General features: G+C 37.0%; 1 protein-coding gene across 1 annotated transcript; it reads right to left on the minus strand.

Moving 5' to 3' along the window:
• Positions 1-10,661: 10,661 nt before the first annotated feature.
• Positions 10,662-56,530, minus strand: LOC121429522 (peripheral plasma membrane protein CASK-like). Its single transcript, XM_041626581.1, has 11 exons — positions 56,511-56,530; positions 55,900-56,012; positions 40,254-40,359; positions 37,390-37,467; positions 22,286-22,358; positions 19,739-19,841; positions 18,495-18,670; positions 17,573-17,716; positions 13,984-14,067; positions 13,215-13,320; positions 10,662-10,870 (listed from the first exon to the last, which is right to left on the minus strand). The coding sequence occupies exons 1-11, from the start codon at positions 56,528-56,530 to the stop codon at positions 10,740-10,742; spliced, it is 1,134 nt and encodes a 377-aa protein (XP_041482515.1). The 3' UTR covers positions 10,662-10,739.
• Positions 56,531-60,948: the final 4,418 nt, after the last annotated feature.

Below are 60,948 nucleotides of genomic sequence, written 5' to 3' on the forward strand. Positions count from 1 at the left end.
ATACCGATGGGTCTAGCTTGCTGTATGCCTCATTGAGAGAAAGGTTGTCACCTTTGACTCGTTGCAAGTGAAGATCACTACAGCTTCAGCTTTCATCAAATTGGCAACTTCATTAGTATCCAGCATTAAAAAAATCTACCATTCATTTTTTTTAAAGCTCACATTGTTTTAGATGTAAATTCCTTTTAAAAAAAGAAACACCATTTTTTATACGTGTTACAAATTTTAAATCAAAACCTGAATAATTTTTTTTTAATTTTCAAATGGAAAAATGTATTAAAGAGGTCTGTCAAATAATGTAAATGGTCAAGTCAGTCATGCATGGTATACATTTTTCCCCCAGTCACCATACATAAAGGGTATGGCACATTTACAATTTAAAAATATGCCCAACAATCACAATTGAAACTTAAAGTATAGAAATGTCAATCATTTCCAAACATTAAACAAAATCATAAGCGTTAAAAATTCTGACTGGAAGTACCATATTACGCTGATTAAGATTACATAACTCAATGTGATGGAAAGCATGGACACTATTTCACGGAAGACATTTCTTCACAGCCACGAGGTATCCAGCACACATGTATAATTTAACATAGAGCTGCAGCTGACAGATACAAATTAGTGTCTCTAGGTACAGGATAGAGTGACATTAAAAGAACATTGTAGAAATCAGTGCATTGCGAATGGGTCTATTCACCACTGAAAAATGCCTGGGCCCACTTCACTTCGGTTAATGCAACACATACAAGAACACACATGATTTGAATTATGCATGGGTTCTATTTGAACTGAAATGTGTTAATTTTGAAAGTGACCTATTCACATCTGAATGTGTTGACCTACAGTGTTCTGTTCACATATGAATAACTTCCATTCCACGGATCTACTCATAATGGACTTACCACAACTCATAATCAAATGTGTCAGCGGAGTTGTGGTCTAGTGGTAAGGAATCTCTGCAATTCGATCAGAGGGACGTGGGTTCAAATCCCAGCCATGGTGTGTTTTCCTTCAGCAAAGAAATTTACCCACAGTGTGCTGGACCCAACACCACTTCTTAGAATGCCAAATCATAAATCAAAAATTGCACAGCACAAAATTACTTCTATCCAAGAAATTTTCAAGACATTTTCAATAAGTTTTCAAGAAACTCCTAACAAGCTTCCATTGCTCACCTTCTTTTAGGATGTCCAAGCATAAATCAATACTGGAGATTACGAATAAAGTTCAAGTAACATATATTCAAAAGTTTGTAGAAATAAAACTGTTTAAAAGTAACGGAAGAGCAGCCAGGATACAAGGATCGAGTCTTTAAGACGTAACCAGAGGGCATTTTAGAATTCACAACTCGCATCGTTGAAATACGACCCATATACCATGGTCGAGATACCGCACAATTAATAGCAGTTCAACCCTAGCCCCACAACCATCCATTCTCCCATTACAACCTGTCTATAATAGCCCGTTTTATTTCACAGTTAATAGGTTATGCATAGATTTTGCGAGAGGAGGTTGCGTTGTGACGCCTTCTTGTGACATTTAGGATTTGTTTCATGTATAATTTACTTCGGAAGTGTTCGAAGTTGACAGATGATATCAAGTGGCGTCTTGACAATACCTCCCGACAGAGAATGCTATATTTAAAGAATTTGTATTAAAAAGAATAAAAAAATAATTTTAAATGAAGAAATTGTCTGCAACAGTAGGGATCATCACAATACCAGGTTTAATATCAATTGTAAAACCTATGTTGAATACTTTTAATTCGTCAAGTACTTAGTCCTTCATTTTTCAAAATATTTATACTAGGGACCTCTCAATTCATGAAGTGATACCCCGTATTTAAAAAAGTAAATTTATCTGACAAGCCATCATGAAGATCTTATCCACGGAATGGACACCTTATTAGCACTCAAATGAGACTGTGCAATAGTAATTCATGACTACCATTGCTCAGAAAATTATGTGTGATTAATTGATGTCAGAACGGACAATGTATTAGGCAAAAAATCTGATATCTTAATATCAAACTATAAAGTGGGGAAAGTTTACTAAACTGTTTTCCAAAGTGCAACATATGAAATAAATCAGCAGAGCTTGGACCAGAAATACGATAAAAATAACAAAGACTCCAGAAAAATGCAATCAAAGTGCAGATGACTGAAGCAAATCAGGCCCTTCAGAAAGAGCTCTCAGCACGAAATACCACTCCAGCAAACTTTAAGCATAAAAAAATGGTAAATAATTACATATACTGTCATGCTCAAAAGCAAGTGAACCCCTACAGAAAAAGAAAACATATTTAAAGTGTTCAAGTTCTGCTAAGTTTTAGATATTTCATTGTGAAGTCAGGTGATAAAATATTACATTCAGTATAGTTGGTTTCTCTTGGCTCACCGTACAGTTTAGTGTTGTTGTCATTCATTCACCAATCAGCATGAAGAAGTGTGTTTTGTGGGGGGGGGGGGGTCACCGACTTTTTAGCACTGCTGTATTGTTTAATCTGTTGTAAATCCTACAAACCAAATATTGAGGATGTTTTTGTTCGAAAAGTGAAAAGGCTGTTTAACCTGCCCAGGTCTTTCCTGTCTCTGTATATTTATTTCCGCCTCCCTTTTATGATCATCTAGAAGCTTGTCTTGTGGGACGGCTCTGTTGCCTAGCAACGCCCATATCACATGACTCTCGTGGGGCATGCTCTCAGTGTCACCTGATTAATTCTGTTGAGAGGAAATCTTAATAGCTCCAATTAGGAGCAGAGAAGAGGACGCACATGCCCGTGTTCTCATGTCACTTTAAAATACAGGGTCTCTCAAAAAAAATTACAAAGTTTCATACGGGTTATTCTCTGGTCAGAACAGTTAAAATCCAAATGACTAATACTGTACAGCTGAATCAAATATGAAAAATGCCCAGGCCTCTTGGATTCTTTCTGTTCTTAATGCCATTATTACTTTTATTAGAATATTCTCCACCTTACCACTAAATGCAACCAGTTCAAGATAACTCTTTTAAAAAAAAAGAAATGACTCCCTTCAGGAGGAAAAATGACCACTTAACTGTCATGCTACGTTCGACACAACAGCCAAGGGAAATGTCTAGCAGACTAAACATGTAACCCTATACAACTCTCTAGTGTTATTGGGAGGTGAACTTTAAAATGATGATAATTAATACAGACAATTATAAGGTCTCTAAAGGTTTCTTAACTATCAGATGAAACAAAACACACCCTGTTCGCATGAGAAAATTGATCATTTATATATTTGTGCACAAAGGTATTCAGTACCTGTTACAAGTGATTAAACTTTCTAATAAGGTCGACACCTTCCTTGTATAAAAATAGTAAGAATATACATTTCCATTAGTTTTCTACAATATTCTGAATAAAAACAAATAGTTGAATTAAACTTGATAAATGCTTAGTTTAACTTACATGTAAATGTCTGTATTTCGCATGACGGAATCTTAATGTCAAATACCACTAGAACTTTAATAGAATTTCAAAATAATCCAGCTGACCGTTTGATGAACGTTGTCAGCACTGACAAGCTGTTATTATCTGATAGTTTTCTAAAGTAACAGTCAGACATGCATGCTAAGGATGTGTTCAATGTCAATTTCAAATGTAACAGCAACATGAATCATGGTTGAAAACTCAATTACAAAACACAGAACAAAAACATGATCGCCAATGCACTGTTCAGTGTCAAAAACATAAATGCTGATTATTTAATGATGGTCTTTAAATTTCATGCTTTCGTTAGCGCAGCTTTAGTGTGCAATTCGACCAATCACAAGAAAGGACAATTCTGGCACCTGCTTGTGTCGGCTTCCACTGTGAGAGCAAATTTAAAGACATTTCAAAACTCAATTGTGTTCAATGTCGCATTCGCGATGCTGAAGGTCGTAAAATCCTAGCTGATCACGTTTACAAACGCATCTTCTTTTTTAAGTTTAAATTTTCCTCTGAATCGTAATTTGGAAGACGTTTACTTTTACAACCAGGAATGGATGACATTGAACACACCCTTTGTCACTATATCCGCATTTTGTCATCACGTTTTCTATTATGATTCATGTTGCCATTTAAATTTGGAAAACGACATTGGACACACCCTTGATAGACCTCAGCCTGTAACCTGTGAAGGCTGTCAGATCTGACTACTTGTCAGAAGATAATTGTTGCCTCCCCAATCCTTTGAACTGAAAATCCAATATCCAATCCAAAATTTTCATTCTTTTATTAGCAAATGAAGATAAAATAATGAAAGTAAAAGATTAAGAATATGCATGCAGAGAAGTCTAGAAAGATAATCTACTAGAAAGTCACTCGACAACAAGCTCAAGTAGGGGTGTAGATTCTGTCTTTCAGTGGTTGGGTTGTAACGCATTCATTACTGAGAATGAACGTGAACGGAGGAGGGCCTGGACCCGAGATGGAGATAACAGATGGTCTGATGCAGCCGTGTTTCTGGATTCTCCATTAACATTTATAAAGAAACAGGGAACCGACAGTGTGCAGTAGATATATACAACCCACTGGCTGGCTGACTTACTCGTACACAGATTTAGAAACACGTGCAGCTCAATGAGTGTTCACAGTAACAAATGGTGTTGATAGGTGTACATGGAGTGCCCTAATACCAGACATTGTATTCTGGTGTTAAAAATGAGGGTGTTATTTCAACACCCATAGCCGTTATCACAACACTTGCTACTTTTACACTCATTGGAGTTGTGTTCAATCTATATAATATAATTTCAACACCTCAGGGTGTGGCCCTCTGGGGACACCAACTGACTTCAGTTGCACACCTTTTTTTTACAATTTTGTGAACGATTCTCTGAATGATCACTATGAATGAATGAACAGGTGCACTCCCAACATAGCACTTACATGTATGCCCTTTTGCCACAATAAACCCAGGGGGTGTTTCACAAAGATTTAAGTATGACTTAAGTCGCACTTAAATGCCGACGTGTACATGATATGCAATGCACGATCTTATTGACAGATAGGCAGTAGTGCGCATCCTCATGACAAGATTTGACCAATGCGGTCAAGCCTTTCCTACCATACACAACTTGGTATTTAATTGCAACTGTAAATCATACTTAAATCTTTGTGAAACACACCCCAGGTGCACTAAGAGACTACCAAGAACTCCTACCCAAGAAGGGACTAACACTCCATGAATGGATGTTCCAAATGATGCAGCAGGGAAGCATTCGGGGCTCTCCTTCGACATTGACTCTTTTAAAGAAATTAACAGTTTTACCACTGCATCGAATATACAATTAACAACTGAGGGGTCCATTTCACAAAGAACCTACAACTCTAGTAGTTCTACCATTATAGAAACTAACCATGGCATCAGGGCTCAGCAGCCAATCAAAATCAAAGTTCCCATGGTAGTTTTTATTGGCAAAATTTTCATAATTGTAAGTCTTTGTGTAATGGGCCCTAGAAGTTGCCATCCTGCCACTACAGACAGGTAATTCAAGTACAAAATAGTGAGAGGCATAGAACTGCACTGCACGGATCTCCAGTTCTAAGTGAGATACACATGCAAAAGAACCTCATTTGTCTCCATGTGTAGCAAATGCTAAATGTCATGCCAAAATGGCAGGAGGAGAGGAATGCAATAAAACAACTGTAATCCGGTGACGAGTGATACTTGTCTTCTGCGATACTGTCCGGAGCTTTGAAGAGGAGCGTTCCGACACGGCTGGACTGCAACGCTCTCTCCTGCCTCTCTCTCTCTCTGTCATCTCATTGGAAACTGGTCCTTTCCTTTGAAGAAGGGGGGTGGATCTACTTATGATAAATAGTAGGACGCAAAGCACCCCCACCCCTTCCCATTTCCTTCTCACTCCCATTCCAATTTCTCTACCCATCAATCTTGATATCAACTTATTTTATAGAGTAGTGGTACAATAATAGTTGCCTGAAATATATTGGTATAGGTAAATTATATATATTTGTAAATATATAAGAGTACCTAACAAGATGGATATGTGCGCAATATAAATACCCTATATTATTATTATTAGTCCCCACCCCCTGGTTGAACAGTTGACCCCCCCCCCCCCCCGACGACCCTGCTCCTAGAACTCTCTATCTTGAACTCGTTTTGTTTATCTATCACCTCATTAAAGACAGTGTCCATGTCTTTGTGTCCGACCACGGCCAGGCTGCAACGCACTTTAACGTATCTCTCTCACCTCATCACAAATAGATGCCTGGAATACTTAGGATGTCGGCCTCTTCTCAAACTGATAGCCGTTATCCAGAGCACAAGATCGGAACCTGGAATATGTTTACATTCATAGCCGAGGGGCATTTCTATATCGCTTTTTACCATTATGAGCTGTGTTTACATCAATGGCTTTGAAGGGTTTCAACAATATCTATATTTATATGCACACTGCAAGCCATTTTCATACAATTGATATGTTCTGCAAAAGATATCCCACATTTATGCTGTAGGCTTATGTATTCAATATGGCTGAATGATAGCTGTGGCCTAGATCTGAGTGTTTAACATGACTGCTTGGTATTTCTGTGTCTGATCGTCGTCTGGCTTAAAGTGCATGTATGAGATAGAGTGTTAAATGGGTGAATTACATATCAATGAGCAGTGCACATCAATCATACAGAATTTTTTGTTTTAGTTTTTATTAATAAAGGCCAGAGGACAATGCTCTCACAAAAATAAGTCTAAAGCTCTGAAAATGTCCAAGTTGTTGATCTAAAGCCAGCAGATTGCTCCTTTATTTCTTTCTTACATTTTTTTGTATGTTTTTATTTGCCAGCACCATTATGAGGCTGCGATGAATGCAAGGAATGCTCCCCGGGGAGTGGAAATTGTGCACTTTTCGTGTGGAATTGAAATGAATCAAATGACTGGGGTAATAATATGCTGTAAAGGACTATGAGCCGTTCAGGGAAAAGCGCTATATAAAAACTGGTTATGATTATTATTATTAATATTTTTCCTCTCCCTTCCAATTTTTTTCATTCATTTCTATTCTTCTCTTTTCAATCTTTCTTTATCTTCCATATTGTTTATCTCCCCTTTATAGTTTCTTTCATTCAGATTTTCATCCTCCTTCTTTCCTCCCATATTCCACTCTTTCTTTCTCTCACTTCTAATTTCTTCATTTATGAGCATTCAACATAACATTAATACAAATTGACTCTTTGACAGTTCAAGATTCTAATATAAGCCTCATCTTGTATCAGAAGCTAGGAGGGAAGTGTGTATTAATGAAAGACGAGAATGCTTCCACCCTCCAGGCCAGAAACATGATGGAATTTCAAAACGCAGCTCACATTCATGCATGTATGATGAGTTCAATCGGCTGGGTAACTAGAATGTTCAAATTTCTCAATGTTTCTTTCCTAAAGACCTGATTACTAGTTGTGATAAGTCCATCAATTGACCTGCTATTCATGACTAGACCAAAACTCCAATTCCCATACACATTGCACTGATATGTCAGTTCAACCTTGAGCAACCCTTCAGGCTTCAGGTGGCAAAAAACCTTCCAATCATAAAAATATATATACAAAAATGGGAAAAGTGTATAACTGATAAAATTAGGAGAACCGGAAATTCACATAAAACATTGTTGCTATATCAGGTAATCCTCCAGCAACCTATCAAGTGATATAAACACATGTAATCCTAAAGACAAATAAAACACTGAATACAGAAAGTAATCCCTAAAAATGGAGTTACATTGGCACTTGCCTACTAAGGCCACTTTTTTGTCCCTATGGTGATCTTTTTAGCTCTGTACAACACATGTATCTCATCCGTGCCACCAGAGTAACTCCACAGTAGCAGACAAAAAAGCTTGTGTCTACAACCGCACTCATTGGAGGACCAGAGGCTATGAAACCCAACGCCTGTATTATGTTGCATTAGAAGAGTGCTATCGAGTGCATACTCACAAAGGCAAGTGATAGGGCTAAACCAATCGATAACATTCATGTTCGCAACGCCAAGAGACCGTTTACGTTCTGTGGTTTTTAACTCCTGCATCGAGCTCGAGGAGAGCAGGAAAAACGATTCTTGATCAAACTTTCAGGACATCCAAAGAAAGCCAACATGTTTTAAAATACTTCTACTTGTTCACATACAGATATTAAAGGGAAATCCAACCTTTGCAGACAACCACTGTATCAATTGTCTATGTGTTGTTGTAGGTATATTTTTAAAGTAAAAATACAATGTTTTATATGGTAAAGATGCCACATTTTCAGAGAAAGCAGTTTCTTTTTCATCCTACAGAGAATTTGAATTTTATACACATTTTGTTGAAATTGATCTTGAAACCAATGCTGTAATATCTCATTTTGTATTAATGGTGGCCTACCTCATATTCTAAGCAATATTTTGTTACCCGATAAGAACTACTAAATTAAGTTCCTTAAAAAATGTATCAATTTCCACATCAAAATGTTTAGATTCATCTTGAAGTAAAACCTGACAACACACAAAATTTTTGAATAACATTTATATAAAGGTTTTGACTATGGTGGTCCATTTCAATTCCTACTACATCGCTGCAACACTATCAAAACCATTTTAACCAAATCTTGAAAGCAACATCGGTAAATCAGGGCATGAATTCATCTTTTTTGTTTTATAACATCCTGTTTAAAATAGACAAAAAATATCATCTACCTCCATATCCCAATAGTTTCAAAAAGCATTCAATACCATACAATGGGTACAGGAACCAACATCAATTTTTAATCATCTTTAACTTTCCTGACATACACAAACCTACATAAATATTAACAGCTTAAAGGGAAGTCATTAAAGATAAACGGGCATACTCCCCTCCTTCCTATTGCCTGACCACAAACTGTATTGTAAAATGAACATGCAGGCCTGTTCAAACGATCAAGGTTCACCAAACTCTTTTAGAGTCATTGGCAAGCCCTTCTGGAAGGGAGGGACACATGTGCATAAAGGCCATTCCTACTGAACTGAAACAGATAATCTGTGTTGCTGTGTTTAAAAAGAAAATGCATCAATTCTTTGATTGCATATATTTTAGACATGGTGCCTACTCGATGTGAACAGTCATTTTACAATAAAATAGTTAACTTTTTGTGCCGATTCTGAATAAAAGGCATAAAGGTAATCCCTACATGCACTAAATTGGCAATGCGACAAAAAGTAATCCCAACATGCTCTTAATTGTCAATGCAATGAAAACACTTTTTTTACTTTTGTCATTCATTTTGACGCATGTTACATCTATATTAGTTTTGTCAGATTACGAAAATAAATAGAAAATTTACAATTATTGCCAATTTGAGGATCATACTAATCTTCACATTATGAAAGCTGGATGCGACTATGGGTAAGGATTACATTCCAGGGTGTACTTTTTGCAGTGGAACCAGCACATTATCATTCACATTAGATGGATGGATAGACATGAAGCTTTATGTACAGCACAGATGAATTCAAGTCTATGTTGCAGTGAATGCCATGCAAGTCCATTCCAGTATATTCTGTTTACGCAGATATTCATGATACACCTTCATTAAAATCCTGTACACGACCTGGCTAAGGACTTGTATTATAAATTGACCTAATTCTGAATTGGAACTGTGTCCCTGTCTAAAAAGCATACAGCGTGCCCCTGCATGCATAATAAAGGGCAGTCCTGATATGACTGACTTGCTTCCCGCCACAAGAGGGAGGCATTGCGATTTTTATCCAACACCATATGGAGTATGAGATATGAGAAAGTATATGTGTTGTGATGTCCAGAGAGTTTTGGGTAGGACTAGATTTACTGAATACTTTTACTTGTAGATTCAAGGCAGATGAACTGAACATTGTAGAAGTGAAAAATGAAGCAAAAAACAAGGTGTTTAAGGATCATAAAAAGGATGTTTTGTTCTTTCTTACATGAACTGCAGACAGTCAGCCAGCATCTGGATCTGTTGTTACCATCATCGGACAGTCGCTGTCACTTTTACAAGGGAGGTTTATCCCCAACATCAGAATCCTCAATATTCTGGTCATGTATATCACATCATCAATATCACCTACAGTAGTGAGTTGTCATCTCTCTCATCATCACCATTCCTTGATTGTCGACATATATCTTCACGCATCATTGGCCGACTACCACCAGCATCATACTCGTCAATGCTATTTAATTAACCACATCATTAAACATTATACATGAATCACACTTTGCCATGACATAGCAATCACTTTGGCTACCATCATCATCATTGCTACCACCATCACCATCATCATTACCATCACCTCAAACGACATCATCACTTTCATCACATTCATCACCAACTTCATAATCACTGTATCCATCATCATCATCACCAACTTCAAAATCACCACCATCATCAAAGGAACTAGTATTTGCATCAATCATGTTATGATGGCAACCACAAACATCACCATCATCTTCTTTGTCGTCGTTGTCGTCATCATCATCACCTACTACATCATCATAATTACCATAATCATCAACTTCATAAATATGATTATTATCACTATAATGAAAAGAACAAGTATCAATCATACAACTTAACTATGACCATCATCATCGTCAACATCATCATCATCAATGTCATCATCATCACCACCACCTTCAATTTCATCAAAATAATCATCATCTGCATCAATGACACTGATATAATGCCAACCACCATCACCACAATCACCACCAGACTAACTTACATCAAGCAGCGAGTGTAGCTGTGTATCTTCAAAGATTGTGTGTAGGAAGTCTAGATCCTTCTCATCGCAGTCTGTCAAGCACTGGATCTCCTCAAGGCTATCCAACACCTGGGCAACAGCACCTAATACACAAAAAGAAACTCATTTCAACAACAAACTAATAATACACTACATAATGAATATACTTTGAAGAGTATGTAAAACACTTGAGTAAGTCATCATGTGATATATGCAAGTCGAATCGATCAAGTTGGCGCAATATTTCAGATCACAATAAGAACAAAATTAGTTGTGAAGTACCTCCTTTAGTACAATCTCTGAAGTGGAACAGATTTTGCTGGTTGCTCTGAACAAATAAACAAGGTATATTACTAATCTGGCAGTAACTCAGCCATCATATACGCTCGTACATAAACTTACCTGCATGAACTATGAAGATCCCAATGCTTTTATTCCTACTAATATCTTCTATGAGATTTGAGGACACAAATCCATCATACACTATTCCCGATGCTGTTTGATCGAAGGACTCATTTTATTTCTGAATCCCATTCTAATATGTTCACTTAATCAAAGGGTGAACATGTATTATACCTCAAAAGAGTGTTACAACTCAAAGTCCACAGATTAGTCATTATCAAATAAGAAATCTTTGACAGAATATTTGCATCTACCCCAAATTTGAACACAATAGATGAAGATAAATCATGTCACAAATGTCAAGCTCATATATAATGCCATTGACAATACAGTAAGGAAGATCATTTTTTGTTGCAATTTTAATCCCACATATATCAACACAGTGAATACTGCATTCTCTCAGGAGAGTTGTTCACAAAGAAAAAAAAAACGATATCAAAATCAGTTTATAATCAATTACATTAATGTTTTATTCAATTCATTATATTGGTGTGTCATGTGTAATTGTCGGGTCTATAATCACAGTTTGAATCCCAGGACTCACTACATTTGCTCAGAATTGCCCCATGAATGTAAACTCTTTGCAATATTACAAAATTGTCCATCATTATTTTACCACTCCCACAAGCCTACACTCATAACAAAAGCATCAAATCATTAGGAATAAGTAATCACTGAAACATATCAGTGTTTCAAAAAGCTAAAACTATGACTTGGACCATGGGCAGCAGGACAGAGGGACCCTCAAAATATTGAATTTTTAAACAGCAGCTATGAAAGGGGATCATCTTGGCCCCCCTAAAAGTATTAAAAATATCACGACATAACCATGCATGTCCTAAGGCTTAAACACGTACTGTATGCACACATAATATCTGACCTGCATCTCATTTATAAATATGCAGCAGTGGATGTTCCCTAAGCACGATCAGGGGCCGGTTGCAGAAAGAGTTGCAATCATTCGCAACTCTAAAAATCATGCGCACCTCTAAAAATCATGCGCACCTCTAAAAATCATGCGCACCTCGATTTTCAACCAATCAACAGCGCGCATTTCAGACTTGCGATTTTTTTTTTTTTACTTGCATTTAATCGCAACTCTTTCTGCAATGGCCCTCTGACCATTTGTGGCAATGCACAATATACCACATAAAAAGTTGGATTTAAGAGTGATCTTGGGTCACACTTCACTCTTTGTGAAACACAATGGCCCGTATTCTGAAGTCAGGTTTAACCTAGACCATGGTCTAACTCTGTGCTAAAATTATGGGAAGCCAAAAGTGTCAAAATTTTCATTAAGTTGTATGTTTCTTATGTTCACTGTGCTCTTTCCCTATTCATCAATGGCGAAGATGATTATATATTTATACTTCCTAGACAATTATGAATGATTTGAGAGCCAAATGAGCTGAAATATGATATCTTTATACTGTAAGTGATTTATGTAACAATTGGCTGTCCATACTTAAACCACAACTTAAAACCTGAGTTTAAGTTAAACCCGACTTCAGAATATGGGCCCTTCAGTCTAGAGGCCTGGGGGTGTTTCCCAAAGATTTAAGTATGACTTAAGTCACACTTAAATTCCGACACTTACTTCATATGCAACGCGCGATCTTATTGATACGCAGTGGTGTGCGTCCCCATGACACGATCTGACCAATGCAGTCAATCCTTTCATATTGTATACAACTCAGTATTTAAGTGCGACTCTAAGTCATACTTAAATCTTTGTGAAATACCCCCCAGGTCCCATTGGCAGACGGACACAAAGCATATTCATAATGCATACAGCGGACAAGCACAATTTTCAGGGTGGCCCTATCCATTTTCATCTGCTCCAGAAAATGGACAAAATGGGCGAACAATGAAATCACAGCGGACGGATGCTCGATTGATATAGAGCGAATGAAACACAAATGCAAAGAGTACACAACGGACACATAACTTTTTCCAACGGATACAAGATTCTTTTCCATTGTACATCCTCTTTGCATCCAGAAGTGTAGTGAGACCAAGCCTTGGATGAAATCTTTAGAGACTTACCTGAAGATGTAGGATCATCATCTGCAAAGTCTGTGATGTGTTTTGTGTTGGGGTCACTGTAGAAGCTTGTGAACTTGTGACTGGCTACAGCTGCTAATACAGCACCCTGAAAATCAGAACAAAGGAACGACAAGATTAGAGTGACTACCAGCCAATTGAGCTAAATTAGATTTGAATACAAAAATATTCCATACATACATGTACATGTATCTCTTTTATCATTTCACAGTTATCTCAAGCTCAGAGATCAAGTTAAGATGAAATTGCGTTAACTAATTTTGGTAAATAAGACAATGATGATAAATATAACTGTTATAATATAATCAACACACCACCATCTAATACTTTTTAATGGAGTACAAATTAATTGCTTAGAGATCAGGCACGTAGTTTTCTTAATCAATACTTTACTATCTACCACACAATAGGGAAAACAAAACTTCTGTTGACTTGTAACCTACAAGCTTTTCAGCTTTGTAAACAAACTGATTACCATATCTGAATGAAATACAGTATACAAAAAATTAGGATCAGTAGAGAAACACTGTGAGAACCAACATTAAATCACTGCAAGCGGACACTTTTTCAGCCAAGTGATGTGAAAAGAAACATTTTGCAAATGGGGTTTCTGCTCTGATACAGGGCACAAAAAGGTGTGTCTCATGGCAGGTTCTGCTCAAATGCTCTAATAAAGTCTCTATCAAAAAGGCTTCCTATTGTTTTATCCAAAAAAAACTTTGGTCATTTAAGCATGAACTATTATCTTTACCTTCAGTTTTCTCCTGGCATTGAATTTCTTAAGCTCCTCCACCGTCTCTAACAGGTGTATCTTGGGTGCAAACTTGTCCCTCTCCTATGCGACAATGAAAAAAAAAAACAAAACCATAGATCAAAATACTGTGACTTGGTACAAATATACATATTGACACACCCTTCACGATAAGGGACTACTTCTTCGGCTTCTTTTGTGACACCACAGAAAAAAATGTCTTTAAATAAATACATGTGATTCAATGCAGAAGAGCAGATGAAGAAGAAAGAGAGGTCATGACCTCTCTATTTCTTTTCTCTCTCCGCCCCCTACTGCTGTCAAATATCCTCTATTTCCCACATAGATAATTACTTTCTCACCTAATCATTTTATTATTATTGGTCAATGAAATAACTTTGACATAAAACCCCCAAAAATGTATACTTTAAAATTTCATATGAATTGCATGCACATCCAATTCTCCAACTACACCCCCTAACTTCCTGACTCATGTACATGTACTTGCATGTTCAGAATCAAGTGTGAGCAAAAACATTCTCTACATATATAAAACTATAAATAAATACATTTGTAGCACTTCAATAAATAATATAATATACTGTTGGATAGATATGCATGCGTTTGCTCTTGCAAAATAAATAAAATTTTAGCAAAATATGAAATAACTTTTAGGTAATAGATTGCGCATAATCATGAAAGCAAATGAAAATGGGAAAAGCAAAGCTAAATTACTTCACCTCTATATGTACCACCATTCGTGTAAGCTTATGTATTAGAATATCACACCCAAAAAATTGATTCCACCCATTTTTTAAGTACTATGCAAAATATAAATTATTAAGTGTTTTTTGTTACCGTATGAGTAGTTAACAAAATAATCAACATGTAGTTTATTTCATCCATAAAAATGCATGAAGTCATGACGAGATCTAAACCAGGAACTCCCGTTACCATGCAGATGGCTTGGGAAGCAGCATACTACATGTATATGCTCCTCAGATTTGCTTGGATTTTTGAAAATCTGATTGCAGTCATGTAAATTTAGCTAAAACCTCTCTTCCGAAATATAGTTTGTAATACATTCATTTTTTTAAAGTTAATTAACAAATTAAAGGTGAAAGAAGTGTTTCAGTTAAAGATGACAGCAGAATTGTTACTGCCCATCAATTTTTACGGATTTTCAGCACATTCTTAGGTTATATCAGCACAGCGCAGCACTCTTCATAAAAATAATTTACTCCAGTCCTATGCATTGTCTTTGATGCTGGCTTTAGGGTATTAAGTCCAAACCCTTAAACACAGTATCGAAGACACACAAACCATGCTCCTACTTGATTACACAGAAAAAAGGACAAACCAAGGGATTTTCAAAGAACCAAAAGTATTTAGTCAAACCATATCATAAACACTTTCCATTCTTCACAGAGCTCTGAAAACAATCGAAAAATGAGTTTAAGCCTATTTTCATGTAATCAATATTCTCAGAAGGGTTTTATAAAAACAAAGATCACTAAAGTAAATTCAACTGATTATTAATTTACTTGGAAATCATAATTAAATAGGCTCACACATTAATAAAGGAAAATCTATCACATAAATTTTCAGGTACAGGTGCAACAGGGTTTTTTTGGGGGGTATTTTTCATTCTTCATTTTTTGTTTAGTCATCATTGCTTCTGAATTAGACAAAAAAATTACCAATAAAATAACAATAAAAAAAATAATAATTCCTTCATCAATAAATATTCTTTTGCAATATACTGACTTTCTCATCCTCTAATACTTCTAGTCTCTCTATATATTACCGGTATTCAATCATTTTCCCATTCTGTTTTCCTTTCTTTAATCAAATGGGTGGAGCAAAATTCACTTCCTACTTCTAATAATTATCAGGTAAATTCATGTACTAAAAACATAAAAACCCTAATAAAACTAAAGAATGTGTACACATTTACCGAGAAGAAAGTGATTATCTAATTGACCTGCCTGAAGCATTTCATCTTGGCATCTTTCAAGCCACAATTATAGGTGTAATTTTGCCCATAAACAGCTAATTTGCCCATATCCAGCTAATTCACCCTAATCCCTAGCTGTGATGATTTATTGTGAAAGCCTGTATTCCCAAATGTGTCCAATGTTGAGGCATGGTTAAGAGGGTGACACGACGTAAGCTCCTGCGGAAGTTGCTTTGGGGCCCGTTACAGGAAGAGTTGCAATCAATTGCAACTCTAGAAATCATGAGGAACTTGATCAACAGCGCGCATTTGGGACTTGCGATTGATTTTTTTCTTGTGCGTTTAAACGTAACTCTTTCTGCAACAAACGCCTGGGGGGCGTTTCATCAATATTTTCGTCCGACGAGTTGTCAGATCTGACAACTTTCCTTGATTCTGATTGGTTGAGAAGCATGTTACTATAGTAACTGTCGGATAAAACAGGACTTGTCGGATAAAACGTCTGAAGTCTTTTCATGAAACACTCCCCAGGTCTTAATACATGTATCTCAGAAGGCATAGGGCTAGAATTAGGACTTCAATAAAGTTTTTGGTTCGGAATAATGTAAAGATAAGAACCAGATTTTACTTAAGTTTTGGAGTCTAGGTTTCAGGTTTGGGGTTACATACACTGTACAGATTTTGCATCTGAGCGTCTGTCACTGCAGCAAAATTGTTCTGTAACCGGTTAAAAGCTGTGTTGAATTATGTGTAGTCTAGTGGCGACTCTTGTCTATTCAACAGGAATAAAATACTTACAATTTTTCCCCACTTCTATTTCTTTCAAATAGCCTTTGAATTTGGTGGTTCACAATACAAGTTGTACCCCCAACACCATGTTTCGATTTCAAAATCATGAAAAACTCATTTGAACGCTCCAATTTTACTAAGATCTCACTGACAGCTCTACTGAATAATCCTTATTCTACATTGTTATGGTAGCTGCCATGATAGCAAAGTTACATTACCATAGTTGTAAGTCTTTACGGCTCCTTTTTTTTCATTTTTGAAAGTTTTCTTCCAGCGACTGCCTAACAAACCCACACAAACACAGCACACTCCATACTGATTGCATGGTAATAAAGATTATATGTGAATGTTTGCACAACACAGCACACATAATTGAACTTGTGGTCAGGGTCTGTTCACATCACCCTCCAATTACATATGGCGAAAAAAAAATGATATGCGAATGTGTGCATGGCACAGCACACATTATTGAACTTGTAATTGGGGTCTGTTCACATCACCCTCTAAATACATGGGTGATAAAGATTATATGTGAATGTAAAGCACACATTATTGAACTTGTGGTATGGGGTTTGTTCACATCACTTTCCAATTATGCATGGTGATAGAGATTATATGTGAAAGTGTGCACAGCACACATTACTGAACTTGAACTTGGGGTCCATTCACATCACCCTTCAATTACCGTGGGGGTTGGTGGACCTACCCTTAGCCAAAAACACACCCTCACAGCACACTCTACAGTGATTGCATGAGATGAAATATCATATGTGAATGTGTGCACGGCACAGCACACATTATTGAACTTCAACTTGGGGTCTGTTCACATCACCCTCCAATTACCGTGGGGGTTGGTGGACCTACCCTTAGCCAAGGGTGAGCAAGGGCTTCCTCTACTGTGATACGCTGTCGAGGGTCGACGCACAGCATGCTGCGGATCAGATCCTTGGCGTCGCCAGAAATGTGATCCCACTGGCGGGGCTTCATCTGAGAGAAAAAGATTGGTAAATAGAGACAATGGATGGAGAAAATAGTTAGAAGTACAAATTTGAAAATGGTCTAATGATAATAATAATAATTCAATATCTATATAGCGCCTATTAAAATTTCTCTAAGCGCTATACATTACGAAAGCTAACTACTCAACTGAATTATCTTAACTCAATTTAACTTATCCATCTTAAATACCTTAAATAACTTACCATCCAACGTAACTACTTTAAATAACTGAACTACCAACTTAACTACGGACATATCTAGGGGTTGACCCTTGTTAACATCTACAAGCTTTGAATGAAATCTTGTCATCATCAAACATAAAGTACCCAGGAATTATTTGTAGACTGTACAACACTGTACCTTGATTGGAAAAACGGTGTTGAAGTCAAAATTTTCATACATGGCCTTCTTAAAATCTTATAATATTGTTTATCATATAAAAGAGAAAAGAGTAGAATTCGTTTTTAATCTTGTTGCAAGGGTATAAGTGAACTCAAACAGTGCAAACACATCATAAAATGGAGAGAAAAAAGTTAGAAGTACAAATTTGACATGGTCTCCATGTAGATGAGTTGTCCCTTGTTATCACCAACAAACTTTGAAGGAAAACTTGTAATCATTTAACATAGATAACTCCTAATATGTGACTTAATAAATGAGAATGACTTATGCCATATGCCTTGGTTTTTAAAAAGCCTTGGGTTTTCAAGGCTTCAAGGCCTTAAGGCACCCTAGGGCCAAGGCAAAGCCTAAATCCTCTTCTTACATTATATCTTCCCTTGGTGATCATGTCGAAGAGTCTATCCTTGGTTCCAAAGAACGGCAGAGAACCGCTGAGTAGGATGAAGAGCATCACACCGCAACCCCAGATATCGACGGGTTTACCGTATGGTTCACGGCGCACCACCTCCGGTGCCATGAAGTGTGGTGTACCAATCCGCCCTAGAATGGAGATTGAGCACGAGGAGAAGAAATGTTATTTAAAAAATGTACTATTCATGTGCTCTGCTATACTGCAAGCATTCCTGTGTGTAGTCACTCATCAAACTTTTGAAATCATTAAATAACTGAGAATAAATTAGCCAGCACTATTACTTTTGTAGGGAAAGTAAAATATTTAAGGGGAAAAGTACTATTTTTGCTGCTTGGTAACATAATTATTGTAGCATGAATGTATTAAGAAGTGAATTAATGTGATCTAATTCAGGTACATCCATATTATATTATGATTACAGTGTTCAAAATGTTGCTAAGTACGTAAAGGACCTCGCCAGATACATGTATGAGAAGTTGGGGATCTAATACCCTTTTTACACAGGCTAAAATTTCCTTAACCCCGTACTATAGGTGGGGCTAAATTGCCATTTAGCCCCACCTATAGTACGGGGTTAAGCTTAGCCCACTTTCTTTTTACACAGCATTTTTGCAAAGTGGGCTAACCCCACCTTTAGTACGGGATTATTTGGCCCTGCAAAAAAGCAGGGTTATCCCAGCAATTGCAGTGCTAAGAGCGATAGTACGGGGTTAAGATCGCTAGTGTAAAACGAAAGTGGGCTAAGCTTAACCCCGTACTATAGGTGGGGCTAAATGGCAATTTAGCCCCACCTATAGTACGGGGTTAAGGAAATTTTAGCGTGTGTAAAAAGTGTACGAGTGAAGTACTTGTACTACGAATGATTGACAAAAACCACTAGTCCGGGGTTAGCGAGTTTCGTGTGTGAAAAGCAAGCATTCCTTATCCGGGGTTAGCAATAACAATTTGGCATGTGTGAAAAGGAAAAAAAAATAGTACAGGGTTAAGGATAGTACGGGGTTAGCGATAGTCCGGGGCTGAGAAAATCTGATATTTTAATGAAATGCCTAGTTCATTTAATCTCATTTCTCAGCAATTGCACATTGCCTTCCAGAGCAATTTGGCACATATTATTCTATTCATACAAATAAACACTTGCGCAGTTATTATTTTGGGATTCTTTTCCAACCCATTTTAAGATCGTTACCACAACTCACCTCCGGCAATGAGGCCTGACGACGGTAGAGGAATAGCAATCCCGAACCCTCCTAGTTTGACTGGGGCCGAGTTTTCCTTGGTGGCTAGTAATACACAATGTGGCTGCAAGAAAGGAAAAAAGGAGCTGAATAATTATTATCAGATATACATGTAGTAATTAATGTAGTAATGTGGTAATGTGGAGCTTTGTGGCCCAGTGGATTAGTCTCCGGACTTTGAAACAGAGGGTCGTGGGTTCAAATCCCAGCCATGGCGTAGTTTCCTTCAGCAAGAAATTTATCCACATTGTGCTGCACTCAACCCAGGTGAGGTGAATGGGTACCTGGCAGGAATTTATTCCTTGAAATGCCACAGCGCTGTAAAAGGCTGCGGGGCTAAAGCCAGGGTAATAATATCCAAGTCCTTTGGAAGCGCATAGAGACGTTATTTATAATGTGTTATGCGCTATACAAGAACTGTCTATTATTATTATTATTATTAATTAGAGTATAGAGAAGGTTAAAATGAAGTATAATCAAGATTGCTTCCTTCCTGAAGCAAATGCATTTTATTGGTTCAATGCCTGTATATCTACAATAAATAACCTAGGATACCTTCTAGAACATTTAGATAATAAGAATTAAAATGATTACCAACTGCACAAAATGTCCATAGATTGTTTTAAAAAATAAGTAGATGAATAAACAAATAAATTAATTCATTGATTAGTCAATTAAATTATTAATTAATCAATTAATTAAATAATTACTAATCCAATCAATCAGTAAAAGTTAATAAATAAATGTTATTAATTAATTAATTAATGCTAAATACATAGAAATAAATGAATGAATGACAAATATAATCATAAATAAATCAAAAATAAAGGGAATATCTCCATGTATGAGCAAAAATGAAATAAATACTGATCCGAACAATGATGCACCAAGCATTTGATTTTTTTTGTAAATGCAGTGTTCTGTGCAAGTGAGATGCAAATTGCTTTAAAATCTAATCACAACCACCAAATAACTCCCTTTTTGCCTCTCTAGAGGAAGGTGGAAGTCAGCCTAGGGAACAAACAAAAAAAGAGCTGGGTCCCGTTACACAAAGGTTAGTGATTAATCATACACTCAACCTTTATGATTAATTGTACATTGAAGTCAATGCAATCAATCATAGAAAAATGTTCTACAATGATTGCTAAGCTTTGTGGTACTAGCCCCGAGTCCAGTTTTGAAAGATGAAGGTCACAGAGAATCGAATCATCTCAGAGAAAGTCATCGAATAATGCATGAATCATTACATCCCTCTACATGTCTGCGTCTTGGTTTCTATGCATGTGTTTCAGCATGGTTAGATTAGTCTCCGTGTGAAGACCTTTTTGCATTAAGCCTTTCGCTATTTTTTTTCTTTCAAAGAGTCCCAATCTTTTTTGAGAAAATGCATGTAATTTTCACAAATGGCATATAACTTGTGTTTTGTTGTCATGTGCTCTGAGCAGAACTGTTCTGACTTTCTAATTTATTGGAAGGAAATTTCCAACTGTAAAAATTAAACAAGTGGAATGCCTCTGGCCGTCTCACCTGCATCACGCGATTCAACATTGAAAACTACTATAACTCACACAAGATGTTCGGTGATACTTAGTTACCCTTATTTCCACGTTTTATTAATTAGACCAATACACTTACAGAGATAGGATGGTAATTCTACATATTCCCCCATTATGGCCAAAGTTCATTGACCTTTGACCTTGGTCATGTGACCTAAAATGCGCACAGGATGTTCAGTGATACTTGATTACTCTTATGTCCAAGTTTTATGAACTAGACCAACATACTTTCAAAGTTATGATGGTAATTCAACAAATACCCCCAATTTGGCCAAAGTTCATTGACCCTAAATGACCTTTGACCTTGATCATGTGACCTGAAACTTGCACAGGATGTTCAGTGATACTTGATTAATATTAGGTCTAAGTTTCATGAATCAGATCCAAAAACTTTTAAAGTTTTGATTGTAATTCAACAGATACCCCCAAATCAGTCAAAGTTCATTGACCCTAAATGACCTTTGACCTTGGTCATGTGACGTGAAACTCATGCAGGATGTTTGGTGATATTTGATTAACCTTATGTCCAAGTTTAATGAACTAGGTCCACATATTTTATAAGTTATGATGACATTTCAAAAACAACCTCAGGTTAAGATTTTGATGTTGATTCCCCCAACATGGTCTAAGTTCATTGACCCTAAATGACCTTTGGCCTTGGTCATGTGACATGAAACTCTAATAGGATGTTCAGTAATACTTGATTAACCTTATGGCCAAGTTTCATGAACTAGGTCCATATACTTTCTAAGTTATGATGTCATTTCAAAAACTTAACCTTAGGTTAAGATTTGATGTTGAATGCTTAACCTTCTCAATTTACAAAAAATATAATGTACCTATGCTCACTAGGCCTCTTTAACTAGTCCACTTATGATCTTTTTTTTATATACATACATGTAGGTGTTCCAAGTATGTTGAATAAGGAGACTAGTTTCTTAGACTAACTCACCTTAATGTCACGGTGGATAATATCGTTGTCATGGCAATACCGTAATGCCTCCATGATCTGTCTCATATAATGGCTGCAAGGAAGGAAACATACAAATTGATTTATTAAATGTGAAGCATATATTAAACTTCTTCTCTTCATTCTCCGATATCAATTTCAAATGATTCTCCAATTTCAATTTCGTCCCTAAGAGGGATGTGCATACCTTAGCCTGGTTCGGTAATTGTTTTGTTTGTGAATACCAAACTGAATATCTATTATGGAGTTCAGGGTCCCGTTTCACAAAGTCTCGTTATGATAACAACTGCACAATTTCAATAACAATTTTACTATCAGCCAATCAAATTGAAGGGTTTCTCTAGCTTTTGTCTGTTCCTGCAAGTTTGTCATTATAACAAGTTTTATGAAACGGGCCCCTGATGAAGTAACCTTACAAGCTGGAAGTTTAATATCTTGTGGGGCATGGATGTTTACAAAATATCAAAGAATGTCGGCCTACAGCGTCTAGGAATCACGTCAACAGGTACCAAAAAAAAAATCACGCCCTACGCGACACAATTGCAACAAAGTCGCAGAGTGTGCCCCAACCTGCAACACGCTGCAACTGCCATCCGAATTGTTGCAGAGGAATCACAGACCAAATCTTAGGCATTAGACATGTCAAATCTTCCTGCGATTATTCTGTGATACCCCTTTCATAAACCCAATTATGCGGATAATGTCTGCATAATTTGGTCGTAAAATCGGAGCGGGACCAGCGTTCTCCGCATTATTTCGATGCTGCAATTAACCGCATAATAGCAGCATGGGGACCAGATTTTGACTTAATGAACGCATTTCCAAAGTAATGCGGATAATTGCCATGGTGCAGTCACAAGGTCACCCTTTTCCAACACAACCCCATAGGAGGGGGTGTGTGCAGTTGCCATGGCAATTATCCGCCTTTTTCAGGTCGGGCGCTCGTAAAAAATAGTGCGGATTATTTTTGGGGTTTGTGAATGCAATTTTTATTGAATTACCCGCATTACTCTTAGGCGGATAATTGGAGGATGGGTTTGTGAAAGGGGTATGAGTTTGATACTGACAGCCTATCAGAATTGTCCTCGACAATGATGTCACAACTAAATTGCTGTGCTGCTGATGTGCAGATGACATGTATACGCAGTTGTGAAAGCTTTTAAAAGTTCCCCATCCCCTCCCCTTTCACTCCAGAACACTTCTTTGAAAATACAAAAAAAAAGTGACCTAATTTAATTATGAGACACACGTTCGTATCATGCAGATGATAATCTGCATTTCAACAAGGATCATTAATTCATAGTCAGAGCACTGTGTTAACGTACATCTTATTATAATTCTCACGATCACTGACTTAAAAGTTTTGGAACAAGGCTCCATTACTACCTCATTAGGGCTCAAGAAAAGACAATGGATAAATGATTAGTCTAAAAGTTACTGACAGAAAACTTAAATGATGAGATAGGCCTATATCAGAGACTGACAGAGAAGATGATTGGCATTGAAAGGGAAAAAGGGTAATAAAAATTCAGGATAGTGATATTCAGAATCAAAAAATGGAGATGTGAGGAAATTAATTATCATGGAGAACAATTAAAGAGAGATAAACAAATGGCAAAAGTTCATAATGAAAGGTACGTGCGATTGCTGGATATCGCATTCAAACAGCACGCATTCAAAGGATTCCCCTCACTTCATCTTCGGCACAGATCGGTATTGTATTCCAAGTCACGTTCCCCGCGCTATCCAGGGATTCAGCTTCTTTAGGTAGCTAAACTGTATGAAAGGATCCCCTGGAATATGAATTATTCTTCAAGAATGGAGAAAGTTGGGGAAGTGGTGAAAGAGGAAAAGGGGTGATAAGAGGGGGAAAGACATGACTTAAAGAGAAATGCCAGTAGTTGCAGTAAACACTGATTTCATGAGAAAGTCTGTAAAACCAGGCTTAAAGGGGTGGTCCGGGCTGAAAGTATTTATAGCTCAATAAATAGAGTAGAATTCACTGAGCAAAATGCCGAAAATTTCATCGAAATCGGATAACAAATGATAAAGTTATTGAAATTTAAAATTTAGCAATATTTTGTGAAAACAGTCGTCATGAATATTCATTAGGTGGGCTGATGATGTCACATCTCCACTTTTCGTTTTCTTATGTTATTACATAAAATCATATTTTTTTCATTATTTCATACTTGTGTGAATAATATGTCTCCCTTATAATGAAATAAGTTGCAGCAATAAATATCTAATTTACTAAATCAGTTGTCAATCCAATTTTTCTAGTTCTTGGAAGAAAAAATTTGAATAAACCTAATTTCATATAATAAAATACAAAAGAACAAGTGGAGATGTGACATCATCAGTCCACCTAATGAATATTCATGCGACTGTTTTCACAAAATATTGCTAAAATTTAAAGTTCAATAACTTTGTTATTTGTTATCTGATTTTGATGAAATTTTCTGCATTTTGCTCAGTGAATCCTCAGTGAATTATTAAGCTATAAATACTTTCAGCCCGGACCACCCCTTTAATTGTCAGTATGTCATCGAGGATCTAGATCTGGTACAGTTACATAAACTGAACTTCGTGAAATCTTGAAATCTACGCTGAAAAATGTTCACACTGAAGATCACCAACACAGATAGGCACACGTGGGACAGTGTATTATTATTATTGCTGGAATAAAGACCCGACGGAAGTGACCAAATCCGGGCTTATTTTGCTTATTTCTCAGCAATTACACAATTTCTTCCAGAATCCTTAGGCACATACTTTTTATTCAAACAAACAGACACTTGGGTGGTCATAATATTAGATTCTGTAAAAAGTCATTTTGAGATCGTTACCAGAACTGGAATTTATCTTTAAAGGGGAACTCCAGGTCTAGATAAAAAGAATAACATTCACTGAGCAGACTGGTGAAAAAATCACCAAAATCTGATACTGAACATTAAAATTGTTGAATTTTCAATTTAGCAATATTTTTGTGAAAACAGTTACATGCATGTCGTCATGAATAATCAATAGGCGTTCTGATGTGATGTACTGCACCCTCCTTCTGTTTTTCTTGTTAGTTAATCCTTGCATGCACTGAGCGCTGGTGATGGTAGCTCGAGCTAAAGCCAGGGTAATAATAGCAGTGTTTTGTATCCTCTGGCAAAAAGCGCTTTATAAATCCGGCTATTACTATTATTATTAAAAAATCCTGTTGTGGAATCTTGCTGTATAATGGAATAGGATGTATAGAATAGGATATGTGAATATATATCCACTGTACACATAACCACTGTGTTTATCTTCAGGACCTTGAAGCAGCGCCCACATCAGAAGGAGAAAGGAAAAGAATCAAATTTGAAGAGGAGAACACAGAGAAGAGAGAAAGGAAGATGGAGGAAGGGGAGAATTAATGAAGGAGTGACACAAGAAATCAATTAAGGTATCAAGGATCCACGATGATAACCTGGTATCACATTCAAACGAGGCAGACTCAAAACATTCTCCATTCTCAATGAGTTCCGCACAGCACAGAACGTATTCCGAGCCATGCATCTTAACCCCATCCCGGGAATAAGCCTCTTTAGGTAACTAAACAGGATTGGGGGCCCCCGCCATGTATTATTCACATCGAGACATACTTCTGAGCAGCCCTAATCACATCGGAGGCAGGGGCTGGATACTGATGCACTTTCAAGCGTGGCGGAGTCTCGCAAGGAACTCCTACAGGCGATGAGTCACATTAATGATGAGAAGGGTAGCTCTGGCCCACAAGAGTGGTAAATATTGACGAACTATCAGCTATTTTCAGCTCACCCTCTCACCTTAAAGTGAAAGTTGGGATTATTCCCCTACAGAAATTTCCAAGCTTGCGGGAAGCGTGCGACTAGCTTGCGCAAGCTTGCGGCATGCTAGTAACTAGCATGCGGCTAGCTTAATAAGCGTGTGATATGCGTGCAGAGTAATAGTTAAGCGATCTTTTAGCGAGCAGGGACTGTTCGCTAGCATGCACTCGCTTATTAAGCGAGCGACCTGCTAGTCGCATGCTAGTTACTAGCAAGCGGCACGCTTAAATTTCTGTAGGGGTATTGATCAAATAAATCAGCCCATAAAGAGTTTAAGAAGCATCCTATAAAGGTTTTAGAGATAAGAAATTCTTTCTGTATCAAAAATCAGTTGAGAAGGGGACTGCTGACCTACATGAGTGGTAAATATTGACAAACTATTAGCTATTTTCAGCTCTCCATCTCTAACTTCAAATTGAAAGTTTAACCTTTGGAATTATTGATCAAACAGAAAACCCAGAGAAAGTTTAAAAGCAGAACAAGCGATACGAAATTCCCTCCTACCACTTCAAATCAGTTGTACATTTGACTTCAGCATCTCTGGTGGACCCTCGTTAACTGCGATTCATGATCACATGACCATGATTTTTTTTTTCTTTCTTTTGATCATGCATATTAAAGTGCAGCCAGAAATTTGGTGTTCCATATGCCATATTTGTTCATGGAAGTTAACATCACTCGCACCCAAATTACAAGCAAAGTATAGCTCTCTTTTGACATCCTTCAAATTCTTGATCACGAGTAAAGATAAAGATTTAGCATTTAAAGGAGATATTACGCATTCCTGTCATGGAATAATCTTATCAGATGATTCTTCAGAACCCATGAAAATATAGGAATTGTTCTGAACTTGAGACTTGTATTTCATATAAAACATGAGTGTCGCTAAGGCGAGCACATATAATACGCCCATCTGTAATGCGGAAAAAGGAGCTATTGGTCAAGCAAGAAAAGTAGAAGATGGCGACTTCACCTTTGACCTGACCTCAAAATCAATAGAATTGCTAGGATCTATGCTAGTATCATTCACACCAAACTACATGAGCCTAGATTAAGTTCGACCGAAGTTATCACATTTACGAGGACTGCAGAAGAGTACAATGAAAAGTCACTGTGACCTTGACCTTTGACCTCAAAGTCAATAGAATTGCTAAGATCTATGCTTGTATCATACACACCAAATTATATGAGCCTAGGTTAAGTTAAAATTAAGTAATCGCGTTTACAAATGCAGAATGGTAAGATGAAAATACATCACTGTGACCTTGACCTTTTGACCTCAAAATCAATAGGCTTCCTTGGATCCATGCTAGTATTAAACATACCAAATTATACGAGCCTAGGTTAAGTTCAACTTAAGTTATGGTGCTTATAAGGACTGCAGAAGAGTACAATGAAAATAGGTCACTGTGACCTCGACCTTTGACCTTTTGACCTCAAAATCAATAGGCTTCCTGAGATCCATGCTAGTATCATACACACCAAATTATAAGCTTAGATTAAGTTAAACTGAAGTTATTGCATTTACAAGGAATGCAGAAGGGTACAATGAAAATAGGTCACTGTGACCTTGACCTTTTGACCTAAAAATCAATAGGCTTCCTGGGATCCATGTTAGTATCATACACACCAAATTATATGAGCCTAGGTTAAGTTCAACTTAAGTTATCATGTTTATAAGGACTGCAGAAGAGTACAATGAAAATAGGTCACTGTGACCTCGACCTTTGACCTTTTGACCTCAAAATCAATAGGCTTCCTGAGATCCATGCTAGTATCATACACACCAAATTATAAGCCTAGATTAAGTTAAACTGAAGTTATTGCATTTACAAGGAATGCAGAAGGGTACAATGAAAATAGGTCACTGTGACCTTGACCTTTGACCTCAAAATCAATAGGCTTCCTTGGATCCATGCTAGTATTATACATACCAAATTATATGAGCCTAGATTAAGTTAAACTGAAGTTATCGCGTTTACAAGGAAAAGTTAGCGGACGGACAGACACCGAGCGTGATATCATAATACGTCCCATCAAGACAGGCATATAAAAATTCTTTGCACTGTAATATCACTCATACAACAGTTTGGATGATCATTAACAACTGATCTCATTCGTCATTGACATGAATTCAAACTATTTCAACCATTAACAGTAAATCAGGCAATTTCAGTTAATCATTCTTCTGAATGTTACTATTAATAGATATGTTTCTCCATACATAAAATTTGGTCAGTGGGGGTATTGGATCTCTGAAGGCTGCGAGCAGGTATTCAAACTTGGGCATCCAATCAAAATAAACTCTATAAACAATCACAAAAATATATCCTGTAAAATGCATTTTAATTAAATATCCTGGACCTAAACTGTTTTAAGACAAGTCCTTCATATGAGCTAGTAATAAATTAAAATAGTAAGAGGTGCATTTAAGGGAATTTACTGAAACTGAAGACAGGCTTTAATACTTTTCATCATCACCTTCACACCACATCTATAACTATAATTGCATAAAAGTTACTATAACGTAACTTTGCCATCCAATGGTATCTTTAATGGAATCCTTGATTCTGATTGGCTGTTCAGTATTGTTGCCATGGTAGTTACAATTGGATGGCAAAGTTACCCTAATGGTAACTTTTATGCAACAGGGCAATGTTGTCAACAGAAATTTATATTCTATCACCCCAGCAATTATTACAGAAGTGGAGTATTAATAATATATATGTTTTTTAATAAAGATATTAGTCCTTTTTCCTCGTGAAAATATAAAAAAAATATTGCCTGGCTCTTCACAACCACAGTAGCTCTAAGTTTGAACTTCTTAAACCATGATCACATCTTTCTTTAAATTCAAATTTTGAATTGCTTGTCCAATTAGATTTAAACATACACAAGACTGTTTTTCTTTTTTTTACTGCTTTCTCATAAAAAAAAGATGTTGCCCTTTAAAGCAACTCCCATCCCACACACGTCCTGTTCTACGAATTGAATATCGGGCAGGATGGAGGGTATCTGATGCGGCGTAAATGTGTAAACCAAGACGGGCGTACAGTCAGTGGTCAGTATTAAAGCAACTGGTTGGGATTCAGCAGGGGAGACGGGACGAAGCATCAAAGACACGTCACTGGGTGATAGCCAGGTGATGGGTAGAAAAGGATGCCTCGACTCAGCGCATGCTAATTACCCGTCTCTCACGTCAATCTCTACGGAATGACCTATAATTGACTGCAATAAGGCAGGAGCTATCGCTTTAAAGGGTCAAGATATTAAGTTTCTTGAACTTTATTTTTCTTCTTCTTCTCCAACTTTCTTTCCCCCTCCTCTTTCTTTCTTCTATCCTTTTCTTCTTTGTCTTCTTCCTCTTCTTCCTGCTCCTCCTCCATCTTTTTCTCCTTCTTTTTCTCCTCCTTCCTCTTCTCCTCCTTCTCCACCTGCACCAACACTTTCAAATGCTTTACAACTGCACATCAGAACCAAGACAACTGTTGAATTGTTCATGAAAGCACTCAACCGGTAGGATGCAAAAGATATTAGGTGGTTTCAGACCGCCTCGAAGTTCGCCAGTTCCAGGTATTCTCTGATCGGGAAATTTACCCCGATCAGAAAATACCAGGTATTTTGGTAATGTGAAAGCAAACTACGCGTAATCTCCCCGAAAGAAAATACCCGCTAAATAGTAGGTACTTGGCGAAATTACGAGAACTTTCGTGGGGATTTTTCCAAGGTCGCAGGTATTTTGGCGATGTGAAAGCAAATCACGGGAACTTTTATCCCAGCGTGTCGTTGGCAGGGACCTGGGAACGATTTTTTCAGTGGGGGTGCTGAAATCTCTCCTCAACGGTGGGGGGGGGGACACCATTGAGTTTTCCATAATTACACACACACACACACATATAAATATATATATATATATATATATAGATTGACTAGGTTGAATACTATATATATGTATATGACAATAACAGTTATTTCTTATCTTTCTTCTTATAAAAGAACATAGATATATAATAAGAGAACTCGAGCGCGAAGCGCGAGCTTTTTTTTTGGGGGGGGATATTAGGTGTTTTGTCCTGAAAATTGAACATTTTGAGAAATGTTTGTGGTCCTGAACAAGATGCGTTTGTAACAAATAATAACTGCGAACGTGATCAGCGCGAGCAGATATTTTTCATATACGCTCTGGCCTGATCGAAAGGGACGTGTTACAAGGACTGTTTGCAGTTACCCATCAACAATGAAATAATGCGAGCGCGAAGCGCGAGCTGAAAATTTTGACATTCCGACCTAAATACTGGACATTTTAAACACTTTTTGTAATCATGATCAGGATAGATATATAACTATACATTTGATGCGATTGCGAAGCACAAGTGGGAACAAAATTGAGATTTCAGACCAAAAAACCCCCGAGACATTCTAAGCACTTTTCTAATTATGAAGAGAATAGGTATATGACTATTCAACTGATGCGAGCGCGAAGCGCGAGCAGAAATAAAAATGAGATTTCAGACCTATAAAAGGGACATCTTAAGCACGTTTCTAAACATGAACAGGATAGGTATAGAACTATACAATTGGTGCGAAGCACGAGCGGAAACAAAATTGAGATTTCAGACCAAAAAAGAGACATTCTAAGCACTTTCCTAATCATTAAGAGGATAGGAATATAACGATACAATTGATGGAAACGAAATTGAGATTTTAGACCAAAATAAATTCTAAGCACTTTTCTAATCATGAAGAGGATAGGTAAGTAACTATAAAATTGATGCGAGTGCGAGCAGAAACAAAATTGAGATTTCAGATAAAAAAACAAGACATTCTATTAAAGCACTTTTCTAATCATGAAGAGGACAGGTATATAACTATACAATTGATGCGAGCGCGAAGTGCGAGCGGAAATAAAATGAGATTTCAAAACTAAAAACAGGACATCTTAAACACTTTTCTAATCATGAACAGAATAGGTATATAACTATATACAATTGATGAATTGATAAGAATAAAGATTTTATCAAAATCCGACAAGGAAATCAAAGTTATTGTATTCTAAAGATTAGCATTATTCTGGTGAAACAGTTTTAAGCATGTCTTCATTAATATCCAATGAGCAAACTGGTGATGTCATATCCCCACTTGTCCTTATGTATTTCATTATATAGAATTAGGTTTATTCAATATTTTCCCTTCAAGAACCAAAAAACAGTTGATTGACAACTGATTTAGTCAATTAGATTTTCTTTGCTGCAACTTCATTATAAGGGAGACATATCATTCAGACTGGTTTGAAAAAAAATGAAATAATGTTGATTCTATGTAATAACACAAGAAACAGGATAGTGGGAATGTGACATCTTCAAACCTGGTTTGAAATCCCAGAGGGCACAGGGGGACACAATATCAAATGTCCCCCTCCTATTTTGGGTCTTTCATTATGGAGAAAAATACATCACTTCACAATCGAAACAATACCTGTATTTTTGACTAAATGACCTTACATTTTGGGTGAAAACCTTTTTTAGGGGGGGGGGGGTCTTGTCAAATTTTGTTAGGGTTAAAATGACCTAACATTTAGGGTGATAACCTTTTGTGTTTTTTTGCTTGTCAAATTCTCCGGGCCCGGGCCCCCCTACATTTGGGGACAGATTTCCGCCCATGTCAACCCACCTTTTAAATATTCATGACGACATGCATATCACCATTTTCATAAAATATTGCTGAAATTTAGAATAAAAAAAAATAACTGAACTATTTGTTATCAGATTTGCATAAAATTTATTCATTTTGATAAAATGTATTTCATATAAATATTTTTCAGCCTGGAGTACCCCCAAAAGCTGCGTATATGAATAAACATGCTTGTGCGTGTTTAGAGATAGACCTAGTATCTGGGCATTCTAAATCAATAATGCAAGCGCGAAGCGCGAGCAGAAAATATTTGATATTCCGATCTGAAAAGGGTGAATCTAAACACAATTTTAAGTACTGTGTCGGAAAATTCTGAAGGGGGGGGTCTACAAAACGTTCATTTTCATTACATTAATCATTTATCATACCTACCACTAGGTTTCCAGGTGCTGCCTATGGAAAATGACATGCATCACCACCAAATTTGGGGGATGCTTCACCCCAGCCCCCCCCCCCCCCCTGCAACCCCGCTTCCCAGTACCATGGGACCAGGGTGAAAAAGACTGTGAAATTTGATTTCTATTGTCTGACTTGTAATTGTTTATACAAAACACGGGCTTTCGGGTGCGCAAACACTGAATTCGACATAAAACCGGGAAGTTTCAAGTCCAGCCACACCCATGTGACTCTCCCTGCTATCGAGTAGTGTGTAAACCTTTGGTGTAAACTTATCGGGGTGCCGAGCTTGATTGAGTCGCATTATAGGCATGATATGAGCGATGTTATTGGAATATGTGAAAGACTATGTAAATGATTTGCGATTTTTGGATGTGATAATTATGTACAATTTAACATATTAAAAAATATACAGGGGGAACCTGATTTCGTGGGGGTGCTGCCTATGGAAAATAATACACGCAGCACCCCCAGGAAAATTTCTGGGGGTGCTTCAGCACCCCCAGCACCCCCGCTTCCCAGGTCCCTGCTCGTTGGGCGCGGCGGCGTGGGTGGCTGCTGGGCTAGTGATTTTGAATCTCCCGCCTTGCCTGCTTATCAGACCACACTGCGCATGCTCGTAACTTCGGGAACTTATCCCGAAGGATGTGTTTCGGGGCGGTGTGAATGCAGGAATAATTAACGGGTATTTTTTAGCCTTAAAAAGTTCTCGTAATTTAACGGGGATTCTTGTGATCGAGGCGGTCAAACCGCCTATTGTATGTTTGATTTTGCCAGCGCCATAATGAGGCTGCGATGAATGCAAGGAATGCTCCCCAGGGAGTGGAAATTGTGCACTTTTCGTGCGGGATTGAAATGAATCCAATGACCGGGGTAATAATATGCTGTAACGCGCTTTGGGCCATTCTGGGAAAAGCGCTTTATAAAAATTGGGTATTATTATTATTATTATTATTAAATGTCATCTCTTCACCCTGCAATACACTTTTAGTGCACAGTTCATTTCATGTACTTTTACTCTTTACATAGTTTTATATCATGGTATTATACCTATTTTTGTTCTCCATTTTTCTGTAAAGCAATTAGAGATTGACCTATTTTAATATAAGCTTTAAAGACATTTTTATCATTACTAGTGGTGGTGGGTGGCTGGTGGTAATAGTATTTGATCCAATATGTCAATTACATATTATTAAACCTGCATTGGCGAATATCTTCTTTTTTTAACTCGACCTAATTGAAATCCGATGAAGATATAAATAATTCACATACCCATTGAACCAGATACATATATTATCTCTTGGTGTCAGTGGTTATCAATTATGACCACCTTAGCAACAGTTGCTAGGGGCTGAAATGAGGAGAGTATTGTCAATATATTCACCAGCAAGCTACTGTGCAGACATGGGACTCGAATTTATGAATGTAATTGGGAAAATGTTCTTTTTCCACAACCAAAAAATTTCTGGTTTTGGTAAGCTTTCGCTTACAATGCTGCATGCTTCATCAGAACTTCATTGTACATGTAGCTCAAAAAAGTTTAAGATTTTGATATATTTTAGCTTGATACTAAATTTGGGGTAGCAGAAAACCATAGATTGAACTCTTTCATGAGTCGGAATATTGCAAATCTCAAAAAAAAAATTTAGGACCTGTCTTCTTGCCCACACAGTATTGGTTGCTTCTGCCAAAAAGTCTTAGCCAAAGAAGTTGTATACTTGTAGGATATCTCTCAGATCAATCATTACCTTTTCAGGTGGGTGTTTCATAAAGCTGTTGGTAAGTTAAGAGTGACTTTAAGAGCGACTTTAAGAACGACTGGTGATCCTTTCTTACACGCTAGATAATCACTAATGAACATTTAGTGAATACCATTTACCACAAAAAAAAGGATCACCAGTCGCTCTTAACTTACGAACAGCTTTTTGAAACGACCCCCAGGGCCCCCGTCTTGCAAAGAGTTACGATGATCCAATCAATCGTAACCTATATATGGAAATCGATTGATGTCATAATTCTTTCTACAAGAAATTTGCACAATGTCCTTCGTAATCAAACAGAAGCACAGTGAATTTTCAAGAAAACAATGAATGCATGAATATATACATCAAAGCTAGAAAATATTTTGAACAAACATGCATAACAGACGTTGCTGGCTGTCCATAGTTATGATTTATCGGATCAATAGCAAGTCTTTGTAAGACGGGGCCCTGGACCGTTAATATTGTTGGTGCCACACAAATTCTCTATGTTATATTTCTAAACACAAGTTTTATACCTATTATACAAAGTCTGAACATGCCCTTTTCAGATGAGCCTATCAGGATGTAGACTGATTGTTCCCGTAACTGGGTTGATTGCCGTCAAATCATGAGGATAATGCTGCAAGGTGACCCCGAGCTAATCAATTTCATGAAGAAGTTGTGGGGATAGGTATTTGTCTCATTTCTATCAACAATGCTTATTGAATTTTTTTTTAACTATATGCTTAAAAATTTGCACAGGTGTCTCATTTTCATCTTAGATTTCCCATATATGTATCAAACAGTCTTGGCAATCAAGTCAACAGTAATAAAAATAATCACTTTATTCAAAACAAACTGATAAACTGGAATCGCTTTATCATGATTATTTCATAGTTTGAAAAAACTTCTGGAATTTTTTTTTCCATCAAGGTACATGTGCTTTAATAATGCTGGTTTAATTTTCTTCAAGGCTGTGAGAACAGGGACTTCAGTTAATAATCTTCCTCCCAATCATGTTTGTCTCACTATACGTTCTTGTTTCGCTTTCTCTCTCTCTCTCTCTCTTTCTACGTTCTTTGACTACTTGTCCTTCCTCTTTGAATATCCAAAGGGCATAGCATTAATTAAACACGCTTCATGCCGTCTGTCTCTGTAGAAACCCTAATCAAACTTTTATGAAGACCACCACAAGTCAAGAATAATAAACAGTTTGGGGGCTCTTAGAGGTCTGTATAAAAAAATGTTGGGATCAATTGCAGAAATGAATGTTGATGGCCAATTGAGATCAATGTTACATGGACATCTTGGTCGAAACACTGAACATTAACCAATCAGAATGCTTGTATCATTTGCTTGTATTATTTGTTATCTGTCACAAACCTTTATGAAACAGGGCCCTGGGGCCAGGTGACAAAAAGCTTAGAGATGAAGAGCAAATATGAAAGAACACTTCTGATTGGTTCCTGGTCAGTATTTTGAACGAGATGCACGTCTAACATTGATCTTGATTGGTCAGTTCATTGAGTGATTGATCGCTTATCTTTGAGTTTTACAAAGCCCTGGTCAACATTTTCCTCTCATTTTCTGTCTCAAATTTGCGGGAGCTTCCAAGCATACTGCAGAACAAAACTACAGGGTCTGAGACCCCGTTACATCTGAGAGATTCCCTACCTCGGGCTGGCCAAAGGCCTAACTCAGGTCGGAAGAAATCAGATTAAAACATCCCAAATCTACCTCGGGCCGGCCCGGGGCCTAACTCAGGTCGGCAAGAAATCAAATGTAAACATACCAAACCTACCTCGGGCCATCTTTTAGCGAACCTACACCAGACCACATCCACAGGTAGTCTCGGGTAGGTATCGGGCCGGCCCAGGTCCACCAATTTGTTGATGTAAATGCACACAAGCTTTCGAACCTACATGTATCTCGGTCCGTTCGCTTGCTGTCAAATTACGTCATAGCGCTTGCTATCCCCTCCCCAGCCCTGTCGTTCTTTGAATGTTTTGCCATCCTTATTCTCTGCCGACGACTTTCCCAAATCAGGGAATACACATTAATATTCTTCATAATGTATTCGAGGGTCTGTACTTTTCGGGGTTTTAAATATCTAGAAATAACAACTAACGTACGCTATCCGATCGTAACCAAATGGCGAGCTAGCAGCCGACGAGTGTAAACGAAATGTAAACAACTTCAATTAGCGTGCACAAATTATTCAGAGCCTAGATCGAGAGCGCCCTTTGGTGTCAGCAATTGGATACCGCTCGAAACCATACCAATAGGGGAGGGAATGAATGCTGTGATGTAAACAGACCACATTTCGGACTCGGTCCGTTCGCGAAGCTAATCCACCAATAATCCAGTCAAGGTTGCAAGTGGACTCGGTCGGGTCTCGGGTAGGAAACTTTCAGATGTAACAGGGGTCTAAGGGTCTGAATGGCAGTTAGGGACAGTGATTTTCCGCGATCGCGGAAAATGGACGGAATTCACGGAAAGGGCCTTTTGAAACGGAAAGTGGCATTTCAAACGGAAAATCACGGAAAACGTATTTTCCCTCAAAATACACAGAATAGCAACACAAATTACTCCAAAATCACAACAAAATGAGAATATTAAATGGCCACAAAATCCCAGAAAACACGATCTCACTTCGCTACAATCATGACAATTCAAACATCGTGACTGCACTCGACAATCAGCACACTCGATTGTACCCACTGATCTCTCCCTTATCGTTAGGGGATCTCTCCCGGGAGAGATCAGTGATTGTACCCCGCGCCCATACCCGGCCGGCCGGCGCCGGGTTGGGCTTCACTGCACTGTACACATATCATATCGTTCAACTACACGGTCGTGTGTTGCTGCCCTCTACGTTTGAAGATGTAACAGTACGATATCGTGGTCTTAAAATCCAAGATGGCGGATTGGCAAATGCCGTTGACTGATGATAACGATGTCAAAAATCCCCCAAAATTATCGATGAAATATCATTTCACCGTGAAATAATGCTAATAATGTGAAAGGTGAGGATGTATGCATGCTAAATTTCTTTGTAAAAATATCATATATACCCGCATAGATCCGATTAGAACGGATTCTATTGTGTTGTTGGTACAGTATAAGATACAATTTTGACCAGTGCGAGTGTACGGTACGTGTAATTTTGCTATTCAATGTGGAAACGGAATTGTCACTTTTCCGTGTGTACAAAGTCTATGGGGAAACGGAATTTCCGTTTTCTGACATGCTGAAACGGAATTTGAGATTTTCTGAAACGGAAAAGGCAATTTTTTGAAACGGAAAATCACTGTCCCTAGGCAGTCTGGAGGAATTTTCCATTTTTCTTCCAGGTAACATCTGGGTGACCCAAGAGTGGTCAGTGTGAAAGGGGTATGAATATGAAGTTACATACCTTGATACTGCTTCACTGTAGACGAAGCCTGCATTCGCTCTTTTGACAATCTCAAAACACAGGTCTGCTCCTTCCATACTGCATAGGGTAATGGGAGGGTGAGAGAAAGAAAGAAAAGGAGAGATAGGGAAAAAGAAGGGGAGAGACAGAAGAAGAATGGAAGAAAGGAGAGTGAAAGAGGGGAGAGAAAGAGAGAAACAGGTAGAGCAAGAAAGAGAGAGCATAAGGGAACAGGAAAGTGAAGAAAAGAGAGAAAGGGGGACAGAAGCAAAGATTTTTTTTATGAATTGGGCCAAAAAAGAAAGATTGTACAGAGAGATGAGGAACAGTATATGAAGGAAGAAACGTAAATATAGCAAAGGGGATGAATAAAAGAGAGAAAGAAATAAAGAAAAGAAAATGTTGATTTAGTGAATGAAAATATTTTTGTATGACATTTTCATTTTAGTACATACTGCTATTCATAGCAGGGGATTCTACTTGAATCAAGTACAATGTAAATTCAAGGAAAAAACAAATATTACATGACATTTTTAATGCAAACTAAGAATGAAATATCATCAAGCTGATACGTTTGTGCTATCATCACTGCAGCGTGCATGGCTAGTTGCATCAAAGCGAATCATTATATGCATAATTCACCACTCATGGGAATAAATACATGTAGCGTGCCTTTCAGACAAGTTGAATTTCTTGTACTGTACTTAGCATTTAAAAATCTAGTGCATCAACATTAGCTCCCACTCAATGTGACCACCGTAGGAATGAAATAGGCCTCCATACTAGACACAAATCTCATTTTACCAACAGAAAAAAAATCAAAATAAAAACAATTAAAAAGAAACTATTAAATTCATTTACATATTATGAAGACTGGCTCTTACGATTCGAAAAACATGGAAAGACCTATCCACATTATACATGTATTTCTTCCCCTTTCTTGAAAACGGTTTGCCTGGAAGGCAGACTACATACACGCTGTCAGAAATGGAGGAGTGGTGAAATCTATATTTTATTGATCCAAAATCTACTTTGTCAAAACAGACTGTGAAAAAGAGGGTTGTAGAATTGTAAATAATTGAAAGGAATAACAGACATGAATTTTTATATGATGAAATGAGAGTATCCTGCATGATAAAACAAGTTGGTACAGCTTGTACAAGACATGTATGGTATGAAAATGGTTTCCATTATTTTTTTTCTCTCTATAATGCCCCTGTGAACATAAAGGTACATGAATTTCAGTTTGTTAAATATAAATACCATAGGAATTTTTCTAGATTTGATTTTCAGGGGCTACTTTTCTCATCAAAATCTGCAACATTGGGAAAAGCTTTAACTTTGGAGGAAAATGAGGATTTTTTTTCCATGCACGGCTCTTTTTGAGCATTTCAGGGTGAAATCTCCCCAAGCCCAAGACCAAAAAGTTAATAAACAGCATCAATTGTTTCATCCATTTGAAGCATGCATAACTTCAAATACAATACTTAGATTATAGTTCTTGCAGAATGAAAAAATGTATTTTGTTCATTTCTAATAAACATATTTCCTGAAGCCGAAGGCTGAATATAAATCTAAGATTACTGAGCAAAGTAAAGAATACAAAACATCTTGAAAGAATTAGCTAAATTCTAGCCCTCAGAACTGTCACCGACCCCTCTAAACAAAAGATGTAGGCAGCCCCTGTCCTCTCGAGGAATAAATTGATGGAAACACGCACGCACATCACTCTACAGAATGCCTGGCCTAAACATCCAAGGCTAAAAATAGCGTGATAGTTTTATTTTCTACAAGGAATTCTCTCCCATCAATGGACATCGCTCGTAGGCAATCCCATCTTCATCTTGCATGAAGTAAACCTCACTTCTACTACAGACACACCGGTAAAACCGGCTACAGAGTGATCAAAGCTGCTACGTTATTTCCAATGATATACGATCGGTCGGTCGAGAGTCAGTTTCATTGGTATGACTGAAGCGTCACATTTGGGGATAGAATAAATCCCCTTCGCACGGAAAGCAGTCCATTTGAAATGATATATAGAAAAAAGGTGTGTACATGTATGGTGCATATATCATCTGTTTCCTCATACACTGAGATGCTAAGAATCATACAGAAATTGAACATCAACTCGTATAATGCATAAAATGATACATAATATATAATACAAAAGAGATGACAAATTATGAATGATTTACACGTGCACTGATAAATCCTCATATTTGTCATTACATCTATTCACCGGAAAACCAGATGAAGAGGACTAAATCATTTATTTTTTATTAGTAATTATTCACAAGAGTTACAAATCATGATCAATGATGCTTGCTAAAAAATGATCCATCAAGACCTTCCTTATCAGACTCCTCTGAAATCATAAAGCATGACTTGTAATGCTTTGATAACCATGGCTAGATAATTCATCATTTTATGGACCTACCTGATTATTCTTGATGGGAATTTTCATATTTCATTTAATCATCTTTATATGACATAATCCCAAATACACATTGGATAATTCAATCGATAGCTATCATAGCTGAAGTCAAATCATAACATTTACAGAAAAACTGACACTCTATTTTTCTAGGAGAAATAAGAAGAGCTCATATTAGAAAAATTGGGAATTATTAAAATCATTTTTAAATTTTAAGTTTTATCAAATCAGATAACCCTCATAAGTTATCAAATCTGCTGTCCTTGATGGCCCTATAATGTACAGTGTATGAATGATATAGAATTTGTCATCTAAAGCTTCCAAGATTCTATTCTCAGATTAAAAGCTATATATATATACTCCACCTTGGTGAAGAGTGGCAAAATTGGACTAATGTCTTGCCAAAGAATAAGAAAGATATACTTACTACTCAAAAACCATATAGAGTAGTCCATCTGAACTGTATGTCTCCAATAATTCAACAATGTGTGGATGCTTTAACATGTGACATATTGATGCTTCTCTTTTCAGGTCTACAAAAAGGATAAAAAGGAGAGAAAAGGGAGAAAAATATGAACATTTTAATGTTGAAGTGATAAAAAGTACCATGACTGTATACACAGAACAGTAGAGACACACAAATGGGCGATTCCATGCTAGAAAAATCAGCCATTTTCACAACATTTTTCTACCTGCTGTCCAAACAAACAAGGAACATCAACTTGTTTTGTGGTACAAGTACTTCTGGGAAGTTATGTAAAAAAAAAAAACAAATGACAACCAACAGAAAAATGTCTTCTATGGGTGAATTAGAGGAGAAAATGTAGCGTCATCGTACGGGACATCTCTGAGTCCCGTACGGCGCACAACATCTCCACCTTTAATTCGCATACAATTAAACATTTTTTTATTGTTTATCAGTTTTTCACATGGCTACCACTGTAACTGTATCATCGACAACAAAGAAAGTTGTATTGCTCAAGCATTCAGCTCTGAAATCGCCCAAAACACCGTCTCAATTTCTTTCAAAATGTATCATTACTAATTTTTAATTAATGAGTTTTAATACAGTGGTAAATACAGTTAGCTCGACTCACAGAGCTGCATACATGTAGAACATGAGTATCAATTTAATAAAATATTAATCACGCAATCAAAATCACCATGTATACATGTACATCAATCATTAATATGGCACATGGGGGTAAACTAACTCAGCATATGAATGAATCAAGAACTATTCACACGTACAAGTATGTCTGCACTTGTTCAGGGAACACACACACATATCCTTGTATTAGACAAATCAATAATTATTCCATGAATATCAATGATATATCTTTCTGACACCATGGACCCAGTGCAGTTTGAACTTTGCTTTTCAGGATCAGAACTGCGCAAACAGAGACGGGACCTTTGTCAATACCGAGTATCGAATATGAGTACACAATTCAAGTTGGATTCCTTCATCATGTATGACTGACCAAGGTAGGAACCCATAGGAATCATAGATCTATACGGTCCCTTGGCATGTTTCTTTCATATTTTTTTGTATTCTTAAGTATTCAATTACAATTTAGTTCAAATTGATTACAGTTCACTCAGAGGGATCTTTCCCTCAATTTCTACATTATACACCACCACTTAATCCACACTCCAAGAAATGTTTCAAGCAACATATCAGGTTGGTTATTGTACAACGCCTACTTAGCTTGTTGTACGCGATCAAATGGGAGGCCGAATGTCACACATTCGTACCGTTGCACACAAGACGTACCATCCAAAATGTACCGTCCAAAATGTACCATTGCACGGCTTTAGAGGTGACGTCACAATGCGATTTCATTGAATAAGGTGACAATGCGCGTACAGCCCACTGGCTAAATGCGCAATGCTGTCCAAGATTATGTGCGCTTGTGGGATTTTGCTTTTTGCTTTCAATATTTTTGCTCCTTTTTCATAGATTACTGGAGGGAAAAACTCTTGTTTTTTCATATTTTCGCTAGATTCCGAGGCGTCGTACAACACAAATAGCGAATATTCTTATTCGTGCAATGGTGCAAGATTTTGCATTCGGTTAAAGAAAGAAACGCTCTATTCAACTCGGCTACCGCCTCGTTGAATAGAGCATCTTTCTTTCACCTCATGCGAAATCTCGCACCATTGCACTCATGCCTATTCGCTATTTGTATATTATAAGTAACTACCAACTGTTGATTATTTGAGAAATCCCCAAAATGTTGGATTTACACACAATTTGTTTGTAAAAAGTACTGTATTCACACACCCAACTTAAACAAACAGTTGTGTCCTTCAGTTAACCAGTTTAACAAGGTGGTCTTGACGACCACATTGCAAGGTGGATTTCCGAACTGGTCTTGAAGACTACTTAAGATCGCTTCCAAGACTGCTTTGATCATTCCCATTACACGTTAAACTGGTTTCCACTGAAACTGCTTTAAGAATGAAGATGGGAATGGGGTCTAGGTTTCCATGTTCCTAGAAATCTGTTGCTGATTGGGCGGACAATATGCACCCTCCCGAAACAAGACCCCAATCAAGGGCCTCGAGAATCACTTGTATTACTGCCCTCTCCGTCATCAGAGCTTGTACAGTAATCAATAGATGCTGTCCCTTCTTATTACCTGAACCTAGAGTAAGACATTACAGACATTTCGATGCATACATGTACATGCACTAATGCAGGCTGTTGCGGCCAGGACTAACAGAGGCTTTTGATGGTGTTGTCAGAACCTCCCCATCCTACCCCTTTTCATTAATCCTAGTTTGGATATTGATTAGGCATGCAGATTATACATTGTTTAAAAAACAGTCCAAGACTTTAATGGCCCTTCCACTGGCCTTGAATATTTTAAGGCCCTTTGAACATATTAAACTTTCCTTAATTGGACTTTAATATATAAGGTACCCTTTTGAAAAGAGGCATTGCCCTAAAAGAAATATACATGTAACAATTTAAGGCCTGTATCAATGATATCAATTTCATTACAAAACATTAGTTCATAATCATATTTTAATAACAAAAGAATATTACAAACTAATCAAACCATGAACCCACAAATCATTTCCCAGCAAATAGCAGAGAACATCATTCACAATAAAAGTGATTTCCCACACAAACAGATACAAAACATGCACAGTTTCTCTGGATACACCTAAACCTTCCATTCCTCTCATCACTGCACTACACCTACATGTAAGAACTTCAGGATGCTGTCGTTTAATAAAATCTTGCATCTTGCAAGAATAGGACACGACCACTGGGCAAAGCTCCCCCCATGGCAGGGGGGCAAAAGCACGGGAGCAGTTATTGAATTTCAACTGACCCGTCAAATCCAAAATTGAATCTACGGGGTGAGTCGTAATGCGAACAAAATCGAACAACGGGGCTTTGAGATAACGTTTTCCCCGTCATCCTATTACTGAACCGACGGTGGTTCTGAAAGGGTGGAGGTTGCGCCGGGGATCATACACAGCTCGACCCCTTGAAATGATGGAAATCAATAAATGAAATTATGTTGAAGAAGCAATGCTGTTATTCTTCAATTCTCAAGACCTGCGCAGGCATTGTGCCGTCGGGGTAGGGTGGAAATTGTGTTATGGGACACAACACGTGGGCTGCTCAAAAAGGTCACAACTGTTTGTTCTTTTCCCCCTTACAGTATTAACATTGTTTCGTATCCTCGAAGTTACATCCCCTTTATAACCAATTGAAAGCGTGTCTATGTACAGAGGGACGCCTGAAGTTGAATGGGACATGTTCCATACAGACAGGCTGGGGTGTAATGAAATTCTTTGTTCATCAAAATTTCTTCTTCATTTTTTTTTGGGGTTGATAACAGATACACAAGGGGGAAAAGAATGGTTCTTCACATATTACTAGCATTCACATGTAAATGTATTTGTCTTAAAATAACATTTTGAGATCAATACTCTGGAAGTTGACAAAACTCACTTTCTCTTACCCACTCACTTTTCTTCCCCCCCCCCCCCCCCCCCCTCCTTTCCCCTTCTTATCCTGTCATCAAATTCTCTGCCAGTGTATACTTCCTTAGGGGTTATGTAGAGTCCCTCTAGATGCCACTACTCTTGCTTCACACAAGGAGTCACCTCTAGGATAATGACCACTTGTCAAAAAAAATTGAATTACACCCTAATTCAATTATTCATCTGCATCATAATTTATAATTTTATTGATTATTAATTGTTTATTCATGTATTCCTTCATTCCCTTTTCTCTTCTAAATATTTACTTTGCGGTGATGGTGTCAAGAGTACCTTTATATGCCACAACTGCTTCAGAGAAGTAGTCACCTTTAAAACTGAGTGCTATCGTCACTCGTCGTCACAAGAGATGGTTGGGATGCATCAAGAGGAGAATATGTCACTTCCACACTGAAGACAGAATTCTTCATCAATTTTCATAATCATTAATTTACCTTTTCCTAATATAAATAATTGCTTTGGGGTGAGGGTTTACAGGGTACCTTCAAATGCTACAACACCTACTTCAGAGAAGTAGTCACTTTCAGAACTGAGTGCTATCATCACTCGTCACAAGAGAGAGTTTGGATGCATCGAGTGGAGAATACATGTACATCATTTCCACACTGAAGACAGAATTTTTCATCAATTTTCATAATCATTAATTTATCTTTTCCTAATATTTGTTAAATAATTGCTTTGGGGTGAGGGTTTACAGGGTCCCTTCAAATGCTTTAAGACCTACTTCAGAGAAGTAGTCACCTTCAGAACTGAGTGCCATCATCACTCGTCACAAGTGAGAGTTTGGATGCATCGAGTGGAGAATACATGTACATCATTTCCACACTGAAGACAGAATTTTTCATCAATTTTCATAATCATTAATTTATCTTTTCCTAATATTTGTTAAATAATTGCTTTGGGGTGAGGGTTTACAGGGTCCCTTCAAATGCTACAACCCCTACTTCAGAGAAGTAGTCACCTTTAGAACTGAGTGCTATCATCACTCGTCACAAGAGAGAGTTTGGATGCATCGAGTGGAGAATACATCACTTCCACACTGAAGACTGAATTCTTCATTAATTTTAGATCCTCCATTGTGACTCATCAGAGTGTACTATATAATCTAAACCAAAGGTAGAAGTCATCATCAGATGTTATAGGTTAGTCTCCTTCTTGCTGAAAGAGGTTAACTAATATTTATTGGAACATAACTACAGTTTACGTGTACAAACTCAAATGTAGAATTGAACTGAATTGAACTTGATTATCCCCTCTGGAAATTTTCCTTGCACTGGTACACTGAAAATTATAAAAAACTTTACAAAGGTAATGAGTTATAAATTGGAATTATGAGAAGGCAAGCATGACAAATATTTATCAACATGTCTGCAGCAATAAATTTACATCTATGCACAGGACACACCTCCTCAGCTTTCCTCCATTATCAAAATTTTGGCAACCTGGAAAAAATGTCTCTCCCGAGTACTGAACCGCAGCTCAGAATTCTTGGTACCTTCACCACTAGACCACAGAGATAGGTTAGTGGAAAGGGCAAACCCAGTCCAATTGATCAGCAGAAACAGATCTTTGATCTTTAAACCTTGTTAATTCCTTCATGTGCATGAGTTTTTGAACAGTGACATTTTAAATGTATGAATCGGGATTAAAAGACGGTCAACATCGGGTACAATGACAAATATGAGAAAAACAATATTCCATGTCTGTAATCTTCAAGCATTTAATGATCATTAGTCTTATTGATAATAAGGCCAATTAAAGGTTCCAGAACTTTTACATCATCGAAATACATAATCTGATCTCCTCAGCCCATTCCTCAAAAAGCTCTATGAACAAATGAGTGAGCGGCAATAAACATCATTTCATCTAAATTCAGTAGACACAGATATGCAGCCTGCATTTCGTAGAGCTGGAATAATTTTGGGGGGAAATAGCTTTTAAATCTGGATTGCTATGGCAACGGTGGACAGAAATACCTTTCCTGGGAATTGAAATATTAACTGCTCAGGCAGATATTACGTTTTATGGTGTAATCTTGCTCCTTCTCTTCACCCCCACCCCCCCCCCCACACACACACACACAACTGTATGTAATACTATACATGCTAACAGGGGTAGATATGAAATCATTGCAATATGCTTTAATCATTGAAGAGTTAACAATGAATTGATATTTGTTCATTATTCATTCATTCATTTTAATTTGCAAATGCAAGTGTGCACTTTAATGTTCATACATTGCACAATGGCACTTTTGTGCTGGTGCACGATGCATATAATGCATCTCTATTTTGTTAAAAAGGTTCAATCATTGATTTGAGATATAGTGCTATAGCTATCAATCACTCGCTCATAATTAATTGATTGTATTTTTTTAATTACTGTAAATTTTTGTATTCAGGACATGGTGATGCTTTTGAAATGCATTTTTACCCTAAATGACATTTATACATGTTTTAATGACCAAGTCCTATAAAATGCACAATAAAATTTTATGAGGATTTTTAAAGAATCATCACATAATTGAATATAGGGGGCAATGAACTTCCATCGATATTCACATTAGCCACTTCAGAATAACCTTATGCCGCACCCCCTTCCCCCATCCAGATTCTGGGATATTTTTAAGCCAGTCAAAATGATTATTACCCATGCAAACATGATAAAAGATGAAGCACAAGTTGCTTTCAGACCGATTCCAAACTAAGAAAAATTTACTCCAATCTACTCCGTTCATAAAATATCAGGTATTTTGGGCAGTATGAAAGCATAATTACTTAACAGTGTCCTGATTAACATTGCAAAACTACGACAACTTTCACAGATATTTTTGAAGGGCTCGGCTATTCTCGAAATGTGAAAGCAAATTATAAAAACTTTCCCATCAGTAGTGAGTCAGCTGGGTGTGGGCACTGTAAGGCGCGTAAGACGTTTGTGCTTAGCTAGCGATTTCAATTGCAGAATCATATAATCTAATACCCTTTTTACACACGCTAAAATTTCCTTAACCCCGTACTATAGGTGGGGCTAAATTGCCATTAAGCCCCACCTATAGTACGGGGTTAAGCTTAGCCCACTTTCTTTTTACACAGCATTTTTGCAAAGTGGGCTAACCCCACCTTTAGTACGGGATTATTTGGCCCTGCAAAAAAGCAGGGTTATCCCAGCAATTGCGGTGCTAAGAGCGATAGTACGGGGTTAAGATCGCTAGTGTAAAACGAAAGTGGGCTAAGCGCTCCCATTCATGCCCCGCAACAGAGCCGGCCCTGTTGTCTAATCAGAAGTAAGCATAATGAATATTCATGAACAGCGAACACGGTGATGAGAAAAAGCGTGCGCCATAAGTCAGAGAGTTGGAATTTGTGTTTTAATACATTCTTCATCGACACTCGTAAATATTCATGAGCTACCACTAGTCCGGGGTTAGCGAGTTTCGTGTGTGAAAAGCAAGCAGTCCTTATCCGGGGTTAGCAATAACAATTTGGCATGTGTGAAAAGGAAAAAAAATAGTACAGGGTTAAGGATAGTACGGGGCTAGCGATAGTCCGGGGCTAAGAAAATCCTGTGTAAAAAGGGTATAACTTATCCAACAAGTGTCTGGTTCGAGTAGGTACTGATAAAAGGGGAAAATAGTTTGGGGGTATTCTAAAATTTAAGGCCTGAATAGATTCTTGTAATTTTATAGGAATTATGGGGATTGAGTTGGTCTGAAACTATTAGTTTCTCTAGTATCACCCATGCCACTGTGTATCATCTGTGAGTTATTAGTTTCTTTCTCACTGTTAGCTTTTCTACAATGTATGTTGACTTTTCACATCGGATTAGCTGCAGTGGCTTTCATAATGATGCCTAGCTGAACTGAACAACTGTGGCATGCATCATTTTTCTAGCGCAATCCAAACCAAACAATGCACTGATAATACAAAAGGCATTTAAATGGCTAGATGATGTTATCAGCATTGAAATGACGTTATAATGAGACTGCATGTAATTGGTTGTGTTTGATCAAGTGGCTTTGTTTTAGTCCAAAATCATCATCTCAAACAGGAAGGCTACCTATAGATGAAGTGAGTGTTGATTTATTTAAACAGAGAGGAACAAAGACAAATTAATACAGGATTGGGGACATTGTAAAAAAAATTGTTAAGAAAATTAACAGCATTGATATTGTACATGTAGCATCACATTCAAACATTTCTTCCATTTTCAATATGATATTGATCCAATAAAGTGTATTTTTCTCCGAAAATTGAAAATGATTAATTCAATAGATTATTTCATAGAGCCTCATTAAAGGATATTGTTATCAATAAATATGACACATTAAAAAAATAAAATTTTATTAAATTTGAATTACATGACATAAGGGGCAGTTGCTTGCACAAAATCATACATGTTTTCATAGATTTTTTTCCAAACCTTCTTTAATAATTGCATCTAATGTTCTGCTTTAATGGAAACATGTAGATGTCCGGCTGAACTTCATCTTAAAAGATTGAATTGAAATGAAAACATTAATACAGACTTTTAAGCCTTTCAAGTGATAAAGGATAACCTTAGAGCATGTCTATACATCACTTTTAAAACCAGCACTTTTGTATCAGCCACATTCCTGAAGTAGCAATTAGTGCATCTAAAACCCTTTTGGAGTGATTTTAATAAGCAGCATGCACTTTCACTGTTTGCTCAGGTCGTCAATGCGCTTTCAAAATGTTATCTGCCAAATCAACAAATATATCTACCACTCATCGTAACTTCCTTTTACATGTATGCTCAACTCCAATACAAATTTACCTGTAGAAAATGGAATAGGATTTGACTGACTTTAGTTTATAGGGAGCAGACATTATTTTATATAGGACAATCAAATATTTCTAACCTTATTTGAACAGCTTTTGTTCCCCAAAAGTGAAAACATTATCAAATATTTTTTTTAATTGCTGCTTTATTGTTTGTTGTTAAAGAATGCCTAAACCAATAAAAATTTCTGATTTGCAAGAGAAAACAGGGATTTTCACATTTCCATCCATTAGGTTGCCATTTTAAAAATTTGGTGAATATTTCTTCGAACACATTTCAAAATTGATTTAAGTTTCTTCATATTTCTCATTTTTTTAAACGCTCTCCCCAATATCAACTAACCAAACATGAAAAGTATTTCCCAATATGTTCAATCTGCTCCAGTTTTATTTTTTCTCACTTATTTGGTAAAAATATTATCGTTACTTGAGGCAGACTTTAATCACAATATTATTCCATGGAAATGTAATGACTTTAATTTGTATTCATATTTTGAACATCTGCATGTATCAGGTGGATGCAGGGTTTTGATACATTCATGTAGGATCCATTGTACAAGTGTTTAAAGAGAAATGCCAGTAGTTGCAGTAAACACTGATTTCATGAGAAAGTGTAAAACCAGGCTTAATTGTCAGTATATCATCTAGGATCTAGATCTGGTACAGTTACATAAACTGAACTTTGTGAAATCTTGAAATCTACGCTGAAAAATGTTCACACTGAAGATCACCAACACAGATAGGCACACGTGGGACTGTGTATTATTATTGCTGGAATAAAGACCCGACGGAAGTGACCGAATCCGCCCTTATTTTGCTTATTTCTCAGCAATTACACAATTTCTTCCAGAATCCTTTGGCACATATTTTTTATTCATACAAACAGACACTTGGGTGGTCATTATATTAGATTCTGTAAAAAGTTATTTTGAGATCGTTACCAAAACTGGAATTTATCTTTAACATGAAAATTGTTAATTCAACATTTACATGCATGATACATGTACGTGTCAGATCAAAATGTAAACTGGCAACAACACTATCCAGAGTCCCGTAACACAAAGGGTAGCGATTAATCATACGCTTGATTTTCACGATTGATTGTACATTGTAGTCCATGCAATTCTACGATCATTGCTATATAAAAGCTTTGTGTTACGGGCCCTAGATGACTCCTGTACAAAGTCTATGGGAATGACAAAATTCAATAGTCATCCCATTATAAAAAAGCAAAACATCAAACGACGATTCAAATTCTGCAACACTGTAGAGCGAATGATGGAATGGTGATTCGGAACATTCGGCCTTCGCTAATATCATTCTCATCGAGTCGATATCATTACGACGCATTCATAGAAGCTCTGTAACCTCATCACATTCCACATGGGAAATCCACATTTATTGGATAATGACTTTACGTCCAATACCGGGGAGGGCCTGGGGCTCTATTTTAAGAATACCTCTTTCAATTCAAACTTTCCGTATTTGTCATGACGCATGCCTTTCAGCTAGTTTCCAGGATATATTTTTCACCACTCCATACATGAATGAGAAAATTCCTATTAGCAAGTCTCTTTAAGTGAATTCTGTGGAGTGCCAGAGATTTTAATATGACAGTCTTTTTAACATTCATTTGCAGCAAAATATATGTAGGGTGCCAATCAAAAGCATGTACCATTATTTTATATATAAACTCTAAATTCCAAGGATTTAAAATAAATCCAGATCGACTGGGAATAGTGACTAGCCAAAAATATATTAACATCTAACCCTTCTTGATTTGAATATACATCTAAAATATTTGAATTTGAATCTATCGAGATTTGAAAGTTAATCATTAAGATTTAAAATGAATTCAAAATTCGGCTGGTCACTATTCACAACTGATCAGGATCTATTTTAAATTCTTGGAATTTAGAGTGTACATAGAATCTGCATAGTCCACGGTTGTGTACAATGGTACAATTGATACCTCTACATATATCTAATGCTGATATGAACGTGTTATGGAGATTTTTGTTGTGGTGGTTAAATTCTTCAAGTTGATGTACATGCACATAACATTCTAAACAATATCTACCACCCAATTATAATTTTTTTTCAAACATCAAAGAAACTGTTTTCAAAGTACAGATGAACAAGAAAATTTAAACAACTTGGTAGTTTCATAATTATTCTGAAACTCCTATTCTACAGATCTTTTTTTAGTTATGAAGCTTTAATATTAAGTACCATATTTTATATTGATTTCATCGAACCGTGGCATTATAAATACCATTGTTCCTTTCTTAGAATCTAGAAAAACAAAACTTCTTGAGGGCTATTATGCAGTGCATTTTATCATAGAGGAACATTGATCAATTTTAAAAAGCAGGTGTTAGTTGCGATTCATTGAAAGAAGCCTTGAGCAAGAGGAAATAGTTTCGCTGAAGAAAAAAAATCATGTCACGCCACAACACTTCTTCTGAAGAAAGTAAAGTTGAACAGAAGTTCTTTTTCTCGAGAGGATGAATAATCGTATAGTTGGCTTTAGAATCAGGGGAAAAATTACATGGGGGGCTCAGAGCAATTTAGCCCCCAAAATGCTTGAAAGAGACCTGGCAACTAAAAAATAAATGCTGGAAAATTCCCATTTACTGCAATGTTAAGGCATATCCAATGATGCAGATTTAGACAGTAAGTTGTGAAGAGTACCCACATTTTTTTTTTTAATTTCTTGAGATGATGAACTTTTTAGTAGTATTTGACAGTTTGACATCAACATTTTTGTCTGAAAAGTTGTCAGAGCTGACAATTTTTATTGATCTTTATTGTTTAGAGGTAGTGTTAATAAGGTAACTGTTGGATAAAACAGGACTTTCATGAAATGCTTCCCTAATTAAAGTGAAGAAACTTCAATTATGCCGACATGTGTTCATCATTCCATATTTATGCTCTTCATATATGTAGAAGTATTGATTGCTTTTTCAAAAGCCTTTTTTTGCCACTTTCAAACATTGCAAAACTATATTGTCATCACCAGTATATATATATCACCATTATGGTTGTATTCTCTAAAATTTTGATGATTATGTTATCATTATGGAATAGAACATCATCATCTTCTTATGGAAATTATATCATCATCATGGTTAACATTTCTTTAATGATTATGGAATAAAAATAGGGGCTTTTAGGAGGTTGTTACAATGTTTCAAAATAAGAATCATAATTGGCATGTTCGTGGGCTTGTCATTTTCATGAGCACAAAGCAGCTTTATAGGATGTGTCAGATGTCGCATAAAAATTCTATTTTTAAAAACTTACTTCCCTATAAAGGCAAACCACACAACTTTCCTTTAACATGGTTGGGGGGATTCTCGCTTTCTCAGGACAGTCGAAATTAGAAATCTATGAAAAGATACACATATCATTGATTTTTTGTGAAGTGTAAAAATGATAATTTGATACATTATCATGACCTTTGCAATTTCTTATGTATCTCAATATGTAAAGACATCCCCTTACTAAACAATTTTTATGATTTTACAAGATCACTTTTACTTTATTTTTATTTTTTATTATTTTTTGTTGTTTCTCTAAAGCATGTCGTCAGAAGTAACTTCTGAAGGTTTCCATGGTGAAGAAGAAGAGCGTAGTTGGTTTCACAGTACACCATGTATCTTTCTTAGGCAAGTGTCGGTCCTGAAAAGGACCACCCAATCTCAACGTTTTGACAGAACTCATCTCTATGTTTGAATTTCAGGAATCACAATTAAGAGATCAATATTTTTTTAATAATAAAAGAAGTATAATTGTTTTCCATTACATTATGATTTCCCTTTAAGAATGATACAGGCATATGGCTATTTCTTGCAAAGCTGGTTTCCTTCAGTTGTTAATTTGGTGCGACAGTGTGGTAGGGTTGGTGAGATTGGTCTATAAATCATCCAGTCCCTGTTCACATGAAAAGCTATCATAACGGTAACCCATTCTATAACCGACATTTCAGCGGCGTTCATCCAAACCATTGTGTCCGGTTGTGATGGCCACCCACCCAATTAACACCGCTTGACACTTCTCCAACATCTACTTAAAGATCTTGAGCCGCATGCTAGACTTAGCGAGCATGCTGGGTAAACAAGCGGGATGCTTATCAAAATTGCATTGGGAGGGCCTGTCTGGTTTGTTTTAGGGATACTACTGTACTTGATTGTTTGTGTATTTAGGAAAATGTTGTCATTCATGTACATTTCGTCAGCGTTCATCCAAACGGTAGTATCAGTCAATTTTGGTCCAAAAAATTGATTTTTAGATTTTTACAGAAAATTAAAGTACAAGTACTGCTTGTGCTCTGTAGTAATCGACCATGTAGAATGTGTAACAAAATTAGCAGAACATTGAACTAGATATACAAACATTATGATCACCTTCATGGGTTTTAGGGTGGAAACAGGAAAATCCATAAATACTTGACCTCTCTGAAATCCAGTGCATACATAACTACACACTGTTGATGTTTTTTTCCTTTTCTCAACTTTGTGTATGGGAGAAATAATTTCAAATTTTAACGTCATGTGCGGAAAAGACTTTACTGGCAATTTTAAATATTTGAAAGGCAAAATGGAGTTAATGGAGCATAAGGATATGGTGTGAAAGGGACACATGTGGTAGCAAGTTTAACAGTGTAAGCTCTAGTATGAAAGGGGTAGACTGATGATCCTATACAAAACCTGATGAGGTGTAAAGTACATTCTCTGTTATGTCCATCAACATTTCGTGTCAGCCTTCGTTTTTAGAGGGTCATTATTTTCAACTTGCTGCAAGTAATGTTCTATCATGGACCTTTCGTTTTCATGTATTTCATCTGTTCATGTAAACGTACAAGTGCAGCTCTTGAATGTATGCTAAGCTCACACAATCATGATGCAAAACGTTGATACATTTGAATTCGAAAACCACTAGAAATTATCCTAAGCTAATTGACCCAATTAAACAAGTTTGCAATAACATGGAACTCATGAAAGACTTTCCCAAAGTGAAATCCCTCTTTTATCATTAGAATAATGCAACTGACAATTTGTCCAAATAACTAAAGCTTGCCCAAAATAGGACAGAAACTCTAACAAAGAAAGAAAGTGTTGAGTAAGAGAAGAGTTCATCTATAAACATACTTCGTATAATAGTACTTGTAACAAATTTCCATCTCCAAGATTTTCATCAAACATTAATTAATGGTGGGCAAAAAAAAAATACTTGACGATATACATAAAGAAAAATATATATACTAGACATTGAATGGCACAGTAATTACTGGAAGGGTTTATTCTGGGGTTTTTTTCAGTGTATTTATCTCTGTATGCAATCACAAGGCCCATCCCCTTCAATCCAAGAGATATCAACTCTCCAGCAATGAGGGCTCCTCACAATTTGCTACCAACCAGCTGATCAAAAGATAGATGTGTACCTGTGCCATATTTTTCTGGGTTACCCATTAGTCTCCGTAACCAGAAATTTTGTGCATTTGAAATTAAAAAACAAATCATGTGGCTGTACGGAGACAAAGTTTTGCTACTTATATGAGTATAATTGTGGAAAGTAAAAGATTGAATAGGGAGAGATATGCATGTACATGTAGCTGTATATGAAATAAACTTTTTTTTAAATGAAGAGCTATAAAATGAGATCAAAGACTTTAGAAATGGCACTCTCATTTCGTATATTCTCTATGTAGACTGTGTTCAAAAGGTGATAAAAACTATCAGCAGGTGACGAGAAAACCCCATTCACTTGAATAAGAATATTTTCTTTTTGCTATTTAACTATATGTTTTGTTTCATCAAATACATCACTAAATTTATATCTACTAGGAATCATTATTGCCTTCAATCCACAAATTTACTTTCCTATGATGAATAGCATCATTGTTTTTTTCATGAATTAATGTATTATGTAAAGGAAATGGCCTGGGGAGCGTTTCATCAACATTTTTGTCTGACAAGTTGTCACTCAGATCTGACAACTTTTCTTGATAATGATTGGCTGAGAGTCACTGTTACCATAGTAACTGTCGGATAAAACAGTACTTGTCGGATAAAACGTCCAACAAGTCCTTTCATGAAACGCTCCCCAGATCTGCTTATAAGATTTGTTACCATTTGCCTGTTTTATGATCCATATCCATTTTAACTGTATTACCTGTAGCCTCCTGAAGCTGAATTCCTTTTCACAAAATAATTTAAAAAATACTACTTCTTAACATTTTTAGTATATTAAAGGATTGTATGAACATAATTTTAAAAATACAGAAATCATGTGGGGTTTCATATATCCTAAATAAATTATACAGAGGGATAATGAAGGAGGTGACCATCAAATTATGTAATTCAGCCTGGAAATGCAACTAAACAATAAATTTGCTGATAGCGAGGAGGCTGAAATGCCCGTTGAGACAGAAGCAAGTGGGAAATATGCTAGATTTAAATTCAAGTAAAACCATTGTCCATTTTCAAAGTTTTGTAATGGATGCTTGGCCTGGGGATATTTTACCAAATTTGATCTAAATTTGGTCAATAAAGATAATCGCTTTTGTAAAATGCAGTGACATTTTAAACAAGGGCTCACTAGCTGGAAATAGACCTGCTTATGTGTTATCATCCAATTTCTGGAGGCGCTAACTTCCGCTAAGTACATAGCAAAGAAGATTTAAAGAAAAGATTTTGTATTACAGTTATATCTTTAAACTTGGGTGCTATCATCACATTGTTTAAAGACTGGCATTGGCAAAAGTGATACCTTCCCCCTTGTCCCTCATCAATCATATTTGTATGTACCTTCCTAACCACAATCATCAACAAACTCATACAATATTCATCTTCATCATAAACACCATCCTCATCCTCATCATCACCACCATTTGCAATCATGGTCATCATCACCTACTCCTCCTCCTTTTTCTTATTCTTCACTATTACAATCATAATCATCGCTGTCATTCCCATAATCATCACCTGCATCACCATTAGCAATCATGGTCATCATCATCTTTATTATTATAATCATCATCTTCACTATTTTAATCATCATCATCGTCATAGCCATTATTCCCATCATTATCATCACCATCATCACCACCATCACCATCACTGTAATCATCATCATCTTCATCATTGCCACCACAACCACCGACCACTATCATCATCGTCATCACTATCACCGACAGTATCTTCACCTCCACCTCCACCACCGACAGCAATACATTTTAATTACCTTCTGTGCTAAGTCCGGGGCTAGATGTGAATTTGGCCACGTCCACTATCTTGACAGCAAACTGCTGACCGGTGTCTCGGTGGATGCATCTGCGTACCTCACTGAACGGACCCCTGAAATAAGGAGAAAAACATGCAAGGTGGTCAGCGAATACCGATAAAGCGTTAGGCACCATAGTTTTATTACCAAAAGGATTTTGTTATAGACAATTACAAAAATTATAACATAACATTTCTGTATTTCTTCTTCCAATGTTTTCATGTGTAAAATGGGGAGTAAGAATCTTTTATTCTTGATGCTCAAGTTCTCTCCTAGTTTGATTTTTCTTCTCCCAAGAAGAAACAAATATTAAATCCAGCTCTTGAGTGGAGAACGAACAATCTAATAATGCAATCACAAAACAATATTTTAACAGCTACTTGTGGTTCCAATATTTATAGTCCTTCACAAATATAAAGTAACTGTACACAAATTCCTCTGGAATACATTGAAAGTGACAAACATGATAAATTTACAGCATTTATTTCCCTTTCATCATTCATCTTTTTCTGGAAGTTCATTCATGACGTCTGTCAGGTTTTGACCATGCCAAGTCTCTCTTTCTAGCTCACATCCATTCTAAATGCGCCATGAGAGGATATCATTGCGTTCTTACTTATGCACAACAATAATTGAGTTTTGATAGCATCCACTTTCAGCTCTCTATGAATGCCTTGGAGCTGCAAAAGGCTCTATTTCCATCTTTTTTACTTTCACAAATAAAAATACCTTTTGCCATATTTCTTTCATAGGATATGCTGATTTGGAAAAGTGATATTCGGGTGCATTTAATGGAATTTCTTAGGGCTGGAATCCAAATAAAAATGCTACCACAAAAAAAAGTTAATTTAGATCATGTGCAGTTGTGCTATTTTGAATGGAACATCTATAAACGCCATGTTTCTACAGTAAATTTGTTTGATTAAACGCAGTAGCCTTGACGAGCATTCTCAATGGTTGCAAAGTTTTGATATCAAAATTTTGTTCAATCAAGTACCCTTTTTTCCACCGGTCTATAAACATCAAATAATTCAATATTTATCAAAAACCGATTGTAATACCTTTTGAAACCAACGTCTTCATAAATGAATGTGCATGTACAGTAGTTGATTTAATGCAGACCTCTTTAGACTGGTGCAGTCTGGCTTTGCTTCATTAAGGTTAATGCAGTTTGAATTGCGAAGGTTTTGGAACCTCACTGATTTCAGTCTTCTGAAAGTCGGAATCCATCAATGCTTCTTTTACAGGGTATGGGTAACATCTCTTCACGAATATGTGCACAGCTCGCTTTCCTAAGCCAACTATAGGCATAATTGTTAAAGACACTGTCCTCACTGCGTTCCTAAAACTAGTTTCTGGAAACTAGTATAGTGGAAACTAGTTTAATGCGTAGTGAGAATGGTCCAAGCGGTCTTGGAAGCGATCTTCAAAACCAGTTTGGAAAACCACCTCGCAATGTAGTTTTCAAGATCGCTTTGCCTCCATAAACTGGTTTTACAAGGTAGCGAAAGTGAGGACACAACCGTTCTTCAGGAAGCGATCTTCGCACATTTTGAGCGCGCTACTCAACACAACAGGTGTAGAATACCTACCCTACGCTGCTGTTTCGAATTTCGCGCGAAACGTGTCACCCCACTGAGAGCATTTCCATAGCAACAAGATCGCTTTACGTGAAGTGATTTTGAAAACCACTTTCATGTGATCAAGTGGGAATGCTAGCAAGCAATCTTCTAAACTAGTTTCCTGAATCGGGTTCCAGTATTAGTTTTAGAAAGCGTAATGAGAATGGCCTCAAAGTCTCCAGTATTGTCCAGGGGAAAAAATACACAGGGATTTGGGTAAATTTAACCCCTGAAATGCTCAAAAGAGCGTGAAAATGAAACCCTGGAAAATGGAAATCCTCATTCATCTCCATGTAAAAGCTTATCTGTAGTGTTGCAGATTTAGGCAGAAATTTGTGAAAAGAAAACACCCAATTGAAAATTAAACAAATAATTTTTGACTGCACCGAAGTAACTCTAGGCGGTTTCAAACCGCCTCGATCACAAGAATCCCCGTTAAATTACGAGAACTTTTTAAGGCTAAAAAATACCCGTTAATTATTCCTGCATTCACACCGCCCCGAAACACATCCTTCGGGATAAGTTCCCGAAGTTACGAGCATGCGCAGTGTGGTCTGATAAGCAGGCAAGGCGGGAGATTCAAAATCACTAGCCCAGCAGCCACCCACGCCGCCGCGCCCAACGACACGCTGGGATAAAAGTTCCCGTAATTTGCTTTCACATCGCCAAAATACCTGCGACCTTGGAAAAATCCCCACTAAAGTTCTCGTAATTTCGCCAAGTACCTACTATTTAGTGGGTATTTTCTTTCGGGGAGATTACGCGTAGTTTGCTTTCACATTACCAAAATACCTGGTATTTTCTGATCGGGGTAAATTTCCCGATCAGAGAATACCTGGAACTGGCGAACTTCGAGGCGGTCTGAAACCACCTAATGTTACTTCAAATTCAGGATGAACTTTTGTATCTCAAGAGGGTATGTAACTTTACAATCCATTCCAAAGTTCATTTGATATAGCGCCTATTCTTTTTGGTTACCAAGGGTTGCGCACACACTACTCCATGTTTGGGCCACTTAAAGAATAATTAAACACCTCGGTGTTAGACATTAGACAATAACTATTCAATATTTGGACTTCAAATTGCAAGATAAACTTCTGTATGTGAATAGCCTGCCAAACTAAAAGAGATAGGACATATATATGTAATGTAGATCCCTAGATGAAATGAACCCTTTTACAACAGTTCGTTGACCTTCAATATATACCACTAATCTGATTGGGATGAAATTGCCAATTCTGATTCCCGACATTGGATCAGTTACGACTCCAAATATCCGGATTTTGCGCCGGCGGCCAATAAAATGTACAGATTCTCCTAATACTGCACTTTTCTGAAGAGTGTAATATCCCTAAAGCCAAAAGAACTTTATTAGGACATGCTATCAAATTGGCTGGCTGGACAAAATGTAATTTGTAAGTTTTGTCCCTAACCTTCAACCGCAGCTCTGACACAAATATCTCATGCATGTATGAACTATGAAACGAAACACAGTTAAAAAAATAAAAATACATATCTTACTTTTAAATAGACATTTTCCAGCAATAAGCAAGAATATGTTCAAGATAACTCTTTACACTTTATAGAAGACTCATCTCTTTGTGCTATAAATCCACACTGCATTTTATATTATAATCTAATAATCATACTTTTAATATGAAGATCTTGAACATCTGAACGATTCTCAAGATACATTTTCTTTGCGTAGTTCACAGTACAGTATTGGCTTAGTTTATGGAATCATGTAATGTAGAATATTATTGTAGGGTAATGTCTCATGAACAAGTTATTAGTCCATGTAGATGGAATAAATACTGAGCAAGAAATAAATAAATACATGTACTACTTACATACATGTATTGACAAGTTTTCAATTACATCTTTACCTTTTAAAATTTCTCATTTATTTGTTGATTTGGCCTTACACAGGTACTTGGTTTGACTATAAAAAAAAATCATTTTTTCAGTACTCTCCACGTCGATTACCCCATGTCAATGCCCTGTGCAGTGGGTGTAACCCCCCCCCCCATAACTCTTCCATTTATACACACTCTCTCTTTCTCTCTCTCTCTTTCTCTCTCTCTTCTTCTTCTTCTATATCTTTCATTTACTCTATCCTCCTTTCTCTTTCATTGACAAACTGTATGAATACCACAACTGTTCACTAGGTGGTTTCAGACCGCCTCGAAGTTCGCCAGTTCCAGGTATTCTCTGATCGGGAAATTTACCCCGATCAGAAAATACCAGGTATTTTGGTAATGTGAAAGCAAACTACGCGTAATTTCCCCGAAAGAAAATACCCGCTAAATAGTAGGTACTTGGCGAAATTACGAAAACTTTCATGGGGATTTTTCCAAGGTCGCAGGTATTTTGGCAATGTGAAAGCAAATTACGGGAACTTTTATCCCAGCGTGTCGTTGGGCGCGGCGGCGTGGGTGGCTGCTGGGCTAGTGATTTTGAATCTCCCGCCTTGCCTGCTTATCAGACCACACTGCGCATGCTCGTAACTTCGGGAACTTATCCCGAAGGATGTGTTTCGGGGCGGTGTGAATGCAGGAATAATTAACGGGTATTTTTTTAGCCTTAAAAAGTTCTCGTAATTTAACGGGGATTCTTGTGATCGAGGCGGTTTGAAACCACCTACTGACTGTATAACATGCATCAATGGTAGCTAGGGCATCTGTGGGGTTAACAAAGATTCTGCATCGACATCGCCCCCCCCCCCCAGGATAATTTGGTATGGCACAACCTCCGCGATCAATTAACACCCTCCAACGTCTGTGCTGGCTCCAATAACCAAGCATAATAAGAGTCCATTTAGCCCAAAGGAATCTTATACCAAAATTCATATTACTGGTAGGAAATGAGAATGTGTACATCCATAGCAAAATCATACAAGAAAAAAAAATCCTTTTTGGCTATTGTAAAAATGAAAGAACTAAATTTTTTCATGTGGTGAATTCACTCTTGCATTTCAATCATCAAAAAGCTAGTTGCCATCAAAGAGATTATAATCAATGAGCACTGCCAAGTTGTACAGAATTTTAAATATTTTAGTACTTTAAACACAGTCTTTGGCATATTAGTAGTTTTCATTGACAATGAGGCACCAAGAGTAATATAATATCAATTCAAAGAAATAGGGTAGCATCAAAGACCATATTAATAACAGGACCATGAAATAATCTTGGCTTTACCTCTTTTCCATCAATATTCACTACCATGAAAAATACATGGAGCCATCCGCAAATTTCCGTATTAGGGACTACATGTAAAGTACCCCACCAAAGAAGAATCACTTTAGGTCATGACCCATAATGAGTCAAAGGTCATGACATCATATACATGTAGGCCTACATGACCTCTGGGAATTCCCTGATGACATCAT

Source organism: Lytechinus variegatus, chromosome 16 (genome assembly GCF_018143015.1).
Source record: "Lytechinus variegatus isolate NC3 chromosome 16, Lvar_3.0, whole genome shotgun sequence".
In the NCBI taxonomy this organism is placed as follows: Eukaryota; Metazoa; Echinodermata; class Echinoidea; order Temnopleuroida; family Toxopneustidae; genus Lytechinus; species Lytechinus variegatus.

Excerpts from the sequence above, each read along its gene's own strand:
- LOC121429522 (XM_041626581.1), bottom strand. The coding sequence starts at position 56,530 with ATGGCGCATTTAGAATGGAT. Across the intron at positions 37,468-40,253 it reads CTCTATATGGTTTTTGAGTA|TATGGAAGGAGCAGACCTGT; the intron begins GTAAGTATATCT and ends TACCCTATGCAG. Across the intron at positions 22,359-37,389 it reads TACAGTGAAGCAGTATCAAG|CCATTATATGAGACAGATCA; the intron begins GTATGTAACTTC and ends CCTTCCTTGCAG.